The sequence below is a fragment of the Chiloscyllium punctatum genome, chromosome 7, assembly GCF_047496795.1.
Source record: "Chiloscyllium punctatum isolate Juve2018m chromosome 7, sChiPun1.3, whole genome shotgun sequence".
NCBI classification, from domain to species: Eukaryota; Metazoa; Chordata; class Chondrichthyes; order Orectolobiformes; family Hemiscylliidae; genus Chiloscyllium; species Chiloscyllium punctatum.
Genome location: NC_092745.1, coordinates 28117195 through 28189283, shown reverse-complemented (window position 1 = coordinate 28189283; position 72089 = coordinate 28117195). Strand labels below are relative to the sequence as shown.

At 45.4% G+C, this 72089-nt stretch overlaps 1 protein-coding gene across 5 annotated transcripts; it reads left to right on the top strand.

The window, feature by feature from the left end:
• The first annotated feature begins 31262 nt into the window (after window positions 1–31262).
• On the top strand, window positions 31263–46539 carry LOC140479554 (glutamine synthetase, mitochondrial). Of its 5 annotated transcripts, none has more exons than XM_072573370.1 (8): window positions 31283–31417; window positions 31738–31832; window positions 33009–33174; window positions 38528–38689; window positions 39884–40030; window positions 40741–40868; window positions 43798–43997; window positions 44874–46539. In XM_072573370.1, the coding sequence occupies exons 2-8, from the start codon at window positions 31755–31757 to the stop codon at window positions 45193–45195; spliced, it is 1203 nt and encodes a 400-aa protein (XP_072429471.1). In that variant the 5' UTR covers window positions 31283–31417; window positions 31738–31754; the 3' UTR covers window positions 45196–46539. The 5 variants fall into 5 exon arrangements, with proteins under 5 accessions (XP_072429473.1, XP_072429472.1, XP_072429471.1 ...); XM_072573373.1 differs by having other exon boundaries at window positions 31285–31417; window positions 33000–33174; XM_072573372.1 differs by lacking the exon at window positions 31738–31832 and having other exon boundaries at window positions 31263–31417.
• Window positions 46540–72089: the final 25550 nt, after the last annotated feature.

Below are 72089 nucleotides of genomic sequence, written 5' to 3'. Positions count from 1 at the left end.
CATACTTTTATCTTTGAAATGGCGGTATCTCTTTCCACCTTAGATACCGAAGCTGCGTGCGAGTGCTCATTAATTTGTTTCACTAGGTCACCATTTATAACATGAATTCGCGCTTTGCAAATGTCCTTCCTCTCACATCTCCAAAACTTTGTTATCTTATCAGCAGCATATCTATCAAGTACATATATATAGCTATCGTATGAGCACTTTTCCTGTCCACGTTTTGACAAAATTGTGGATGGCATTTTAATGGGTTATATTCTTCTTAGAAACTTTGAGGAACCACAGTTGATGACAAGTTATTTTAATAATAACTACAACCTACTGGAAACTACCCATTTAATAATTCTACTATTAATGATTTTTGTTGATGATTACCGTATATCTGCGGCAAAACAGTTCTACGCCTAAATGGGTCTGCGGCAAAATCGGCTGCGTTAAACAGGCCGCGCCAAATCGCTCGTGCTAAAATGGCTGCGCCAAATGGTCCCCCTCCAAACCCTTCCTATTCGTATATCCTTCCAGATGCCTTTTAAATGTTGTAATTGTACCAGCCTCCATCACTTCCTTTGGCAGCTCATTCCATACACACACCACCCTCTGCATGAAAATGTTACTCTCGGGTCCTTTTTAAATTCCCCCCACCCTCCCCCCCACCTTAAACCTAGCCTTTGACTCCCCCACCCCAGGGAAAAGGCCTTGGCTATTCGCCTGATCCATGTCCTTCATGATTTTATAAACCTCTACAAGGTCACTCCCCAAGCCTTTGACACTCCAGGGGAAAAAAGCCCCAACCCCAGGGGGCAGCACGGTGGCTCAGTGGTTAGCACTGCTGCCTCACTGCACCAGGGTCCCAGGTTTGATTCCAGCCTCGGGCCACTGTCTGTGTGGAGTTTGCACATTCTCCCTGTGTCTGCGTGGGTTTCCTCCGGGTGCTCTGGTTTCCTCCCACACAAAGATGCACAGGTTAGGTGAGTTGGCCATGCTAAATTGCCCATAGTGTTAGATGCATTAGTCTGGGGTAGGGGAATGGGTCTGGGTGGGTTACTCTTCGGAGGGTCGGTGTGGATTTGTTGGGCCGAAGGGCCTGTTTCGGCACTGTAGGGAATCTAATCTAAAACAAAACTATTCAACCCCTCACTGTAACTCAAATCCTCCAGTCCCAGCCACGTGTTTAGATTAGATTAGATACAGTGTGGAAACAGGCCCTTCAGCCCAACCAGTCCACACCGACCCTCCAAAAGGTAACCCACCCAGACCCATTTCCCTCTGACTAATGCACCTAACACTATGGGCAATTTAGCGTGGCCAATTCACCTGACCTGCACATCTTTGGACTGTGGGAGGAAATCGGAGCACCCGGAGGAAACCCACGCAGACACAGGGAGAATGTGCAAACTCCACACAGACAGTCACCTGAGGCTGGAATTGAACCTGGGACCCTGGTGCTACGAGGCAGCAGTGCTAACCACTGAGCCACTTTGTTTGCAAACCTTTTCTGCACCTTCTTAACATCCTTCCTATAGAACTGCACAAAGTATTCTAAAAGTGGCCTCACAAATATCCAATGATACACATTCTTTTGAAAGGGTATGCAGTTGGGCAAAGGGGCAAGGTTGCCTTGTTAGCAAGAAATGAAATTACATCGACAACAGGAAGTGACAGGGGTTCAGAGACCACACAAGCTGTATGTCTTCTGACTCTAAGAGAAGTCTCAGTGAAAATCTAAGTGGATCCCAGGGCCTCTACAATTTTGTGGGGAGAGAATTTCGATTTCTATGACTATTTGTAGAAAGAGTGTACAGTTAAAATTTGAATGTGTAAACAATAGGGTAAATCAGTGGTAATGTTAAAGCTCCATTAATGATGGAGAGACTGGGAAGAAAAAGGGAACTCTTTGTGTGAAGTCTGTGTGTAAATACCTCACAGAATATCAAAAAGACATTTACATTGAAAGACCTTAAATCTCAGTTCATTCAAGTCACATAGAACAACCAGTCTCCTCCACAAAAGCCTCGATTATAGAACCCAGACCATATGTCATAGCCTTTAGTTCGTATGGTAAATGTCTGACTTGAGAACAGCTTGATTATCCATGATGTATGGATTAGAGTGGTGCTGGAAAAGCACAGCTGGTCTGGCAGCATCCGAGGAGCAGGAAAATCGACGTTTTGGGCAAAAGCCCTTCATCAGGAATAGAGCTCTATTCCTGATAAAGGGCTTTTGCCCGAAACGTCGATTTTCCTGGTCCTTGGATGCTGCCTGAACTGCTGTGTTTTTCCAGCACCACTCTAACCTAGCCTCTGATTTCCAGGGTCTGCAGTCCTCACTTTATCCATGATATATGTCACGTGTGCTACCATGGAAAGAAAACAAACCACATCACTCACTATTCAACTTCAGGAAGCATCGCAGCTGAGCTGAATTCTGCTGCGAGATAGGTAAAGCTTCCCCATCCTGGGATAACCCGAAAGGGGGCAATCACAATGACAAAATCACAGTTGCAGTTGGAGAGTGACAGTGATGACAACTATAAAGATGCTGAAATGTTACTGAGGACAGAGGATCTGGTCACAAGTGGCTGAAACATACAAAGAACATGAAGCACAAAAAACAGGTCATTCAACTGATGCACCTACATTCAAATGCACCTCCCTCCATCTCAGCCAACCAACAAATCCTTCTAGAGTATGCACTTCAACTACTTCCAGGCAGGAAGAGTGGACACCAGCCAGCTTGGCTGCTTCACGTGCTGTTTTTGAAAATCTGATTTTATGGAGTTCAGATCAGCCACCTGCAGATTGATTGAATATGTGGCTGGGGACCTGTTGCAGGAGGGTCGATATCAGGTTCCTGAGGAATGGGGTCTGCTTCTGGGGCAGGTGGGGCCTGTACAAGCTGGGCGGGTTCCACCTTATAATCGAACTGGGACCGATATCCTCGCCAGTGCTGCTGGGACTGGATTAAACTGGCCAATCAGGGAGAAGGAGAAATGTAAGGTACCGTATTGTATTTCGGTAAAACAAACAAAATAGTTACATTAAAAGACCTTAAATCTCAGTTCATTCAAGTCACAGTCTCCTCCACAAAAGCCTCCATTATAGAACCCAGACCATATGTCGTAGCCTTGTAGTTAGTATTGTAGAGCAGAGAGACTTAGGGGTTCAGATATATAATTCTTAGAAATTTGCAGCACACGTAGACAGAGTGGTTAAGAAGGCGTTTAACACACCTACCTTCATTGCTCTGACCTTTGAGTATAGGGGTTGAGATTTCATGTTCATAGAATCATAGAACCCTACAGTGTGGAAGTAGGCCAATCAGCCCATCTAGTCTGCACCAACCCTCCAAACAGCCTCCTACCCAGACCCACCCCTCTACCCTATGTCTGTAGCCCTGCATTTCCCATGGCTAATCCACCTAGCCTACACATCCCTGGACACTATGGGCAATTGGGATGGCATGGTGGCACAGTGGTTAGCACTGCTGCCTCACAGCGCCAGGGACCTGGATTCAATTCCAGCCTCGGGCGACCGCCTGTGTGGAGTTTGCACATTCTCCCCGTGTCTGTGTGGGTTTCCTCCCACAGTCCAAAGATGTGCAGGTCAGGTGAATTGCCCCTGCTAAATTGCCCCTGCTAAATTGGCCATGCTAAATTGGCCATGCTAAATTGCCCATCATGTTAGATGTGTTCGTCAGGGGTAAATATGGAGTTGGAGAATGGGTCTGGGTGGGTTGCTCTGTGTGGACTTGTTGGGCTGAAGGACCTGTTTCCATACTGTAGGGAATCGAATCTAATCAATTTAGCATGGCCAATCACCAAACCTGCTCATCTTTGGACTGTGGGAGGAAACCATTACCCCCAGAGGAAATGTACTGAGATACAGGGAGAATGTGCAAACTCCATGTAGTCACCCAAGGTTAGAATCAAATATGGGTCCCTGACGCTGTGACACATTAGTACTAACCACTGAGCCACAGCACCACTCTGTTGAAGTTGTACAGGATACAACTGATAAGGCGTCTTCTGGAGTGGTGTGTACACTTCTGGTTAACCTGCTCCAGGAAGGATATTATTAAGCTAGGGAGTGTTCAGAAAAGATTTACCAGAATGTTGCTGGGAATAGAAGGTTTGAGTTATCGGGAGAGGCTGGATAGGCCGGACTTCTTTCCCTGTACAAAGTTGAGAGGTAACATTGTAGAGGTTTATAAAATTAGAAGGATATAGATAAAGTGAATAGCAGGTCTCTTTTCCCTAGAATGGGGGATTTCAAGGCTAAGTGGCACATTTTTAAGGTGAGAGGAGAAAGATTGAGGAAGGACCTGAGGGGTAATTTTTGTACACGGTATGTGTAGAATAAAATTCCAGACAAAATGGTGGATGCAGGTGCAATTACAATGTTTAAAAGACATTTGGATAAGTTCACAAGTAAGAAATGTTTTGAGAGATATGAACCAAATGCAGGTACGTGGGTTTAGTTGAATTTGGGATTATAGTCAGTATAGACTGGTTGGCCCGAAGTGTTTGTTTCTGTGCTGTATGACTCGATAGCTCTATAACTTGAAAGGTAATAGACAAGCTGTGAGGAACGTTAGAAGACAGGAGAAACCAACTGAGTATACCTCGAATGTGGAAAAATGACAAAAAGACAATGTTAAGGGCTATCTATTTGAAAGCACAAGACATTCAAAACAAGGCTGATGATCTAAAAGCACAAATAGAGATACAGGGGTTATGATCTACTGGCTATGAAAGAAATACGATGGCATGGTGACCCGGACTCAGGAACTGAATATTCAAGTGTTGAGAGGGACCAGATAAGTGGAAGAGAGGGTGGAGTTCTGCTGATAATAAGGGATGGCATCAGTACATTAGTGAGGGGGGATTTCAGATCACAAGAACAAAATGCAGCATCTGTAAGGGGTGGACTTCAGAAACAGCAAGGGCAGAAGGTATTAGTTGAGTTACCGAAAAGCCATCAAATAGTTGTGGTAGTTAGGGGCATGGTACTAATCAGGAGAGGGGAGACATATGTAACATGAACAACACAGTTATCATGGGTGACGACATGTATATTGAGTAAATCAACTGAGCCCAGAGGTTGTGGAGGGCACATTTCTGAAGTGTATTGGGATGAGTTTCTGCAACAGTATCGTGATGTGACCAAAGGGAGAATATCTAGTCTCAAGTAATAAAAAAAGGGCTAATTAAAATCTTGTTGAGAAGGAACTATTAGCAATGAGGGAATCACAATGGGATCCAATTTTACATCATGTTTGAAAGTGTGGTAGTTCAATCTGAAGCAAGTCTGTTCAATTTGAATAAGGGAAATTATAAAGGTCGAGATGAACCAGGGAAATATGTTCAAATGCATGACTCTACAAGGGCGATGAATCGTCTTCGAAGAACTACAACATACAGCAGAGATACACTCCTTCAAAGTGCAACAACTCAAAAAAGATCAAACAAGAGAAGTTCAGGATTGTATAAGATTAAAAGACCTTTCACAGCAAAGAAACAGCAAAGGGAGGTTTATAAAATATATCAAAGGAGGACCAAGAAACAGATAAGAAAAGAGAGAATAAAATATGAATGTACTGTCATTATAAAACATTAAAATGTACTGTAAAAGATTCTATAGGTAAGTAAAAAGGATTCATTTGGCTAAAATACAGAGAGTGTCAGGAGAATTTATAATGAGGAATAGAGAAATGCCGGCAAAGTTATATAATTACTTTGTGTCTGTTTTTAACTGAGAAAGAATAAAAGAACTCCCAGGATTAGAAGCCCAGGGAGAATGAGGAGCTGAAGGAAATTATATCAGGAAGAAGATTGTTCTGGAGGAATTAAGGAGCTGAAAGTTATTGTGTTTCCGGAACCTGATGGTCTACATCGCAGAGTGTTGAAGGAAGTGACTATAAGTGATGATCTTCCACAATTCCACAGATTCTAGGATATTCTTGCAGATTGGAAGGAAGCAAATGTCACCTCGTTATTTAAGAAGAGAGTGAGAGAGAGCAGGGAATGACAGATCTGGCAACCTTACAACCTTATGTCAGTATTAGGGAGAAGTCAAGAATGCTTGGTGGGGGGATCCAAGATGGCGGCGACCCAGCAAGTCTGAGTCTATAGTGCTCTTCCCAAGACTTGGGTAAAGTGGGTCACCCACCCCCACCACACTCACCAAATCATTCATAATAGCTGTTAAATTTAATTAGTTGCTTAGTATTACATTTAAATAGTCTAATATTTAATAAAAATGACCAAAGGGAAGGGAGCCTGCAGCTCTCAGCAAGCAGGACCCCCTCCCCCACCCTCTCCAGCTGTAGCAGAGGCGTCCACAGCTGCCCCTGGGGACTTACCTACAGAAACAAGCCTTGTGGAGATGGTCTCCAAGCTGGATGTGAAGATTGACGCTTTTATTGAAGAATCCCGAAATCGATAGGACTCACTCTCGGCCGCGCTCCAGAAGCACGACCGAGACATCCAGGAAATTGAGCGCCGAGTTGGAGGGGCGGAGTTAAAGGCCGCGACCTCCCAAACTACAGCTCAATCGGCCGTGGATCAGGTCTGGACTCTCGAACAGCGAGTCCGGACCTTAGAGAATCACATTGACGACCTCGACAATCGAGGTCGTCGAAAAAAATATTCGTTTGCTGGGCCTTCCCGAACGGGAAGAGGAAGGCCAGCTTACAGCATTCCTGGAGCTGTGGCTGCCACAGCTTTTAAATCTGGAAGCTGGATCAGGCTAGATAAGGGTAGAATGGGCCTACCGAGTCGCAATACGCGGGCCCGGCTCGATCCAGCGCCCACGCCCAGTCCTGTTCCGGCTGCAGAGCTATAGGGAGAGGCAGATACTCCTAGAAGCTTCTAGAAATCTTGGAAAAGACCCCCAAGCTATGATCTATAAAGGATCCAAGATCATGTTATTCCAGGACTTTTCCCCAGCTCTGGTCCGAAAGAGGAAGGCATTTGATGAGGTGAAGAAGTGTTTAAGGGACTTAAATATTCAGTACTCCTTACGCTACCCAGCGACGCTACGCTTTAACCATGAAGGATCCGTGTATAACTTCGGATCGCCGGAAAAGGCGAAGGAATTCTTGGACTCTCTTAGATAAACTGTAAGAGATAATGGATGTTGGTTTGCCTTTCCCCCCACTTTGGTCTATATCCCCCCTTTTTTTCTTCTTTTTTCTTACCTTACTGTTTAATATTATCATAGGGGGTGGGGAGAGGGATTTGATTTTCTCCCCCCCTCCACCTTGGGGTTGTTTTCTTTTATTATTTTATGTATATATGTGGGTGTGTATATATATATATAAGCTGGGGGATTTGGTTAATGTTGGTGGGGGGAGGTGGTTACCTTATTCTATTTTACCGTTGTCTTTAGGAGCGGGGTTGTTTCTCCCTTGTTATTTTGTATTATTATATTTAATTATTATTTGTTGAGGTTGTAATTTTATAGTTTTTTTTAGATTAGATTAGATTACTTTACAGTGTGGAAACAGGCCCTTCGGCCCAACAAGTCCACACCGCCCCGCCGAAGCGCAACCCACCCATACCCCTACATTTACCCCTTACCTAACACTACGGGCAATTTAGCATGGCCAATTCACCTAACCTGCACATCTTTGGACTGTGGGAGGAAACCGGAGCACCGGAGGAAACCCACGCAGACACGGGGAGAACGTGCAAACTCCACACAGTCAGTTGCCTGTATCCAGGTGTTGGTGTGGGTGGGGGCAGGGTGCTCACTGTTAACTCTAGCTTTGTATTATATCTGAATTCTCCTCATTTTATTGAGGAGCGCCCGGGTCAAGGGTGGGGCATTGGTTGGGAGAGGATATGATGGACTTTTGGAGAGGAAGTGACACCCCCTGGGAACAAGGGGGAAATTCTCCACTTAGGTACGTTTTATATTTTTTTTATTTAGAAATAGTTTTTTTATTATACTGTTGCGAGTGTATTAGAGAGCCTTTATTTTTGTAAATTTTATATGCTCTATGCTCGGGATGTTCTAGATAGGGTTTCCCCTCCTGAGGGGTCTCGGATTTGCCCAGATGATTATGGTTGATCAGTCGGTTAACTGGTGCACCTGGAATGTCAAGGGGAGTAATTCGCCAGTCAAAAGGAAGAAAATATTATCAAATCTTGAGAAAGAAAGAGTTGATATAGCTCTCCTACAGGACACACACCTGTCGGTTAAAGAACACTTGAAATTACAACAGGGTGGATTTGATCAGGCCTTTTTTTCTTCTTTTAGCTCAAAAAGCAGGGGAGTTGTTATTCTTATTCAGAAGAATTTTCCCTTTCAAAATCCTAAATCAGATAAAAGACGAATCTGGACGATATATTTTGATTAAAGCCCTCATAAATGGAGAGGAATATGGGATTTTAAATTTGTACTGTCCCCCGGCACACCCCTTTAAATTTATAACGGAAGCCTTTTCAAAATTGATGGCTTTTGGTGCCCGTCATACAATTATAGGGGGAGACTTTAATTGTATTATGGATCCGGAAATAGATAGGATTCCCAAGAGTACTGTAGGAGTATCTCCCAGATCTAGACAATTGGTGGATCTGAACAAAGAATTAGGATTAATAGATGTATGGAGATGTCTTCATCCACAGGGCAGAGATTTTTCTTTTTATTCCAATCCACATAAATGCCATACCAGAATTGATATGTTTTTTGCCCCCTCGATTTTTTAAAATTCCATATCATCCTGTAAAATAGGTAGTATAGCAATTTCCGACCACGCTGCTGTATATGTGGAAACTAAGGCGAGGAACAATGGGACATCCCCTCGGCATTGGAGTATGGACCTCTTCCTGATGAAAGATAGTAAATTTGTAAAGTACTTCTCTCACGAATTTAAAACTTTTTTAGAAATTAATTCAGGTACGTCTAGCAACCCATCAATGATGTGGGCGACCATCAAAGCTTACGCGCGAGGTTTGATCATCTCCTACTCAGCGACCCAGAAAAAATTGAAGGGAGAACAACAGCGTCTGCTCGAAGCTCACTTAAAAGCAGCTGAAACTGCATACCCTGATAGACCTTCTATTATTAAATTGCAAAGGATTACGGCTCTTAGGACAGCTCTAAACACTACGCTTACTCAAACGGCTAAGAGGGAAATATTATTTGCAAAACAAAGGTTATATGAATTTGGCGACAAACCGGGTAGATACTTAACATTTCTTGCAAAGAGAAAAAAGGCCCCTCAAACTATCACGTCTATCAAGGAAAGTACGGGTATTTTGACTCATGATCATAAAAGGTTTAATGTGATCTTTAGAGAATTTTATTCTGAGTTATATAAATCGCAGGATTGTGAAGATAGAACTAGGAGGATGCAGTCATGTTTTAAAAATTTGACCTTTTCGGGCCTAACTCCGGAACAGGTATCGGTCCTAAATGCTCCTCTAACAGTCCAAGAAATACTTGATGCAATTAAGCAACTTCAGAGCGGTAAGGCACCGGGCCCAGGTGGCTTTCAAGCTGAATTCTATAAAGAATTTACAGAAATATTGGCTGGTCCACTTATGGACATGTATAACTATGCATATAGTCAGGGCTGTCTCCCGCCTTCGCTGAAAGAGGCAAATATCTCTCTTATCCTTAAAAAAGGAAAGGATCCAGAAGATTGTACGTCATACAGACCAATATCCTTGCTAAATGTAGATTTTAAAATCCTTTCTAAAACATTAGCATTGAGACTAGAAAGGGTACTGCCACATATCATAAAGGAGGATCAGATGGGGTTTATTAAGGGCCGTAGATCATCCAATAATATTAGAAGGGTTTTGAATATGATTCAAGCCTGTCATCAGGGAAAGATACCAGGAGTAGTAGTCTCATTAGACGCAGAAAAGGCATTCGATTGTGTTGAATGGTCATATTTGTTTTACACATTGGAAAGGTTTGACGTTGGACAGGTGTTTACCAAATGGGTCTCAACATTGTACAGTGATCCCAAAGCAGTTGTGGTTACCAATGGATTAGGTTCGGATAGTTTCAGTGTGGATAGGGGCTGCCGTCAGGGATGTCCTCTCTCACCATTGCTATTTACGCTAATGATTGAGCCACTAGCAGAAGCTATACAGGCTGATCCTAATATAACGGTCCCAAGGATTGGTACAGGTAAACATAAAATTACCCTTTATGCAGATGATGTTCTTTTATTCCTCAGTAATCCTCTGATGTCCGTACCTCGCCTAATCCAAGTTATTAATACATTTAGGGCATTCTCAGGCTATAAAATTCATTTTTCAAAATCGGAGGCTATGCCAATGGGTGGCCTTGCTATGACACCCCACTTAGTGGACGGATCCCCTTTTTCCCTTTCGTTGGTCCCAGGAGGGCTTCTTATATTTAGGTATCTTTATTACCCCAGTATTTGGTCAGTTATACAAGGCTAACTTTGTGCATTTACTGGAAAGGATAAGGCAGGACCTCCAGCGATGGGGAGACCTTCCAATTTCCTGGCTGGGCAGAATAGCAGTAATTAAAATGAATGTCCTGCCCCATCTCCTATATCCTATGAGAATGCTTCCGGTGATGCTGCCGAGGATGACTCTACGTAAATTATACGGCTGGTTGGGTTCCTTTATCTGGAATCATAGACGGTCCCTCATTAAGGTGAAGAAGCTACAGCTTCCACAGACAAGGGGAGGACTGGACTTCCCAGATTTTAGGAAATATCAGTTAAGTTCCCTATTAAGTTACATAGCTGATTGGGTCTTGTCTGATCCACAATCAATCTGGTTGGATATCGAGGCCTCTCAAGTAAAATACCCACTTATTAACCTTTTATTTTCAGACAAGAGGAAAATCATTACAGATCACTGTAAAAACCCTATAATACTAAACACAATTAAGGCTTGGAATATAATGCGGCAAAATGAGGGTAACTCACATAAAACATCCCCCTATGCCCCGATAGTGGGAGCATGGGGATTCCAACCGGGGTTTACAGATGCCACTTTTAAACTCTGGAGATCCAGGGGTATCTCATGTCTAGGGGACCTATTTAAAGATGGGGTCCTGATGTCTTTTGTACAGCTGCGTCAGAAATTCAGATTACCTAATGGAGACCTCTTTCGATACTTCCAAATTCGAGATTATATACAGAAGAAGACTACGTTATTAGATAGTCTTTATAAATCAGATAGAGATACCAGTGGGGGCCTCCGTCAGTACTAGTTATCATTTACTACAGGATGAAGTATCGGGAGATATAGACAATCTGCTTAAAACTTGGGATCAGGATTTGGGACTAGAAATCTCTATAGAAACGTGGAATGATATTTGGGAAAATGCTAGAAGAATTACTATCTGTAACAGAACCCAGGCTATCCAGCTGAAGATACTTCATAGGGCCCATATAGCACCGGATCGATTGGCAAAATTTAAGGCAGGAGCATCTCCAATGTGTCCCAAATGTAAAATAGAGGTGGGCACTCTTGTACATTGCCTAGGGACCTGTCATAAGATCCGTAGATACTGGACTAAAGTAGCAAGTGCCCTGACAGAAATTTTAGGAACCGAAATTAAAGTGGACCCTGTATCTCTCCTTTTGGGCTTTTCGAACTTTCCCTCCCTGGACATGTACAGGAAGATACTATTTTCTATTCTCTCTTTCTGTGCAAGGAAAAATATTTTGGTGAACTGGGTGGCTGAGGGCCCCCCTGGGCTTTCAAATTGGTACAGATTAATTATGGAATGTATTCCCCTTGACTTCCTTACAAATATGGTGCACCGAAAGACCGAATTATTTTATAAAATATGGCAGCCCTTCTTGAATTACATAAATACAGATATTTCGGCTATCCTAACAAGGGCTTTTATTTAATTGAGATTACAAACCTGGCTGCTCCGGGGCCCCTTAGGAAAGGAATCCCGCACGAATACGGGTTTTATTACATTTGATGTTAACACATTCCGAGCATGTAAGAGACTTAAATATACACTCTGGTTAGTTGTCGGTTAGATTAGTAGAAAGTTGAGTTTTTTTTTCTTTTTCGGTATTTTTTTCTTTTGTTAAATTTTGGCGATTGTATATTTGATTTAATTGTATATCAATGTTTGTATTTGAGAGTTTTGTTTTTTTTGTAAACTTGTAAAAATGTTAAATTTCTAATAAAAATATCTATTAAAAAAAAAGAATGCTTGGTAAAGGTTGCAATAAATACACACTTTCTGATTGAGCAGAGTCAGGCATGGATTTGTGAATGGCAAATTGTGTTTGACAAACCTGCTGGGGTTTTTGAAGATATTACTCACACGATTGATGAAGGAGAGCTGATAGACATGGTGTTCTGAGATTTTCAGAAGTGCTTTTGATGAAGTCCCCCACAGGAGGCTGGTTGGAAAGATTAAAGCACATAGTATGGGAGGCAATGTACGGGCATGGGTTAACGACTGGCTGGGTTAACGACTGGCTGGGTTAACGACTGGCTGGGTTAACGACTGGCTGGGTTAACGACTGGCTGGCAGGCAGAAAATAGAGAGTAGGAATAAATGGGTGATTCTGGTGTTGTTCAGGATGTAAGTCGTGGGCTATCACAAAGATCAGCACTTAGTGATCGCTGACTATTCATACACATCATTGATTTGGATGTGGGGACTAAATATAATCTTCCCAAGTCTACAGATGATACAAAGCTAAGTGGGAATGTGTGTCGTGGGGAAGACGTACAGTGTCTTCAGGAAAAGGTTTAGCAAATGGACAAGACTATGGGAGATAGAATATAATGTGGAAAAGAGGTGAGGTTTGGTAGAAAAAAACAGATAGCTAGAGTGGTACTTAAATGGTAAGATGTTGGAGATGTATAAAGGGTGTCCTTATCGCTAAGTCACTACAGACGCAGCAAGCTGTTATAGAGTCATACAGCACAGAAACAGACCCTTCAATCCATGTCGGACATAATCCCAAACTAAACTGGTCCCAACTGCCTGCTCATGGGCGATATCCCTCCAATCCTTTCCTATGCATGTATCTATCCAAATGTATTTCAAATGTCGTAATCGTACCCGCACCCACAACTTCCTCAGGAGGTTCATTCCACATGCAAACCACCCTCTGCGTTAAAAAAATTGCCTCTCATATCTTTTCTAAATCTCTCTTCTCTCACCTTAAAAATGGGCCCCTTAGTCTTGAAATCTCCCATCCTAGGGAAAGGACAACTACCATTAACTCTATCTATACCCTTTGTTACAGTCCAGGCCAGGCTGTCTCAAAATATTTTAAGGAGGTAACCCTGACCCTCCCTTTTTCTTATTTTAAAGGTAGGTGTGATGCAGCTGGTCAAACCACTCGGCTTTAGGTAAAACAGAATTTATTTAAAACTCTGCAGTTGAAACACAAACAAATGAAAACAGCATTTAGAATTACCCAACTATTGGAATACTTAACTGGCTCAACACAACAACTTAACTGAGGAGTTGTTCTAGTTTCAGTAACATCCTATTAACACACCCCTTGGCAAAAGGTAAATACAAACACAGGCTCTTACAGGCTGGAGAGATTTCAGACAGAAATGTCAGCCAGGAAACATAAGCTGAAGCATGGAACCTTTTGCACTGGAGCAGCTTCTGCTACATCTAAACCAAACTAGAAAAAATCTGGTCTGGGAGAACGGGCCACTCCCCTGCCATTGTCAAACTAGACATTTCAGCACCTCTGCCTTTACAACCTCTCTTGTAAAAATAAACCTAAGCACAAAATAACCTTTTTGAAATGACAGGATCATCATACCCTCATTATTTTACAAAAATCTATCAGGTCACCTCTCAATCTCCTACGCTCCAGTGAAAAAGTCCCAGCCTTTCTTTAGAACTCAAACCTTCAATACCCAGCAACATCCTGGTAAGTTTCTTCTGATAGTATTCTTGATAGTACTCTCCAGCTTGATAGTATCTTCCCATAACTGGGTGACCAGGACTGGACACAGTATCCCAGAAGAGACCTCATCAATGTTCTGTACAAACTTAACACGACTTCCCAACTCCTTTACTCAAAGGATTGAGCAATGAAGGCACGCGTGCCAAATGCCTTTATACCCACCCTGTCTACATGTGACACAAACTCCAAAGAATTACGTCCCTGCACCCCTAGATCCCTCTGCTCTACAACACTACCCAAGGCCCAACCATTAATTGCATAAGCCCTACCCTTGTTTGTTTTACCAAAATGCAATACCTTACAATATTGGCCTCCATTTCTCAGCCTATTGACCCATTTGACCAAGATCCCTTTGTTATCTTAGAAAATCTTCTTCACTATTGTTAGAAACAAAATTCAATAAAATTTAGATGAGACCACCAAAACTGGAAACAAGACAATTTATTACGGACTTGCAAGTATGGGCTGCAATTGCACAAGACAATTGAGCAAATTAGAACTTCAGTTAGTGTACAGTTATACCCTTTGAGTAAGGTCATCTCTCCAGACTCCTTATTACCCAATCTCTCTCACTGTGCCAGACCACTGCCCAGCTGCGCTCCACCCTTATTACTCCCCCCTTCCCCAGGTTGGTAACCTTCCTCTCTGTAAGTGATGACACATACATTTAATTTTGTCGACAGTACATCTAGATCTGGTTTAACATTTTGTATCAATTCTGCTGGTACATTCCATCCTCGGACATTTCATTAACTTGTATCGTTTTGTATAGCTCAAGCACTTCGGTTATCTCAGCTTTTTGCTGAAAGCATCATTTTACAAAAAGAACTTTTTGTTATAGTAATTACACACCAAAGTTAGCATTTAATTAACCACAATTATACACTGAAAAGTCCCTAAACACCTGCAGGGTTAATAGTTCTCTTGCTGTACCCCTTTTCTGTATGCTTTTTCAATATCTGTAAAAACAACACTAGCGTGTGAAGTTTGCACATTCTCCCCGTGTCTGCGTGGGTTTCCTCCGGGTGCTCCGGTTTCCTCTCACAGTCCAAAAATGTGCAGGTTAGGTGAATTGGCCATGCTAAAATTGCCCGTAGTGTTAGGTAAGGGGTCAATGTAGGGGTATGGGTGGGTTGCGCTTCGGCGGGTCGGTGTGGACTTGTTGGGCCGAAGGGCCTGTTTCCACACTGTCAGTAATCTAAAGTAATCATTAAGCCAATTTTGTATCCAGTTGGCAAGTTCACCCTTAATCCCATTTGACCTAACTTTACTAATTAATCCACCATGCAGAACCTTGTTAAAGGGTTTACTCAAGTCAAAGTATACAGCATCCACTGCTCTGCCCTCATCGGTCTGTGGGGATATTAGTAAAGCAGTGTTACTTCTGCAATCACAATTACTTATACAAGGTAAATGGACTCACACCAGTGTGTAATTATTTCAACCAAGAGCTGAGTCAATAAGAATGCAAACTATGTGGAGGAAATACATAATTGTTTTTGTATTAGCTAAAATTGCATGCAAGAATGAAATGTGACTGCAAAACAATGTTACAGACAAATAGATAAGGTGCTGTGAGGATGTAGGTGAAGCCAGATATGCTTGTACAAGCAGTAGTTATAAGCATCTGTTTCCCACTTTTACAGAAACACAGGAACAAACCCCAATTAGGAGGTCATAAGGATCAGTATGGGAGGGGAAAGCACAGATGGAGGGAGTAGATAATGGTGAAGAAAGGGCCACAGCAGGATGTGGTCAAACGGCCTTGTGAGGCCAGAAATAAGCATTTTGTCACAGACAAGGCCGGATATGGCAAGAGATAAACAGGGGGAATGGGGGCCGGTCTTAGGGAAGTGGATGATGTAAACAGGGGAGGAGCAATGGGATAACAAAAAAGAACCAAATATCGTGTATTGGTTGAATTCAGTGTGTGTGTGGCCCTGCCTTGTAGACAGTGGACATCACACCCTCTTGCAAGGGTAAAATAAATGACACTACTGATTCAGATCTTTCCGAGGACTGAAATTATTGAAGTGAGTGAGCTTTGTTTCTCACAAGTCCTTTCGACAATTTCCTCAAAAAACTCAATCAGGTTTGTGAGATATGATTTTCCTCATACAAAACCGTACTGACTATCCTTCATCAATGTTTGCCCCTCTAAATGTCCTTTTTTTTAGAATCACCTCCAACAATTTACCCACAACCGAAGTCAGACTCACAGGTGTATAGCTCCGTGATTTCTCCTTACAGTCTTTCTTAAACAAAGGCCCAACATTAGCCTCCCTCCAGTCATCAGGCACCTCACCTGTAGTTATAGATGACGCAAATACTTCTGCAAGGGATCTCACAATTTCCTCCCTCACTTCCCACAATATTCGAGGAAACATGACATCACGGCCCCAATAGAATGTTGAAAGAGAGTTTGAATCCAAGAATAGTGAAGTCTCTCTTCAGTTGTAGAGGAGCTTGGCTCTACTGCACTGGTTGCAGTTTGGTCTCTTTAACTCAGCAAAGATATTATTGTCAGAGAGGGAGTGGCTCCCCAGACTTGTCCCAGGAACGGTAGGACAGGCGTACGAGGGGTGATTGGCCCAGAGTTTCAAAGAATAAGAGGTGATCTCATTGAAACCGACAAAATACTGAAAGGGATAGATGCAAGAAACCTTTGGTTTCTTTTATTCATTCACAGAATGACAGCATCACTGGCCAGCCTTTATTGTCCATCCCTAGTGCCCAGAGGGCAGTTAAGGGTCAACCACATTGCTGTGGGTCTGGAGTTACACATAGGCCAGACCAGGTAAGGATGGCAGTTTCCTTCCTCGAAGGGCATTACTGAACCAGATGGTTTTTTTTTAACAACAGTCATCCTTAGATTTGTACTTTTAGATTTTTATTGAATTCAAGTTCTACCATCTGCTGTGGCAAGATTCAAACGCAGGTCCTTAGAATGTTACCTGAGTCTCTGGACCAATGGTCTAGTGGTAATAACACTAGCCCATCCCCTCCCTTTGGTTGGGGAGTCTAGAACCAGGGGACACAGTTTAAAAAGGAGGGGGTAGAACTTAGCACATGTCATTTTACTCAGAGAGTTGTGAATTCTCTGCCAAAAAGTCCCTTAGAAGCTCAGTCTTTGAATTTTTGACATTTTTTTAAGGCAGAGATTGTTAGGTTTCTGATGACCAGTAGCAGTACAGGGATTTGGGGATGGAGGTGGTTAAAACACATTGAAGTATTGAATGGTGGGCCAGGTTTAATGGGGGCTGAATGGCTTCCTTCTGTACCTGTATATCATTTACTGACTTGGACAGTGATGATACAATGAACAGCCACTGAGCGTCACTGTTGCACTTAGCACTCAGCAATTCCTGCTTTCTCCCCTTCGGTCATTATACACAGACAGACAGACACACACAGACACACAGACACACACAAACAGACACACACACGCAGACACACACACGCAGACACACACAGACACACACACACCGACACACACAGACACAGACACACACAAGCTGAGGTTTTTGTTTCACAGTCACATGTCTCACCAAGCAGCTGCTACCCTCCACACTGAAGCAGTTGCGTTCACTCAGCTCCCTCACTGGTGCCTGGAGGATGAGCCCAGGTCTCAGACACTGCCCGTCTCCCGGCAAGCATTGCAGGTGAGGTGGCAACCTGAAATGAGAGATGGCACGCAATTATTCCGAGACCGGCATCCATTCCATGAGAGGAGCGAGTCCGTTGTGTAAGTTCTTGGCATAGCAAGATCCCATGCTGGTTCCCTGTGGAGCAATCCAGTCAGTCCCATTCCCCGCTCTGTCTCTTCTGCTAGGTTATTTCCCTCCAGTTTCCATCCAATTTCCTTTCGAAATCATTCATCAAATCCAACTCTAACCCTCGTGGGCAAGTCATTAATACACACTGTGGAAAAATGTTTTTCCTCACGGTACCTTCAACCCGGGTTCCCTAGGTGGAATGGGACTATTTGGCACCGCCCTTTTGGCGCCAATTATTTGACCCCGCTGTTTTGGCTCTCAACTGTTTTGGCGCTCATTACTTTGGCGCCAATGCATATAGATAACCATCGTGCGAAAATTTTGGTTTGTCTCTCTTGCTTAGAATGTTTTCAGCCATTTCTGGTATGGACTGTACAAGAAAATAGAAAGAAAATTGTATTACAGCTTTCCAATGCGAAGACAGAAGGGCTTAAGTATCATCAAGGCGGTAGATGACTAGTAACAATTGTTAAATGAGAAAATCATTACAAAACGAGATTTGAATCTACAGCAGATCATTACAGCTTTGACTATCAACTCTTGCTAGTTGAGAAAATTACATTGGGTCGTTAGTCGACAGTCAACAGTGTTCACTATAGAAAATGAAAATGTTTTTGGGGAAGATACAGAGATACTTGCATCTAGACTAGAAGAGATTGAGGTTCACAAGGTTCACATTAGAAATACTGCAGAGTGTGAAAATAGACAAGTCCCCTGGGCCAGATGGGATCTACCCTAGGATCCTCTGGGAAGCAAGGGAAGAGATTGCTGAGCCTTTGACATTGATTTTCAAATCATCATTGTCTACAGGAATAGTGCCTGAGGACTGGAGGATAGCAAATGTGGTTCACTTGTTTAAAAAGGGTAGTAGAGACAACCCTGGTAATTACAGACAGTGAGTCTCACTTCAGTTGTTGGTAAAGTGTTGGAAAAGGTTATAAGAGATAGGATTTATAACCATCTAGAAAAGAATAATTTGATCAGGGACAGTCAGCACGGTTTTGTGAAGGGTAGGTCGTGCCTAACAAATCTTATTGACTTTTTTTGACAAAATGACCAAACAGGTAGATGAGAGGAAAGTGGTTGATGTGGTGTATATGGATTTCAGCAAGGCGTTCGATAAGGTTCCCCACAGTAGGCTATTATACAAAATGCAGAGGAATGGGATTGTGGGAGACATAGCAGTTTGGATCAGTAATTGGCTTGCTGAAAGAAAACAGAGGGTTGTAGTTAAGGGAACATGTTCATCTTGGTGTCCAGTTACTAGCGGCGTACCGCAAGGGTCGGTGTTGGGTCCACTGCTGTTCATCATTTTTATAAATGACCTGGATGAGGGCTTAGAAGGGTGGGTCAGTAAATTTGCGGACGACACTAAGGTCGGTGGAGTTATGGATAGTGACGAAGGATGTAGTAGGTTGCAGAGAGACATAGGTAGGATGCAGAGCTGGGCTGAGAGGTGGCAAATGGAGTTTAGTGTGGACAAGTGTGAAGTGATACACTTTGGACGGAGTAATCGGAATGCAAAGTACTGGGCGAATGGTAAGATTCTTGGGAGTGCAGATGAGCAGAGAGATCTCAGTGTCCATGTACACAGATCCCTGAAAGTTGCCACCCAGAATGACAGGGTTGTCAAGAAGGCATACAGTGTTTTGGCCCTTATTAATAGAGGGATTGAGTTCCGGAACCAGGAGGTTATGCTACAGCTGTACAAAACTCTGGTACGGCCACACTTGGAGTATTGTGTACAGTTCTGGTCACTGAATTATAAGGAGGATGTGGAAGCTTTGGAAAGGGTGCAGAGGAGACTTACTAGGATATGGCCTGGTATGGAGGGAATGTCTTACGAGGAAAGGCTAAGGGCTTTGAGGCTGTTCTCGCTAGAAAGAAGAAGGTTGAGAGGTGACTTAGTAGAGACATACAAGATAATCAGAGGGTTAGATAGGGTGGACAGGGAGAGCCATTTTCCAAGTATGGGGGCGGCAAACATGAGGGGACACAACTTTAAAGTGAGGGAAGATAGGTATAAGACAGATGTCAGAGGTAGTTTCTTTACTCAGAGAGTAGTAAGGGTATGGAATGCTTTGCCTGCAACAGTTGTAGATTCGCCAAGTTTAAGTGCATTTTTTTTAGATTACTTACAGTGTGGAAACAGGCCCTTCGGCCCAACAAGTCCACACCACCCCGCCGAAGCGCAACCCACCCATACCCCTACATCTACCCCTTACCTAACACTACGGGCAATTTAGCATGACCAATTCACCTGACCTGCACATCTTTGGACTGTGGGAGGAAACCGGAGCACCCGGAGGAAACCCACGCAGATACGGGGAGAACGTGCAAACTCCACACAGTCAGTCGCCTGAGGCGGGAATTGAACTTGGGTCTCTGGCGCTGTGAGGCAGCAGTGCTAACCACTGTGCCACCGTGCCGCCCATAAGTCATCATTGGACAGACATATGGACGGACATGGAATAGTGTAGGTGGGATGGGCTTCAGATTGGTATGACAGGGCGGCACAACATCGAGGGCCAAAGGGCCTGTACTGCGCTGGAATGTTCTATGTTCTTCCTTAACCAAACAAGACTTTTTTAAAATTCTGAATTGGCGCCAAAACAGCTCAGCGCCAAAGTTATGAGTGCCAAAACAGTTTAGGAGCTAAAACGGCAGGGCCAAATGAGCGACGCCAAAAGGACGGCGCCAAAACGTACCCGACCCTCCCCTAGGCCCGTCCCATCATCCAATGGGATCAGCTTTCTTTGTTTCCCTTGTCCAAACCCCTGATGATCCCATCCACCTCAATCAAACCTCCCCTCAACCTCCTTTGCTCCACGGAGAACAAAGAGAAAGTGAGGACTGCAGATGCTGCAGAGTCAGACTCGAAAAGTGTGGTGCTGGAAAAGCACAGCGGGGCAGGCAGCATCCGAGGAGCAGGGAGAGTCAACGTTTTGGGCATGTGGAAGGGATGGGAGGGGACTACGAGATAAAAGGGGGGGGTGGGGGTGGGACTGGAGGGGCAGGATAGCTGGGAAGGTGATAGGGGGATGCAGGTGAGGGGGTAATTGTGATAGATCGGTGGGGAGAGTGGCGCGGATAGGTGGGAAGGAAGATGGACAGGTCAAGAATATAGTGTCAACTTGGAGGCTTGGATCTGGGATGAGGTGGGGGGAGGGGAAATTTGGAAACTAGTGAAGTCAGTGTTGATGCTATGTGGTTGAAGGGCCCCAAGGTGGAAGATAAAGCATTTCTCCCAGCTTCCCCAACTGCGCCTTGTCAGTTAATTCCCTCCTCACTGGGCCCACTCTGGTAAATCTCCCCTGCACTCTCTTGAGAACTCTCACATCCTTCCTTGAGCATGGATCCAAAGGTTGACGCCAATCTCTAGATAGGCCCTAACCAGAACTTAGACTCTGCAGCCTGATCTGTAAGAACACAAAGGGACATTTAAGTGCCTCTTGGATAGGCACATGGAAGATTGTACAATGAGGGGAATGTAGGTTAGTCTGATCTTACAGTAGGATAGAAGGCCGGCACAACATCAATGGCTGAAGGGACTTGTTCCAGTAACATTTGCTAAATGCAGTCAGACAGAAATGAACCTGTCCATGAGATCTTGGATTTGTTTTCAGTCATGAACAACTTGGTCTCATGCTCTTGTCGAGAAAATTGATTACAACATATCCCAGAATAGAATCACTACAGAGGGGAAGGGGGGCTGTTCAGTCTGCATGACCCTTTGAAGAGCATTCCCAAACCCCATGACCTTGAATCCACCTAGCCTGCACATTACAGAGCAATTTAACATAACCAATCCACCCAACCTGTACATCATTGATTATGGAAGGAAATTGGAGCACTTGGTGGAACCCCCCCCCCCCCCCCACAAAATCAGCGAGAACAGCCAAACTCCAAAGTGACATGTCGCTCAAGGCTAGAATCCAACCCGGGTCACTCGCACCATGAGGCAGCAGTGCTAACCATTGAGCCACGCTGTCCTGGTTTGACAACTGAGAAATAACATGGCAAAACAAGAAACAGTCTTTTTAATGGAGAGGCCTAGTGTTGACTCACATGCAACATTTCCAAGTTTGATGATGACACCAAATATGGCGGGATTGTGTGTTGAGAGGAGGAGGCAAGGAGCCTTCAAGGTGATTTAGACAAGTGGACTAAGTAGGGGAAAAAATCGTGGTGAAACGTAAAGTTATTCACTTCACTGTGAAAACCAGAAAGACAGAATATTATTTGAATGGTGATATATTGGGAAGTTAAGGGATCTGGGTGCCTTTGTACATCAGTCAATGAAAGCAGACAAGCAGGAGCAGCAAGTAATTAGGAAGGCAAAGATATATTGACCTTGATTGCAAGAGCATTGAGTTCAGAAGTAGGAATGTCTTAGTGCAATTAAACAGGGCTTTGGTGAGACCACACCAGTGTACAGTTTAGGTCTCCCACCAAAGACAGGATATACTTGCCATTGAGGGAGTATGTGGGGCTGGTACCAGGGGTGGCGGCAAGAGAGCAAAACTGGGCCTGGAATCACTCAAGTTTAGAAGGACGAGACGGGGAGTCTGATGGAGAAATATAAAAACGGGCTGGACAGACTCGATGCAGGGAGGAGGTTTCCCCAGGGTGGGGAGTCTGGGACAGGGGGACACAGTCTCAGGGGGATACGGGGTAGACCATTTCGGACTGAGATGAGGAAACATTTCTTCACTCAGAGGTTGGTCGATCTGTAGAATTATCTTCCACTGAAGTCTATGGAGGACAAGGAATTGAATCTGTTCGAGAAGAAAAAGAGATAATATTTTACATTTTAACAGCATCAAGGGAAATGGGGAGAAATGGGAATACGGTATTGACAGAGAGGGTCAGCCATGGTCATACTGAATGACCCAAAGGGCCAAATGGCCTACTCCTGCTCCTAATTTCTCCGTTTCACCCGAGCCAACATTGGGAACTAAACATTCCTGAACTCAGACTGAGAAGCAACAATTGGAGATAAAGATCGAAACAGTCGACTGAAAAGGAGTTCTGAAGAAGTCATCCTGGATTCAAAACGTGAACCCTGTTTCTCTCTCGTTCCACTGATACTGCTGAATCTCTCCAGCATTTTCTGTTTTTGTTTCAGATCTCCAGCATCCGAAGTATTTTGTCTGCGTTACTACAGCTTAATGTTGAAGAACGAACTAGGCTCAGGTGGTCAACAAATTTTTATGGATGAAGTAACAGCCATTCCTCAGTTTTCCAAAGTTCTGTGAAAACTGGAATATGGTATTGACATTAACCTTGGATCACGATGGATGGGAGCAACGTGACGGAAGTTAGATCCACCACTTCAGCAGCTGAACACCTCCAAGTTTCACAACTCTTCCCAGTCGAGAGTGTGGTGCTGGAAAAGCACAGCATCCGAGGAGCAGGAAAATCGACGCTTCAGGGATGAAAGGCCTTTCATCAGGAATGAGGCCTTTTGCCCGAAACATCGATTCTCCTGCTCTTCGGATGCTGCCTGACCTGCTGCGCTTTTCCAGCAACACACTCCCAACTCTAATCTCCAGCATCTTCAGGTCTCACTTTGGCCTAACATCTTCCCTGCAGCAGGGAGACTAGAATTGAATGCAAAGGTGGCCTAAGCAATGCCCTGTACAGGGAAACCTGTTTTCCCTGATGGGTAACAGACCAAGTGAGGCTCCCATGGGACATCCCATTGGGGCAGCACAGTGGTCAGCATTGCTGCCACACAGAGCGCCAGGGACCAGGGTTCAATTCCAGCCTCGGGTGACTGTCTGTGTGGAGTTTGCATGTTCTCCCCATGTCTGCATGGGTTTCCTCCCACAGATGTGCATGATAGGTGCCTGGGCCATGTTAACTTACCCATAGTCTCCAGAGATGAGCATTCTGGATTAGTGGTGCTGGAAGAGCACAGCAGTTCAGGCAGCATCCGAGTAGCTTTGAAATCGACGTTTCGGGCAAAAGCCCTTCATCAGGAATAATCTTGGATGCTGCCTGAACTGCTGTGCTCTTCCAGCACCACTAATCCAGAATCTGGTTTCCAGCATCTGCAGTCATTGTTTTTACCTCCAGAGATGTGCAGGCTGGGTGGATTATGGCTTGGGAATAGAGGGTTATTGGAAGTGGGGGGGGGGGGGGGGGGTGTGGGTGGGATGCTCTTTTTATGGATGAAGTAACAGCCCAGTGTGGGCTTGATGGGCCGAATGGCCTGCTTCCATACTGTAGGGACTCTATGATTTCCACACACGTTTACATCTGTCTGACTTGGGAGTGCTGATTTCACTTGGGAATTGCTGCATGGGTCACCCAGGGATTGGCAAGACTTCAGACAACAGCAAGTGGATTTAAACATCCCATCCAGACAGGAGTCACCTTGGAGAATTTGCAAGTGGGTTGCAGAAGGTTGTCTCCTTTTTTGGTTCTGAGAAGGATTAAGAAATGAAATGAAAAATGCAGAGACTGCTTCTGTCAGATGAACCGGATCGTTCTCATTTCAAACAGACATCTGTTTTCGTTGATTGATTTGAAAGTAATCCATGAGATGGCTTGATTGTAATTTCTGCTCATGCTTGAAGGCAGATTTAGATTAGATTAGATTACATTACATTACATTACAGTGTGGAAACAGGCCCTTCGGCCCAACAAGTCCACACCGACCCGCCGAAGCGCAACCCACCCATTCCCCTACATTTACCCCTTCACCTAACACTATGGGCAATCTAGCATGGCCAATTCACCTGACCTGCACATCTTTGGACTGTGGGAGGAAACCGGAGCACCCGGAGGAAACCCACGCAGACACGGGGAGAACTCATTTTGAGCTATTCAAGATGATGAAATTCTCTCTTCTTCAACCGCATCCAGTGAAGAAAATGAAGACTACGCCGACAGATCCCTGTACAAAGTGGAAAACATGAAGTCTCCTTCATAAAGCATCTGTGAACTTTACACTCTCCTTGGTAGTGCACAGATTGGATTCCGGTTCCTGCCTGCTGCACCAATGTAGTCCCCGGTGATTGCAAAAGAGATAGACTCAGCAAGATTAATTTGCCTTAATGTATTCCTGTTTCCATGGCAGGGAATAGCACATTGATGAATCTGTTTCTTACATATTTGTGCAACAGGAAAATGCCAACATTTATGGCTGGGTATTTATGGAGGATTTGACTCCACCCACCAATTCCCCATTCCCCCTCCCCGCCAAGAGAGATGGGAGGTGTTTTATCCCATAGATGGCAACAAGTGGAGTCGCAGGTAGATTAGATTACTTACAGTGTGGAAACAGGTCCTTTGGCCCAACAAGTCCACACCGACCTGCCGAAGCGCAACCCACCCATACCCTGACATCTACCCCTTACCTAACACTACGGGCAATTTAGCATGGCCAATTCACCTGACCTGCACATAGAGTCATAGAGTCATAGAGATGTACAGCATGGAAACAGACCCTTCAGTCCAACCCGTCCATGCCGACCAGATATCCCAAACCAACCTAGTCCCACCTGCCAGCACCTGGCCCATATCCCTCCAAACCCTTCCTATTCATATACCCATCCAAATGCCTCTTTGGACTGTGGGAGGAAACTGGAGCACCCAGAGGAAACCCAGATAGGATAGTGAAGAAGGCATTTGGTATGCTTTCCTTTATTGGTCAGAGTATTGAGTACAGGAGTTGGGAGGTCATGTTGCGGCTGTACAGGACATTGGTTTGGCCAATGTTGGAATATTGCGTGCAATTCTGGTCTCCTTCCTATCGGAAAGATTAGGTTAGATTACTTAGAGTTTGGAAACAGGCCCTTCAGCCCAACAAGTCCGCACCGGTCCACCAAAGTGCACCCACCCAGACCCATTCCCCTACATTTACCCCTTACCTAACACTACGGGCAATTTAGCATGGCCAATTCACCTAACCTGCACATTTTTGGACTGTGGGAGGAAACCGGAGCACCCGGAGGAAACCCACGCAGACACGGGGAGAATGTGCAAGCTCCACACAGATGGAGGCGGGAATTGAACCCGGGTCTCTGGCGCTGTGAGGCAGCAGTGCTAACTTGCCACCGCCCACTTGCCACCGTGCCGCCCACAAAGCTGTTGTGAAACTTAAAAGGGTTCAGAAAAGATTTACAAGGATGTTGCGAGAGTTGGAGGATTTGAGGCTGAACAGTCTGGGGCTGTTTTCCCTGGAGCGTCGGAGGCTGAGGGGTGAGCTTACAGAGGTTTACAAAATCATGAGGGGCATGGATAGGATAAATAGGCAAAGTCTTTTCTCTGGGGTCGGGGAGTCCAGAACTAGAGGGCATAGGTTTAGGGTGAGAGGGGAAAGATATAAAAGAGACCTAAGGGGCAACTTTTTCACAAAGAGGGTGGTACGTGTATGGAATGAGCTGCCAGAGGATGTGGTGGAGGCTGGTACAATTACAACATTTAAAATGGGTATATGAATAGGAAGGGTTTGGAGGGATATGGGCCGGGTGCTGGCAGGTGGGACTAGATTGGGTTGGGATATCTGGTCGGCATGGACGGGTTGAACCGAAGGGTCTGTTCCCATGTGGTACATCTCTATGACTCTAAGAGGCCACTGTGACTGCCAGCCTGGGCAGAGACAGCCAAGAGGCTCAGCAGTGTCACCACAGAGCCTGCACCAGGCTGAAAATGAATGTTGTAGCTGCACAGGACATTGGTGAGGCCAGCTTTGGGAGACTGCATTCAATTCTGGTCTTCCTGCTACAGGGGAGATGTTGTTAAACTTGAAAGTGTTCAGGAAAGATTTGCGTGGTTGTTTCTGGGCCTATCCCGATGAGGTTCTTAAATGTCCCTAATGAAGCTGACTGTACTCCCACCTCTGGCAGTGCATTCCACGCACCCACCACTCTCTGTGTAAAGAACCGAAAGCTAATGCTTCCAGGTAAACCGATTGTTGTGTGATTTTTAACTTAAAGTGGCGGGGGCTGGTACGATCACAACATTTAAAAGGCATCGAAGTGGGTTTATGAATAGGAAGGGCTCAGAGGGATATGGGCTAAATGCTGGCAAGTGGGACGAGATTAATTGAGGATATCTGGTCGAGAGGAACAGGTTGGTCGGAAGGGTGTGTTTCCGTGCTGTACAACTCTCAGACTCCATGAGTGGCTTGCCCCTTTGAGAGGGCTTGTCCAGTCTGCAGTATAACAGCAGGTCAGTAGGTGGCAGCATCAGATAGCAGAGCAACCACAGCAAATGTTACTCTGGCACCCCAAACCTCTGATATTGGCAAAAGGGGGTATTATCCATAACCAGGCACAGTCAGCCCCTTCAGGAGAAGGAGGACATAGGGCTCTGTGCACCCCCCCCCCCAGTGAGGGTCAGCCCCTTCAGGAGAGGGAGGGCAGTGTGCTCTGTGCCCCCCCCCCCCAGTGAGGGTCAGTCCCTTCAGGAGAGGGAGGGCAGTGGGCTCTGTGCCCCCCCCCCCCCCCAGTGAGGGTCAGTTCCTTCAGGAGAAGGAGGACATAGGGCTCTGTGCCCCCCCCCCCCCCCAGTGAGGGTCAGTTCCTTCAGGACAGGGAGGGCAGTGGGCTCTGTGCCCCCCCCCCCCCCCACGGGAGAGTCAGTCCCTTCAGGAGAGGGAGGGTAGTGAAGTCCGTGCCCATCAGGAGAGGAGAGAGAGATATGAGATGTTAGAAAAGGAAATTGACCAGGTTTTTTTTATCTTATTGAATGAAATGTGAAATCCTTTTCAGAGAACGAACTGCTGTTTACAGGTCGTCAACAAATCCTTCAACGCCTGTCACAAGACTCAGCAGCCGATTTCCTGCAGCTGATCTTGGTTGCCAAGCATTTTTGGTTTTGCACAATCAGCGGGAGGAGATTGGAGATTTGTCGACTTTATCCCTTACTTGGTAACCACAAAGCCTCCATGACGTGAGGTTGGCCTGACTTTAACACTTTTATGGGATGACAAAGTTCACCCTATACACCGAAACCAGCCTCGTCAAGCTTCCAGTGATAGGAAACTGCAAATCCGAGCTGTGTCAGCTTTTTGTGAGGGCAATGGCAGTGCTCAGTTCCCCATGTGGAATGGGGCAATGATTACTCTCGGCAGCAGAAGGGAACAATGCTCTCGGCAGGGGTACAGTCTGACGAAGCCCAATGCTATGCTAGTTGGTGACTGGCTCGAATAATACCCCAGCTATGCCTGTCTCTTTGTCGGTTACATGGAATAATCCACCTTCCGCAGTTACACCGGCACCACTCCCCACCTCTTCCTCCGCTACATTGATGACTGCATCAGTCCTACCTCGTGCTCCCGCGAGGAGGTTGAACAGTTCATCAACTTCACCAACACATTCCACCCCGATCTTAAGTTCACCTGGACCATCTCGGACACCTCCCTCCCCTTCCTGGACCTCTCCCACTCCATCACCGTGACCGACGCCACACTGACATCTTTTACAAACCCACCGACTCCCACAGCTGCCTGGACTACACCTCCGCCCAACCTGCATCCTGTAAAAATGCCATTCCTTATTCCCAATTCCTCCGCCTCCGCCGTATCTGCTCCCAGGAGGACCAGTTCCACCACAGAGCACATCAGATGGCCTCCTTCTTTAAAGACCACAACTTCCCCTCCCACGTGGTCGATGATGCCCTCCAACGCATCTCATCCACGTCCCGCACCTCTGCCCTCAAACCCCACCCTTCCAACCGTAACAAGGACTGAACCCCCCTGGTGCTCACCTTTGACCCCACCAACTTCTGTATATATCGCATCATCCTCCACCATTTTCGCCACCTACAAACAGACCCCACCACCAGGGATATATTTCCCTCTGCACCCCTATCCGCTTCCCGTAAAGACTCCCTCCGCAACTCCCTTGTGAGGTCCACACCTCCTACAACCCACCCTCCCATCCTGGCACCTTCCCCTGCCACCGCAGGAATTGCAAAGCCTGCGCCCACACCTCCCCACTCACCTCCATCCAGTGCCCCAAAGGAGCCTTCCACCTCCACTTCCACACATCATTTACTGTATCTGTTGCTCCTGATGTGGTCTCCTCTACATTGGGGAGACAGAACCCCTCTTCACAGAGTGCTTCAGAAAACCTACACCATCCAACCCCACTGCCCCCTGGCCAAACACTTTAACTCCCTCTCCCACTCCACCAAGGACATGCAGGTCCTGAGCCTCCTCCATCGCCACTCCCTCACCACTCGACGCCTGGAGGAAGAAAGTCTCATCTTCCGCCTCCAACCCCAGGGCATCATTGTGGATTTCAACAGTTCCCTCATTTCCCTGCCCCCCAACTTATCCCAGATCCAACCTTCCAACTCAGCACCGCCCTCATGACCTGTCATTAGCAGAGGGATTGAATTCAAGAGTCGTGAGGTGATGTTGCAGCTGTACAGGACTTTGGTTAGGCCACAGTTGGAGTACTGTGTGCAGTTCTGGTCGCCTCACTTTAGGAAAGATGTGGAAGCTTTGGAGAGGGTGCAGAGAAGATTTACCAGGATGTTGCCTGGAATGGAGAGTAGGTCGTACGAGGATAGGTTGAGAGTTCTCGGCCTTTTCTCGTTGGAACGGCGAAGGATGAGGGGTGACTTGATAGAGGTTTATAAGATGATCAGAGGAATAGATAGAGTAGACAGTCAGAAACTTTTCCCCGGGTACAACAGAGTGTTACAAGGGGACATAAATTTAAGGTGAAGGGTGGAAGGTATAGGGGAGATGTCAGGGGTGGGTTCTTCACCCAGAGAGTGGTGGGGGCATGGAATGCGCTGCCCGTGGGAGTGGTAGAGTCAGATTCATTGGCGACCTTTAAGCGGCATTTAGATAGGTACATGGATGGGTGCTTAATCTAGGATAGAAGTTCGGCACAACATCGTGGGCCGAAGGGCCTGTTCTGTGCTGTATTGTTCTATGTTCTATGTCCCATCATCCTTCCCACCCATCCGCTCCACCTTCCTTTCAGACCTATCACCATTATCTGTACCTCCATCCACCTATCGCACTCACAGCTTCCTTCCCCCGCCCCAGCCCCAACCCCTCCCATTTATCTCTCCAGCCCCTCGGATCATGACCTCATTCCCGATGAGGTGCGTTTGCCTGAAACGATGACGCTCCTGCTCCTCGGATGCTGCCTGACCTGCTGTGCTTTTCCTGATCTCCAGCATCTGCAGTCCTCACTTCGTTCAAATAACACCCAGCCTCATCGGCATTGAAACGAAACGAGCAAATCACATGGCAAACCAGGAACAGACACAAGGCAGTGCAGACCACAACATTCGAGGCTCGACATTATACATGGAATTTAACTTCCACTCGGATGTGAATATCGAAAGCAGCTTTAATACATCTCAGCAACACATATTTACAGCTTTACATTAAATCTCAATATCTTTGACAAATGAATTACAAAGCAATACCCTGCGCAGCACTCCCTCAGCACTGACCCTCTGACAGTGCAGCACTCCTTCAGGACTGACCCTCTGACAGTGCAGCACTCCTTCAGTACTGACCCTCTGACAGTGCAGCACTCCCTCAGCACTGACCCTCTGACAGTGCAGCACTCCTTCAGTACTGACCCTCTGACAGTGCAGCACTCCTTCAGTACTGACCCTCTGACAGTGCAGCACTCCCTCAGTACTGACCCTCTGACAGTGCAGCACTCCTTCAGTACTGACCCTCTGACAGTGCAGCACTCCTTCAGTACTGACCCTCTGACAGTGCAGCACTCCTTCAGTACTGACCCTCTGACAGTGCAGCACTCCCTCAGTACTGACCATCTGACAGTGCAGCACTCCTTCAGTACTGACCCTCTGACAGTGCAGCACTCCTTCAGTACTGACCCTCTGACAGTGCAGCACTCCTTCAGTACTGACCCTCTGACAGTGCAGCACTCCCTCAGTGCTGACCCTCTGACAGTGCAGCACTCCCTCAGTGCTGACCCTCTGACAGTGCAGCACTCTGGCGGTGTTACAGCGAAATAATAGCGTTGGTCTTTGCGCTGTCCGCAGGCAGTGAACCCGCGCCTTTTGTGAGAGGCTGTGGTTCTGTCTGGCGGCTCTGCAGGTGACGGGTTCAATTCCGACTCAGAGTTTGCCTGAGCCGGGGGGAGGGGGGGGGTGCAAGACGGTTTGATTATCTCAAGTTTGCAGTGTCCTGTCCCCTGTGCCCGTGCATCTTCAGAGCAGGGGGCTGCTGCTCGCCTTGGCAGTTTGGTGGCCCTTGTCACACACACACAAAAAAAAATAAAACCTTCAACAATTTCTGGCCCCTTTTTTTGGTTGGAGACTGGCGGGGCGGGACATTTGCAAACGCTGGCATTTGAGAGACCTAGGGAACTCTCCCGGTCCCGTTAGAAGCCAGGAGCTGAAGTCGGGATGTTATTTTCGGTTTGTTATGCAACGCAGAAATGGCTCTCCCTTCCCCCACTTGCCTAGTTTTTTGTGTGTGTTTGAGAGAGAGAGAGAAGGGGGAAGGGAGGAGAAGATAGATAGATAGATAGATGGGGGAGGGAGGGCAATGGAAATTTCCTCCAGTCACTATTCGCTCAACATGAGTCTGCTGCACGAAGCGATCACGTTTCGCCGGCGCCAATGAGCGTCCTGGGCATATTATAAATGTACGGCCTTTTTCCTTCATATCCCCCAAGTGCCTGCCCGAACCCTTTTTCCTTGCAATGTGGAGCTGAGTGCGGTCACAGCAGAGCGAAGAGGACCCGAGTACCTGTCACCCATCAGAAAAGGTAACTGAACCCCCCCACCCCCCCAAAAAACAAACCCCCCCACCCGGGAAGGGAGAGAGACTCGCTCAATTCATCAGCACTTTCAGAGTTAGCCCATTTTCCATTGCTGCTGCTGCTGCTGCTGCTTCAGTATGTGTTGCTGCTAGTATTTTCTGTTTATATGATCTTCAGTTAGAACACAAGCAAACGTGATGTTTCCCCCTTTCCCCCACCCACCCCACCACCCCCCACCCCTTCTCCCAGTCTCTCCGACTTCAGTATGACTGTCCCGGAGAAGCGACACTTGTTATCTGTAATAATTGGGCGTTTTGTTTTTGTAGTCAATTTGTGCTGGAGAATGCGGATCTCACGGTGTTTCCTGTTTCTGGTAAAAAAATGTGGCAATGTCCAGCCGACGAATTGGCGGAACCAACATGTAGGTTTAACTCAGCAGACTCGAATAAAGGGGAGGGGGGGGTCAGGAATTTGTTGAGATCGATTGGGGTTTGGGGTTGTGGGGTAAAGGAGGTGCTGCTAGCGGTGATGGCAAGTTATGCATGGCCTGATTTGCATGCGGTCAGAGTTGATCAGGTTTGGGGCCCAAACACACAATTTAATTGGGGCTTGCTTTAAATTAAAATGTTGCATGTTCCAACGCCGGATGGTCTCAGTTGCAATTGGAATGTATCGAGGTGTTTGGGGGGGGGGGGGGGGTGGGTTTCTTGTTTTGCATGTTCCGTGATGCAGGCCTGGCTCTGCATGACAGTGATGATCCAGAGGGTCTGTAGATCGACAGCCTGCAGAAGCCCCCCCTCTGTGTGGGGTAGGCTTGGGGGCTATCCCCAAACGGTGCCCTTGCTACCCCCCGTCACGCCTGTCTGGATCCGTGTAAGTCAATATATGTTGGTATTCCTTCCCACCCTCAGTCTCTCTCTTGTCTCTGTCTGAAATCCAGTCTGGGATCTGTACAGTCGCCATAAACCATCTCTTTCAACCCCCCCCCCCCCCCCCCAAATAGGAATTAACCAACACGCCCCTCCACCCCCCACAAAGAAGGAGAAAATGCATTTGACACCCCTGCACGACCCTCTTCTCTAAAATCCAGTCTGGGATCTGCACGGCTGTCTTGTGTGTTTCAACGCTGCAAACCCCCCACCCCCCCCTCTCTAAATTAGGAATTGAACCTGCACCCCCGCCGAGGGAGAGGGGAATTTTAAGATATTCTACACGCCTCTCCATAGGAAATCCTGGGATCATGATGCACAATTGAATTTCCCTCCCTCTCCAGAGAGAGAGAGAGAGGAGAAAAAATACACTCAGCCACCACATTTACGCAGCGTTTAATTTTCCTTTGTTCTGCAAATTACCGTTTGGTTTGCAATTCCCCCCCTCGCCGTCTTCGTTCTTATGATGAAAGCAAACGGTGGTATGGCCCCTTCCCTGGAGAATTACAGTCCGTGCGGTTTCTCTCTGTCTCTGTGTGAGTGCCATGTGGCTACCGCTCTAATGCCGTCCATTTCCTTGCTGCTTTTCTCCTCTGATTTTACCCCCCTCCCTCCACCTCCACACTCCCCCCACCTCCCTCTCTCTGACTTTCTGGCAGACCTACAAGATGGCCACTTCAGCCAGCGCCAACCTCAGCAAGATTGTGAAGAAGAACTACATGGAGCTGCCCCAGGACAGCAAGGTCCAGGCGATGTACATCTGGATCGATGGCACGGGGGAGGCTGTGCGGTGCAAAACCAAGACCCTCGACAAGGAGCCCAAGAGCATTGCTGGTAAGGGCAGCTTTCAAACTCGCATCTCTCCGATGTTGACTCCCAGTCTCCGGCTGGGATACTCAAACTGCTCTCTGATACACACTTCACCCACTGCTTATGCTAAATGTGAGACTTTCAGGGCTCCGAAGTGAAATCCAGAAACCCTGCAATCTCAGTCCCTCCCAAAACAAGCCCTCGCCGAGAATACAGGTCGATTGGGTAGCTTTTGTGTTGAATTATATTGTTTAATTGGTGGGGGGGAAGAGAGAGAGGGGGGAGGACATTTGGTGCAGATAGGGAATAGACTTATTTTTGAGTGTATTCAAATGGCCTTGAGCATGTTTTATTCCTCTGCTTTTTGTTTTCTTTTTTTGTCAACTTGCCCTCCTTTTTCCAAGTGGTCAACTTCATGCATGTGTGGGCAGGTTAGTTAACACTTGCTACACAGATCTGGTGTTCTCCTTCGACCCCAGATCTCCACTAAGGTGCACTTTTTTTCTCCAATAAGCTGGCTGGGTAAGTAATGAAGAACGGGAGTCTTTTTTGTTTTTTGCTGACTTTTGTTTCCTCGTTCCCACTTCCCTTGAATGCATCCCACTCACAAATATTCCCCTTCAATGTTTACAAATGAGAAGAGCTCGACATGCACTCCCCCTTTCCCAAGCCGCTCAGATGCTGAGACCAGGAGATGTTTGGCTTGTTATAAGGCTGCATGTATGTTGAGCTCTCCTCTTTTGTAAACATTTGTGGGGGGGGGGGGGTGAATATTTGGGAGTGCGATGCATTCAAACCACCGTGATCCAGCCCACTGTGTCACTGTTAAGATTCAGCAACAAATGGAGCCAAGCTAACTTCTACATTTTGATTCATCTCGTTCCTCCTATCCACATACCTACTACATTTGTATGGTGATGCTTATTTCAAGTTGCTTTAACCCCATCGAAGATGTTAGTGTCCTGTTAGAGCCAGTATTTCCGAGTCTGTGTATGGAAATGACGGGCATGATTGCGTTAATGCCCCTGACAGTGTTAAACGTAATTGTGGAGCTCTCTGCTTTTGGAAATCTCTTTCCAGACATTGGACTGCCCGTCAAACCCAACAGAGTGAGGTGTAGTGATTCTCGTGAACTATTGAGAAGCAAATAATTTTAACCTACCAGATCTTGGAAGTGAGCACAATCGCATTTTCAGGGGACTTCCCACCTCTGACTGCTTAAACAATAAGCCCCCATCCCGCCAAAAACAAAATAAAGCAACTCTGCTGCTTGCAGGGATTCTCTTTTCAAGTAATACAACATGGAAATAGACCCTTTAGTCCAACCAGTAGATGCCGACCATGTTCCCAAACTAAATTACCTGCGTTTGGCCCATTTCCCTCTGAACATTTGCTTTTCATGAACTGAATCATATGTCTTTTAAACTGTACCTGCATCTACCACTTTCTCTGGCAGTTCATTCCACATCGAAACCGCACTGTTTTTTTTAAAGAAAAATGGTTGCCCCTCATGTCCTTCTTTCAAATCTTTCTCGTCTCGCCTTTTAAAAAGATGCCCCGATTTTGAAATCTCTCACCCTAAGGAAAAGGCCTGTCTGTGCCCCTCATAATTTTATAAACATCAATAAGGTTTATAACTTCCTAAGCTCCAGGGGAAAAAAGTCTCTGCCTTTCCATCCCCAGCAACATCCTGGTGAATCTTTTCTGAGCCCTCTCCAGTTTAATAATATCCTCCGTATAGCTGTGTGACCAGAACTGCACAATCCAGAAGAGGCCTCACCAGTGTCCTGTATGGCCTCAACATGATATCCCAACTCCTATACTCAATGCTATGACCAGTGAAGACAAGTGTCAAAATGCTGCCTTAACCATCCTGTCTACCTGTGATGCAGATTTCAAAGAATTATGTACTTGAGCCCCTAGGTCTCTTCTAAAACACTGCCAGGGCCCTGCCATTAATTGTATAAGTCCTGTCCTGGTTTGTGTTACCAAAATGCAATACTTCCCATTTATCCAAGTTAACCTTAAATCTGACACACCTCAGCCCATTGACCCAGTTGATCAAGATCTCTCTGTAATCTTAGATAACCTTCTTCACTGTTGACTATACCATCAATTTTGGTGTCATCTGCAAAGGTTTTGCTAAAATCCAAGTAAACAGCATCTACTGCTCTCCAGACGTATGTAAGTTTTGTTTCTGTGGCTCAGTGGTTAGCACTGCTGCCTCACAGCACCAAGATCCCAGGTTCGATTCCAGCCTTGGGCAACTGTCTGTGTGGAGTTTGCACATTCTCCCCGTGTCTGCGTGGGTTTCCTCCCACAGCCCAAAGATGTGCAGGTCAGGTGAATTGGCCATGCTAAACTTCCCATAATATTAGGTGCATTAGTCAGAGGGAAATTAGATTAGATTAGATTACTTACAGTGTGGAAACAGGCCCTTCGGCCCAACAAGTCCACACCGCCCTGCCGAAGCGTAACCCACCCATACCCCTACATCTACATCTACCCCTTACCTAACACTACGGGCAATTTAGCATGGCCAATTCACCTGACCCTGCACATCTTTGGACTGTGGGAGGAAACCGGACCCATCCAGAAATGGGTCTGGATGGGTTACTCTTCGGAGGGTTGGTGTGGACTGGTTGGGCTGAAGGGCCTGTTTCCACACTGTAGGGAATCTAATACAAAAAATCTAATAAAATAGAGTCCCCTCCAAAAACTTGGCTACCATTGATGTCCGACTCTCAGGTCTGTAGTTACTAGATTTCTCCTCACAGCCTTTCTTAAACAATGGCACACAACATTTGTCACCCTCCAGTACTTCACCTATACATGTAGACAACACAAATATTTCTGCTTAGGGGCCCCACAATTTCCTTCCTAACTCCTCACAATGTCCTAGGATACATTTGATCACGTCCTGGAGATTAACCTACCTTTGTTTTCTAATACCTCCAGCACTTCCTTTTTGGTAATGTGAACTGCTTTCGAAACATCTGTATTTATTTCCCTGAGTTCTCTAGCCTGCATTTCTTTCTCAACAATCAAAGCTGACATGAAATATTCATTTAATATCTCTCCCATCTCCTGATGTTCAATGCAAAGACCAACCTATTTTATCTTTAAGGGACCTGACTCTCTCTCTAGTTGCGCTCTCATTCTTAATGTATATGTAGAATCTTTCTGGATTTCTTTAACCTGACTTGCCAAGGCTATTTCATATCCCCTCTTTGCCTTCCTGATTTCCTTCTCAAGAATGCTCCACAGACTCTTTATGCTTTTCAAGAGATTCAATTCACCCCAATTGTCCATATCTAATACATGATTCTTTCTTCTTCTTGAATAGAAAAATATCTTAATTCATCTGTTGTTCCCTAATCTTACCATTCTTGCCTTTCACTCTTTATAGGAACATAATGCCTCTGAACCTGCTTAAAGGCCTCCCACTTCCAGTTCTCCCTTTATCTGGGAACAATCTCCTGCAATTAAGTTTTCTGAGAGTTCTTGTTTGATACCCTTATTCCAATTAAAGACTTTGACTTTTATGGCAGGCGTATCCTTTTCCGTAACTATTTTAAAACTATTATAGTTATGATCACTAGACTTGGTGTTCCCCTACTAACCGTTCAGTCACTTGCCCTGCCTTATTTCCCAAGAGAAAATAGAGTTTTGCTACTTTTCTAATAGAAGCACTTATGTATTGATAAAGAAAATATTCCTGAAAACCGTTAACAAATTCTTCACCACCCAACTGCTTAATGCAATATGGCAGTCCCAGTCAATGTTTGGACAATTAAAATCCCCTACTATTACAGCCACTTATTTTGCATATATCTGAGATCTCTATATATTTGTTTCTCAATTTCCCTCTAATTATTGGAGGGCCTATAGTATAATCCCATCAAGGTGATCATCCCCTTCTTTATTTCTAATTTCAATCCATATATTTTCAGTAAATGATTCCTCAGAAATGTTGTCTTTAATTATAGTAACTGCAGATTTCCTGAATCAAAAATGCCACAGCATCCTCTCTTGTCTCTCTTTCTATTCCTCCTATAACATTTAAATTCTGGAACATGTAACTGCCAGTCCTGTCCTTCCCTCAGCCAAGCCTCTGTCATAGCTACAGTGTTCCAGACCCACGATCTGTCGCATCCCCATTGAAATAAATGCAGGATTAATTTGAGTTATTTTGTTCTCTGACTTGCTCTTCTGTCTTTTCTAATTAACCTGCTCTTTTCTGATTCCGAACCATCCTCCTCTGTGTTTTTCAATTTTCACGGTTACTGAGGAAGTCTCCACACACCCCCTCTAAACCTTTTACAGGCTGCCAAGATAGTACTAATAAATCTTCCCACTAGGATGTTGGTCCCTTTCCAGTTCAGGTGAAACCCATCCTTTTTGAACAGGTCTTCTCTGTCCAACAAGAGATCCCAATGATCCTAGAAACATAATCCCTGCATGTAGCACTTCATCTTCAGCCACTGATTTATCTCCTCTATCCTTGTGTTCCTTCCCTCATTACAACTTGGCACTGCAAATAAACTAGAGATTACGATTTTTGATCTGTTTTGTAACCTTTGACCTAACCTCTTATATTCCCTCTGCAAGCCTGAACCCCTTTCCCTAACTGTCATTCCTACCGATGGGTACAGCAACTTGCAGATTCTCGCTCTCCCCTTTTTTTTGCTTCAAATGTTTTGAGACATCCTTAACCTTGACCCCAGGAAAGCAACATAGTGTCCTAGATTGATGCTTACCACTGCACAATCTCCTGTCTGTGCACCCCTGACAGGAGAGTCCTCTATGACAACTATTGTTTTAAACCTTGATGATTTGCTCTTAGTGCCCACGTTCTGACTACCACTTCTATTTTTCTGAGTCTCTTTCAACAGTACTCAAAACGGAATATCTGCTTGAGATAAATATCAAGCAGGAGACTTCTGAACAGCCCTCTTACCTTTTCCTGACTGATCCTGCAGTGTAATCCCTTCTCTCAACCTACTGGTTATCTTGAATGTCTCCAGTGACATTAAACCAAGAAGAAGAAGCTTTCAATAGCACCTTTTTTATATAAAAATAAACTCTCTCTCCTTACCAAAAGATTTAAGTATGCAAGAGGGGGAAACATTAAACATATAAATATTAAAAAGTAATTAATCACTTTGCTGAACAAATGACGACTCCTCAAATAATCCAACATTCCGTTTTCAATCTCCAGGTTAAAGTAAAACTTGCTCCAGAGCTGCCGATGTGTAGGCCTCTTCACAAGCTCCATATATAAATAGTCCTTTTTTGGTGTGTGTGTGTGTGGATGGGTTTCCTGCATTTTACCTTTTGGCGACCATGAGGCTTTTATTTGTACTCTCTCTTGCAGATCTCCCAGAGTGGAACTTTGACGGATCGAGCACGTATCAGTCCGAAGGATCCAATAGTGACATGTACCTCATCCCAGCAGCCATGTTCCGGGATCCCTTCCGGAAGGATCCGAACAAGCTTGTCCTTTGTGAAGTCCTCAAATACAATAGGAAACCAGCAGGTACAGAGTGCAGCACCAAGCACCAAGAGACCGGGATAAAAGGGACTTGTGGACATTTGATCCATTCCACCTATACAAACTGTTTTTAGTTATCCAGTTAGTTTGAGACATTTGCTCCGTCGTACCTCAAACTCTTTCACAGTTGCTTCTACAGTTCCTGTAACATTGCCAAGTGTTTTTTTTTCCCTCTTTTTTTTTGAAGTTATATCTTCTGTGAGTTACTACTGAATATGTAGCAAACTAGATTAGTTTACTAAGTGTGGAAACAGGCCCTTCGGCCCAACAAGTCCACACCGACCCTCTGAAGAGCAACCCACCCAGAACCATTCCTCTACATTTACCCCTTCACCTAACACTACGGACAATTTAACATGGACAATTCACTGGACTTGCACATCTTTGGACTGTGGGAGGAAACTGGAGCACCCGGAGGAAACCCATGCAGATGCTGGGAGAATGTGCAAACTCCGCACAGACGGTTGCCTGAGGTGGGAATTGAACCCGGGTCTCTGCCGCTGTGAGGCAGCAGTGCTAACCACTGCCACCCGCTAGTGAAGAATTCTCACTTCCCACATGCTCCAGTCTCTCCAATAATCGCATCATCCCTTTGTACTGGCACACGCATACACTCCACTGTCAATGTAACCCCACTCCATTGTAATCACTTAATTATTCAAATTCCTTCACGAAGCTTGCTAATCTAGTTTACAGTCAAATAACAAGCACACGACCACTTTCCTTGTGCTGTTGATACATACCCACTTTTATCCCAGTTAATTCCCAGAAGCATATTACAGATTGCGAAGAGCTGATATTGTTGTTGTCTTTGACTGAGCTGGAGGTTACTCCCTTGTAATGGGTTTTCAATATGCAGAGTTCATGTTCTGTCTAAAATTTTGCATCGTAATAGTCAAAAGCATATCTAACAGGAGCAATTGAAGGGCTTTCTTTATTATTTTTTCATATTTGGTAGCTCTGCGTTGTTTCTAAACTGTTAAGTATGGGAGGCCAATTTTCATATGAGGTCCAGCAGCATTAAGTGAGACAGTTGAGGCAAATGTTCAATTTTTAAACACAAAGTGCACTTGTTTTTCTTATTATTTTTGATGAAATATGTGCCTGTAGAATTATTAGTTTCTTGTGGATGTGAACCTGATGGGAACGCTGTGATTACAAACCTCTTTGTCTCCACAGAGAGTAATCTCCGAAACTCGTGCCAGCAAATAATGTCCATGGTCGCAGATGAGAAACCGTGGTTCGGAATGGAACAGGAGTACACTTTATTAGGAACAGATGGGCATCCCTTTGGCTGGCCTTCCAATGGCTTTCCTGGACCACAAGGTATGCCATTCCTTACACTCCTTTCAAATCTGGAGTAACAATGTTACAATAAGGCGCTACCTTCGGCAGCAAGGTTTTAAAATGAATGTCACTACTGCGAGACAATTTAGGTACTCGAATCTACATTCTTAACCTGAAGGAAGCAAAGGTCAGTGAGGAGAGGCGAGAGAATAAATGGTAACTTGATAGCCGGGACAAGAGAGGTTAAAAAACGCACAACACCAGGTTACAGTCCAACTGGTTTATTTGAAAGCACTAACTTTCGGAGCGCTGCTTCTTCAGGTCCTCGCATCCACATCAGGACAAAATAGATGAGCGCTATTTTTTTTCATAGCTTGGTTCTCAAAGCAGAGCTCTGTCAAATCTGTCAACCTGCCTGATTTAAAATTTAAACACTGCCCTTGCAGTTAATTGTCAATCATCATTAACTGATGTATTCTACATTTCAGTGCCTCAGCCAATTCAAATCCACTTGCCACTCTTTTCTCTCTCCAACAGTACATATGTTGGTTTTCCCTTTTTTTTTAAATTGGTATATCTTGTCCTGGTGCATACAAGAGGGAAATGCTTGGTGTTTTATTTTCAGCAATGCAGCTAAAGCTTGAGGTTAGACTTGTTGGTGTGTGGGATAATCTCAATTGGTACCTGCTTTGTTACTACTTTACTGGTGCATTCAGTAACTAACTGTTACTGATCATGTTACCTTCTAGGTCCCTATTACTGTGGAGTTGGTGCAGACAAAGCTTACGGCCGAGATATTGTGGAGGCTCATTACCGAGCCTGCCTATACGCTGGAATTCATATCTCTGGTACCAATGCTGAAGTGATGGCATCTCAGGTGAGAAGGAACTGGCGGCTGCCTAATGTATCATACAAGGTTGAAGAGTGATCAGAAATAACCACAAAAGTGCTTGTAGATTAGAATTCTCACGTGGGCTTTAACGAAAGCTTAGCTTGCAAATTCAGAGTGCTCAAGCACTGAGGTGGGGTGAGATGGTATTGCAAACGCTTCTGTCAGCTAAAGAACTAGCTCACCATTGGTGAGAGAGGGTCTTCTAGAAATAGCCGACCAGCAGAAAACGGCCGTCACTTTGACCAGCATGGATTGTAAAATGAGTCCCATTGATGTAAGTCAATGACCTGGGGATTGAGTGAGATGAAGGGGAGCTAAAGGACAGAGCTCCTTTTTTTTTTAATTTGGAGGTGTGGCTGTGTGGGAGCCCAGGAGGAAGATGGTCACTGTTGAAGAGAACAGTGGTGAAATGGAATGGATAAGTGGAGAAACTCAACATGGAAACATGAGGCTGTACGTTTCAAAAGAATTGGAATACAAATGGTATAATTTTTAAAAAGCAAGGACAGGCTGGTGTACATTTTTATTTTTCCATCCCAAGATCTTGATCAGAATTATTATGGTGCAGAAGGAGGCCATTTGGCCTCCGTTAAATCTCTCTGCGCTCCATTCCCAGGCAGTGCTTTCCAACCACTTGCTGTGTGGGCATGTTCTCTCTCACATCAGAGATGGTCAAGCGAGTTTACAAAACAGCCTACCCCATCATCCTGCAGGATAGCAGAGAATACAGTGTGACCTGGCCTATAAAAGATCACTGCTTTGGTCCTGACCTGCAGGTTTGTCTTAAGTTCTAGATGTCACGTCTTTTTATAAAGAGACTCTGGCTGCTGATCACCCATAACAGTCCTGTCTTCCATAACTGTTTATTTGCATTTCAAAGATCTGTTGGCTGGGGAGGCTTTGGAATAGAGATTTGATGGAGGAGTTTAAAATCATGAGTTTTTGTTTTATTACTGTGACATGGATGTCCCTGACTAAGCCAATATTTATTTCCAATCCCTAATTACCTAGACAGCAGTTAAGAGTCAACCACATTGTTGTGAGTCATGAAGGCCAATCCAGTTAAGAATGCCAGTTTCCTTCCCTAAAGGGTATAACTGAACCAGTTAGGTTTTTGAACAATCATTAGACTGTTAATTATTAGACTGTTAATTCCAGATGTTTTTAGATTCCCCTTCCACCAACTGCTATGGCAGGATTCAAACCTGGATTCTCAGGACATTCCCTGGATCTTTTGGATTAACCACCCAGTGATCATATCACGTGGCTATCACCTCCCCACTAAGACAGAGCGAGAACATCTGTTTGTAATGCCAACAGGTTTAACCACCAGCAAGATAAGATTGGCGATTAGACAAAAGCAAGGTAGCCTGAGGAAATCCATCGCAGGGTGGCTTGCATTTGGATTCTACTGCCTGCAAGCATTGGTGGATCCTGATACTAACCAACCTTCCCAAGTGAATTGGGATCAATGCTTCGAGAAGGTGAAATTAGGGATGTGGCCAAAGAGGGAAGCGGAGGGACAAACTGGTTTTGAAGGCTTGACTGCATTAACGTTGACGGCAATCATTCCATGAATGCGATTGTTCCTTGAATTTAAAAGCGGTGTGCATGTATGCGTGTGTTTGTTGATTCCGTGGAGTACCAAAACCATAGCTGACAATCTCAATGGGTCATGTGGGTGGGATGCTTTTCAAAGGGTCTGTTGGGACTTGGTGGGTCAATGGTCTCCTTCCACACGAGGTAGGGATTGTATGATTCTACATGCAGCGAGTCTATGCTGGCGCTAACTGAGAGGAGGTTTTGATTTGGCTTGACATTGGGTCTGCTCATAATGCTAACTGAGGTCAGCAGGACACTTGATCACCTTTTCTATTTGTTCTTTTCATCATCTTAAAAATAATGCAGATGTTTTTATGGAAGCTGCTGACTTTGCAGTTGAGAATTGTTTTTCATGTTAGTAATGTCTACCTTGAAACTATATCTTTTTTGTTTTGTCTCTTGTGTTTGTTGGAGGCTCATGGAGGTTTAGAGTTGAGACAGTTGAATGGCAGAAGGGGTTCAAGGGACTGAACAGCCTCATCCTGTTCCACAATGATAGACATAATGGCGCCCAGGGTTTGCCTCTCTGATTGGACACTAAACACTGGCAAGTGGGAGGTGATGGCCTAGTGGTGTTATCCAGTTATTCCAGGGACCCAAGCAATGTTTAGAGGACCCAGGTTCGAATCCTGCTATGGCAGATGGTGGAATTTGAATTCAGTAAAAATCTGGGAGTAGCAGTCTTGTGGAAATCATGATCAACTGGAAAAGCCCATCCACTTCACCAATGCCCTTGAAGGACTGAAACTGCCACCCTTGCCTGGTCTGGCGTACATTTAACTGCAGAGCCACACCAATCTGACTGACTTTTAAATGCCTGCCAGACAATCAGGAATGAGCTGGTTTTAGCTGACGATGCCCTCTTCCCATCAATGAATTTAAAAGAAGTCAGCTGCTTCTGGGAAATTCTAGCCACTTGAACGTTACTTAATGGGCAACCCATTGATGGTGAGCTTGTCAGAACAGCTACACGAAAAGGTGGAGACCATTAAGGCCCCCCACTCCGGCTTTGTGAATCACTAATTTTTGGTGCCATTCTGTTATCGTTAATCTTTCTTGCTGTTCCCTACTGCTTACCACTCAGATTTTTTTATCTTTTTAAAGGGAATCCAGCCAAAGAGACTCTCCCTCTTGTCAAGGATCTGAACCTTTAGGCTCTACGTGTCAACGTTGTGCAGACATGTCTCACATTGGGTCATCTGCAATGCTGATTTTATTTTTAAACTCTGATTTTATGCTGCTGGGCATCGTAATACACATCTTTGCTTTTTTTTTTGTTGAGCTAATCACTGTTTTCCCACCACCTTTGCAGTGGGAGTACCAAATTGGACCGTGCGAAGACATCTCGATGGGTGACCACTTGTGGATTTCGAGGTTTATTCTGCACAGGGTGTGTGAGGATTTTGGTATCATTGCCAGCTTTGACCCCAAACCCATTCCGGGCAACTGGAATGGTGCAGGGTGCCACACCAACTTTAGCACCAAGTCCATGCGAAACGAGGGCGGCTTGAAGTGAGTATCAAACGTTAAGTTTGTCCTTTTTAGTCTTGAAACAGTTTTGTGAAGAGAACTGGCTCCACTGATCTATCTCTGCTCATAGATTTGGGGAGTGAGTGCTTTATGAATGGAAAAGCAACTTTTGAGGGACTAATTGTGTGGAATGTGGGATCTCCCATCACTAGGTTAAGACTATGTTAGCGTGCTTGCCTTCATTGCTCAAACCATTGGAGTGTAGGAGTTTGGAACGTCATGGACACCATGTTGGTGATGCCACTTTTGAAATATTGTTCAGTTCTGGTCAACCTGCTATAGGAAGGATGTTACTCAATGGGAGGGGCTTCAGAAAAGATTTAGCAGGATGTTGCCAGGGCTGGAGGGCTTGAGTTAAAGGAGAGACTGGAACTCTTTTTTTTCACTGTAGCGTAGGAGGTTGAGTATTTTTCTATATATAGAGGCCTTTAAAAACATGAGGGGCAGAGATAAGTCGTTAGCAAAGGTCTTTTCCCCAGGGTGAGGAAGTCTGAAACTAGAGGGCACGTTTTTGAGGTGAGGGGAAGGCTGAAAAGGGTCCAGAGGGGCAAGATTTTTTTTTTTAAGAGGGTGGTGCATGAGTGGAATGAACTGCCAGAGGATGTGGTGGATACAGGTACAGTTACAACATTTTAGACTGCAGGCAAGTGGGGCTAGTTTAGTTTGGGGAAACTTAGTCAGCATGGACAAATTGGACTGAAGGGTCTGTTTCTGTGCTGCTTGACTCTGACTCAATTTTATCACTGAGCAAATGGAACATGATTGAGAGAGTAATAGACTTGATTTTAGTGTGTACTATTCCTCATTTGTTGCCAGCAATAAGAATTCAGCACAAAGTAACAATTCTTTCCTCCTTAGATTTATTGAAGAATCGATCGAAAGACTGGGTAAGAGGCATCAATATCACATCCGTGCCTATGACCCCAAGGGGGGGTTGGACAATGCCCGCCGTTTGACAGGCCACCACGAAACCTCGAATATCAACGAGTTCTCGGCTGGTGTGGCAAACAGAGGGGCCAGTATCCGAATTCCCCGATCTGTTGGCCAGGACAAGAAAGGGTACTTTGAAGACCGCCGTCCCTCTGCCAATTGTGACCCATACGCTGTCACGGAAGCACTGGTCCGCACGTGCCTATTGGGCGAGACTGGGGACAAGCCTGTGGAGTATAACAAAAACTAAACCCGCTAATGCAGTCATGGACCGAGCATTTGTATCAGTTTGTTTTTTCCCTGGAAGCACAGGACTTTTTAAAGTTTCTATTCCGACACTGTACAGGTGCTAAAGAGGGTTGTGAGAAGAGGGTGCAAGGGCGATGGTGGTGTCTGAGTTTGTATTGTATTTCTGAACATAATTTTTTCTGTTTTTAATCTGAAAAGTGAGGAACGATACTTGGGATAGGACAACAGACTGTTCTCTTATTTAGAACAGTTAACATTAATAACTCTCCAAGTTGGCTGGTCAACTTAAGACTGACAGTAACCTGTAATTTAATACAGTCAACATTGATATTAAAGCAGGCCTTTTTATTAAAACTCAGCATTAATATTTTATGGTCGAGTGACATTCTCATTTGCTAACACTTTGGATCTGTACAGATCCACAAATATTACTAACACTGTAGGTAACACCGTTTCACTTATTTTTAACGGTTGCTGACATTCTTTGGAGATTGTCCTCAGTTGCTGGAGATTGGCTCTGTAAATGGCTGGTCTAGCACTGGAACAGGATTTTTGAGACCTCTTGTTAGGATTTTTGACTAGTCCTGTGTAATTTATTACATTGTGTTGAGAACATGCTTTTTTTTTCAAAATGAAACTAGAACTCCTTACGATTTGAAGACACTTTGTAACTAACGTTTCTTTTGTGCAAGTAATTTTCACTTGGTCTGGTTTGGCCAGTTAATTTTGCAGTGGCCTTGTCATTGTTATAGGGTCCAAGGGTATCTCAATGTTGATGCCTTTGTTTATTGTACATTACCTTAATGACACCCCATTTTTAATGCATGCCCTAAAAGATCAAAAGCATTCAGCTAATGTATTAGAAGTTTTACAATGACAACTTTTTAAACTATATATCTGAATTGTTTGACACTATCTGACTGTGTTCTGATACTTTGGGAGAGAGCAGGATGTGTTTTGAAAATAACAATTAATAGGTGACTGGTCCTTCCTGAAGTAAGTTACTGTTCACTTGAACATTTTGCTTAAGGCTTTACAGGAAAATTCAGTTGTAAATGAAGTTTTTTATTTCTTTAGATTCTACCTAGGTACATTAACTAACTGTCAGTTCCTCCCAGAGCTGCATTTTTCTGCAACAGTTTCTGAAGCATGCTGTAAGCATTGATGTATTTTTTTACCGTATTTTGATGGTACAGATTGTTTCAGGTTTTGACATCACTGTGTAGATTTCTTTTTTAACTCAGCAAAGCAAACAGAACCTTTTAAAAATTGTTGTCTCACTCTGTCTTGTCTTGTATTTTGAAATGTTATTTGCTAAAATTGAGTAAAGTTGTTTTTAATCTTGTTGCTTTCGTGTGTGTATGCACACACTCTCTCATCGGAGTGTATCCTCTGTGCTTTGTTGTGTGTGCATGTGTCTGGGTGATGCATGGTATCATTTTAAAGGCTCAATTCCACAGGTTTCCTTAAGTATTTTTTTTAGTTTCAAACCGTTCACGAGCGGCTTTTCTCCATCTGTGTCTTTCTCCCCAAAATTAAGTCTCAATAGTCTCTATCACTCGGCACTATAGCCAGTCTGACTGACTGTACCATTCACTAAACCACTGTTGCTCAAGCAGTGAGTATTGCATTACATGTCTATAAAGCAGCTGACCACCTCCCTAGACCAGTTCTGTCTGTGGATCAATGTAAGGTATGAGAGAGTGTTTGCTGAGTGAACTATAATTTCAGTGTGACAGTAAGCTGTCTAATCTTAGTCGTAAACTGAACTTTGTGCATGAACAACGCAGTGAAGCTTCTCAATCAATATGGTAGGCAATAAGGTTACACTGAGGCTGTATATTGACATGACTACAGTGTTCCAGCTGCTAGTATAAACTACTCTCTCAGCAGCCTAACCATGTAAGCACTAAGTATGTGAAATGGGGGGGTTTACCAGAAGAAGCTGTGGTAACTGTTTTTTCAATGCATGCGCAGTGCAAGTTTTTGAGGCTGGTTACTGTGTGGAATGGAGCATACAAGTTATCTGTGGTTATAGGTTTAGTGCTTTCACTACAGAGTGCACACTCATCCATCACATACAGCACTTTTTGCCTTAGAGGAGCTGATACACGTACTCACTCGAGGAGATGGGCTGTGTAGTGGTAAAGTAGGCAGAAGTGAAGGACCATGTTATAACTGTATTTAACAATGCACTCTAACATAGCAGTGTGTCTCACGTCTCTGGGGGTGCTTGACATTTCTTTGTAACACTGGCAGACTACAGGAAGGCTAACCCAGTGGATGGGCCATGCACTGATGAAGCTGCAGGGGAGCAGTAACCTACTCACGATATATGCTGTTTCTTTTCACAGGCGGGCCATACTGGCAGTGCTGAAGAAGTCCTATATGGAGACCACATGATAGCACAGTGCTTGGCATCAGGTTGGTTTCTGATCTGCAGGAATCCATTGACTGTCAAATGAGTCAAGCCAGGGATCCCCAGAGATCGACTTCCTGTCTGCCAGTGGGATACACATTCTTCCTGCAGAAAGAGTTGGAACGGAGTCCAGTGTGATTAGTTTCTGATTGGAGACCATCATAATTTTATTCGCACCCATAAGCACAAGCGGTGATACTACAGAAGCTAACTAATTAGAGCTAGCTCTGCTTATTACATGCTTTCGCCTTCAACTCTCCAGCACAACGGAGTGTTGGGAATCTGCCTACCAGCCATGCCAAACCAATTGCCCAGCAAAGGGAACCTGTCTCAACACTAAAGAATGAAACAGGAGCTAGCCCTGAGATTGAACTCGGCTCGGGATAGCGTGCTGGTTATGTGAGCATGCACAAGGCATTACTAATGGCCAAGGAATTTGGAGTTTTGCCGTTGGCTTAGTACCAGGGTAGCATTAAAAATGTAATGTTGGTTGATCTGAGTAGTGTAGAAGAGATTTGCTACCCTTTATCCAACCTGATTTGTACTATGAGGGAGCAAGTATTTTCTATCCTGATTACCCTCAGCAGTTAAGCCTGCTGTTCTCAGGCTTTATGTTAACATGCTGAAATGGCCAATTTGACTGCTGGCCTAGACAAATACTAAGGTCTGAGGATGAAATGCTGTCTCAACACTGTCCCTCAACTACTTCTCCGAACCTTCCTTTATCATTAAAACACATTCTCGCTGTGAGTTACCTCTTGACAGGTTGTGGGTGTTTCTGCATTTACTGCCCATTCCAAAACAGCCTTTATACTGAGTGCCTAGAGGGCAATTAAAAGTCAGCACATCTGCTTCCTGGTGCAGTGCAATTTGAACTCGAATGTCTGCAGAGACTGGACCTCTGGCTTGCCAGCTTAGTGACATGACCACTGTGTCACCATCTACCGCTGCCAAAGTGGTGCAGGAATCGAGGGATGATGCCTTTGAGGTGTGTCAGCCTCCTCGGCTCACGTTGTACGGTTTCCAGACTAATTCCTGGGAAGGCAGGACTGACGTATGAAGTGAGACTGGTTTGGTTAGGACCGTATTCACTGGAACTTGGAAGACTGAGAGGGGATCGCATATGCTCTATAAAATTCTAACAGGACTAGACACGGAAAGCAAAGGAATAATATTCCTGACAAATGGAAAGTCCAAAACGATGTAAGGATTTGCTGTAGGCCATTTAGGACTGCTGAGGAGAAATCCTTTCCTTTTGTTGGTCAGAGTATTGAGTACAGGAGTTGGGAGGTCATGTTGCAGCTGTACAGGACATTGGTTAGGCCACTGTTGGAATATTGCGTGCAATTCTGGTCTCCTTCCTCTCGGAAGGATGTTGTGAAACTTGAAAGGGTTCAGAAAAGATTTACAAGGATGTTGCCAGGGTTGGAGGATCTGAGCTGCAGGAGAGGCTGAACAGGCTGGGGCTGTTTTCCCTGGAGCATCGGAGGCTGAAGGGTGACCTTATAGATGTTTATAAAATCATGGGCATGGATAGGATAAATAGACAAAATCTTTTCCCTGGGGTGGGGAGTCCAGAACTAAAGGGTGAGAGGGGAAAGATATAAAAGAAACCTAAGGGACAACTGTTTCACACAGAGGGTGGTACATGTATGGAATGAGATGCCAGAGGAAGTGATGGAGGCTGGTGCAATTACAACATTTAAAAGGCATCTGGATGGGTATAAGAATAGGAAGGGCTTAGAGTGACATGGACCAAGTGCTGGTCTTGGATATCTGGCATGGCCAAGTTGGACTGAAGGGTCTGTTTCTGTGCTGTATATATCTGTGACTCTAAATGTCTTCACCCAGAGAATGGGCCCACTCCCATTGCTACCTCCAATGTTCCTAAGTTGCATTTTTCAGAAAAGGTGAGAGAGTGCTCCTTGGTGTCCTAGCCAATGATCAACCCGCAACGAACATCACTGTGGCAGATTAGCTGGTCACTTATCTCATTTCTGTTTGTGGGCCTTGTTTGCTGATGTTGCAACATTGACTACATTTCTAAATTGTTATTGACTCCCTTCAGCCACTGGGAACAGTTTTGGAAATTTCACTTTGTGTAAACTCTTGACTGATTGGAAGCAGCTCAATTAAATCTCCCTTTGGCTGCTCGGAGAACTATCCATGTTAGTGCAATCCTTGGTCCCTGGAATCCTTCTTGATTCCCTTTCCAGAGTCTTCATGTGTGGAACTCAGAATTGTTCATAGATCTCCAATGGAAACCTAGCAAGTGATTTACACAGGTTTGACAGAACTTTTTGTACTCGCTGCCTCGATTTACAGATCCCAAGATTTGGCAGCTATCTGCTTTCTTAGATTGTCCTGTTACCTTCAAATTCCACCTATCCACTTCTACTCTTCTCCAGGTTTTTTTGTATATAAACAGCTTCTAAGCCTTGCTCAAGCAAGTTTTTCAAATGACATTGTCGTTTGGTCATCTGCTCGACTTTAGAAGAATGAGGGGGGATCTCATACAAACATATAAGATCCTGATGGTACTGGACAGGCTAGAATGTTCCTGATGTTGGGAAGTCCATAGCTAGAGATCAACGTCTAAGAACAAAGGGTAAGCCATTCAGGAATGAGATGAGGAAAAATTTCATCACTCAGTTGTGAGCCTGTGGAATTCTTTCCCACAGAAAGCTGTTGGGGCCAGTTCGTTAGATATATTCAACAGGGAGCTAAACATGGCCGTTGCAGCTAAAGGGGTCGAGGGGGATGGAGAGAAAGCGTGAGTGGGATACTAAAATTGCGTGATCAGCTATGAGCATATTGAATGGTGACGCAGGCTCAATGGAGTGAATGGCCTACTCCTGCACCTATTTTTATTTGTCCAGGATTTATTGCTCAGAGGGCAATTAAGAGTCAACCAGTTCTGAGGAAAAGTCATTTGACCCAAAACATTAACTTTGACTTCTCTCCACAGATGCTGCCAGACCTACTGAGCTTTTCCAGCAACTTCTGTTTTTGTTTCAGAGTCAACCACATTGCGGTGTCGCTGGAGTCACAGGTAGGCCAGACCAGGTAAGGATGGCAGATTTCCTTCCCTACAGGACATAAGTGAACCGGATGGCTCACCGTTAAAATAGCTTTTTCTTTGCTTCCAGATCTTATTGTAATTTAAAAATAGGGTGGCTCAGTGGTTAGCACTGCTGCTTTATAGTGCCAGGGACCTTGGTTCAATTCCAGCCTTGGGCAACTGTCTATGGAGTTTGTGTTCCCCCAGTGTCTGTGCTGGTTTCCTCCCAGAGTCCAAAGATGTGCAGGATAGGTGGATTGTTTCTCATAGTGTGCAGACTTAGCCATGGGAAATGGAGGGTGGGTGGGATGCTCTTTTGAGGGTCAGTGTGGACTCGATTGGCTGCGTGGCCTCTCTTGGCACTGTAACAATTCTACAAGTCTGCTGTGGCCAGATTTGAACCCATTTTCCGCTCCAATGACATTACAACCACCGCAACACATGTGTGATATTTTATCAAGCAGCTGTTGAAAATCTCTATGCAGAACATCCCAATCTATCACCTCAATAAATATTACAGACGTTTATAAAAAGATGAGGAGCACGGAAAAGGTGCATAGCTAGGGTCTTTTTTTCCAGGGTAAGAGAATCCAAAACTAGAGAGCATAAGTTTAAGGTGAGGCGGAAAAGATTTAAAAAGGGCCGACGGGACAAACTTTTCACACAGAAGATGGAATGAGTTGCCCGAGGAAGTGGTGGAGGCTGGTACAATTACAACATTTAAAAGGCATCTGGATGGATACATGAATAGGAAAGGTTCAGAGGAGTATGGGGCTAGACTAATTTAGAATATTTGGTCGGCATGGACAAGTTGGACCGAATAGTCTGTTTCTGCGCTGGACATCCCTATGACTCTCAGCTCGTCAGACACAGCAGAACGCAGCTCTCACCCATTCTCTGCTGGCTTTGAATTATTTCAACTCCTCACCCACAAAAAGGTACATTTCTATTGTGCTTGTGCAATGCTCCCTCTTTGTGAGCACACTATCCTCAGTACAAAGTTCAATTTTCTTATCCTAAACAATGCTGTTGATTAATCTGCAAAGGAACCAATCTCACTGTAAATATAAAGCTATGTATAGCAGTGAGAGCAAACACGCATTCCTTGTTTGTCCTTTTAAAGAACTTTGTTTCAATGTGACCGCTGCCTCCATTTTTAAAATTCTTTGCTTCCAAATACTTACCTGAATCTCCAAAGGTGTGCAGATTAGGTGGGTTGGCCACAGTAAATGCAAGATCACAGGGATAGAGCAGGGGGCTGGGCCTGTTTCTGGCTGGGTGGGATGCTGTTTCTGGAGTGCAGATTCGATGGGCCGAATGGCCTTCTTCCACATTGTAGAGTCATGCACCACACAGAAACAGACCTTTATGTCCAACCAGTTGATGCTGACCATAATCCCAAACTAAACCTGTCCCACCCGCCTGCGCTTGGCAAATATCCAAATGTCATTTAAACGTTGTAGCTGTACCTGCATTCACCAGCATTCCACAAACAAACCACTCTATGTGTAAAAGTTGCATCTCCTGTCCTTTTTAAATCTTTCTCCTATTGGCTTAAATATATGCCCCTAGTCTTGAAATTCCCCCCCACCCTAGGTAAAAGACATCTGCCTTTCACTTTATCATCACCCCTCATGGTTTTATAAACCTCTCAACCCCTATGCTCTAGTGAAAGGAGTCCCGGCCTATCCAGTCCCTCCCTGTAACTCAAACCTCTATTCCTAGCAAAAGGTAAATCTGGTAAATCTTTTTCTGAACCCTTTCCATTAAATAATATCCTTTCTGTAACAGGGCGATCAAAACTGGGCACAGTCCTCTAGAAAAGGCCTCACCAACATCCTGTACAACCTCAACATGGTGTCTCAACTCCTCGACTCAAATTCTCTGATTGTGTGATTCAAAAATCTCTTTTAAATTAAGTTAATAGTCTCTTCCTTAATCGTCCCTTATAACAAGCACAAAACTACTGCACAAAAAGAGGCCGTCCAACCCATTGCAGCTATGCTATCTGAGAATTAACCACCAAATCCTTCCAGCTCTTGTATTTATCATGTAGCATCCCCGAGTGCACAGGGGGGTACTTTTTCTCAATGTGATGAGGGTTTCTGCCTCTCCCACCCTTTCAGACAGTGAGTCCCACATCCCACCAGCCTCTGGGTGAAAACAAATACCCTCAACTCCCCTCTAATCCTGCCCCCAACTGATTTCAATCTCTCCCCATGGTTATTGCCCTCTGTGCTGGTGGAAATCAGTCCTTCCTACCCTCTCTGTCCAGGTCCCTCATCATTTTACACACCACAATCAAATCTCCCCTCAGGTCCCCCCTTCCAAAGAAAACACTCCCAGCCTATTCAATCAGCCCTCCAAGCTAAAACTCCTTATTCCTGACTGTGGTGATTGTAACAGGGGCAGCTCACAGAATATGAGTTCCCTGATTGGGGCTGTTAATCTGGTCCAATCAGGGAGCCCTGGCTGACAAATATAAACAGGAGTGTCAGAGGTTCTGCCTACTCTGAGAGCTGGCTCCAAAGGAGCTGGATCAGTGCCAAGGACGCTCCACCTGTAAATAAAAAGTAAACCTGTAAATATGGAGTTGTTTCACTGACAACATCCTCATAAAGTTTTCCCGTCCCCTCTCCAGTGGGACCATGTCCTTCCTGTAATGTGATGACCAAAAGTGCTCTGACTGATGTTTTTGTGCAGTTCCAGAAACCAAGTAACTGCGGATGGTTGAGACATTAAAACAGGAAGTACCAGAGAAACTCAGTACGTTTTTCAGCAGTTTGTTACATATTAATATCCAAAAACCTGTCTCCATGACAACGTGGATCTCAGGAACCTTACATGCTAGGTAGTTAACATCTTAACCCTCAACTCCATTCTCCTTGAAATGAAATGAACTTAAGAGTCAGAGAGTCCTACAGTACAGAGACAGGCCCTCTGGCCTAAACTGGTCCTTGTCGACTAAAATGTCCATCCACGCCAACCCCATTTCCCTGCACTTGGCCGACAATCCTTGTAAAACTTTCCTATCCATGTATCTGTCTAAATGCCTTTTCAATGTTGTTAATGGACACACCTCAACCACTTCCACTGGCAGCTCATTCCACCTTCTTTGCGAAAAGCTTGCCCCTCAGGTTCCCCTTTATTCTTTCCCCTCAAACCTTAATCTGATGCCCTCTAGTCCTCGATTCCCCAACCCTGGGAGAAAGACTGAGTGCATTCACCCTATCCATGCCTCTCATGATCTTATACACTTCTCCCTCCTCAGTCTCCTACACTTTAAAGAAAAAAGTCCTCGCTTGTCCAAGCTGCCCCTGTAACTCAGACTGTTGAGTCCTGGCAACATCCTTGCTAATTTCTTCTGCACTCTTTCTGGTTTAATAACTTGTACATCCTGTATTGAGAAGGGTTGGATCTGGTACCTTAGTGACTACATTCTAGCGCATGAACTGCCTCAGGAAAACTCTAGTTTGAAGTATGATCGTTTATAAAACATTACGTTCCCAGCAGCACCCTCTGTGTCATTTGGAAGTTTACACTGTTAGCAAAGATGCCATTATCCACAAGTGTAAACGTTAATGTCTTTTCAGCGTGTCTGCTAACATAGGGTCCCTCTTGTACCCTAACTACTATTTGGGGGAATTCACAGTGAGTGGCGTGACCCCCTCTAATTCCTCCATTTTACTTTCAACAAGCAATGCAGGCTCCAAATATAATCATCTTAGAAACTGAATATGAGAAGGCACTTGCAGTGCACTGGTAGTGTCCTTACCTCAGAGCCAGGAGATCTGAGTTCAGGTCCCACCTGCTCCACATCTCTGCACAGCTTGGTAAGAAAATAGCTATAAATTTAGCATTTATCTTGTGTCTCATTGTAGACTTCTTTGTGTTTAGCCATTTTGTTTTACAGCATTTCAATGCTCTGGGTAAAATGGACAAGTTTCGCGGTTGAGTGCTAGTGGTTTCGGTGGATTATCATCGGGTGATTGACTCCTATCCGGCCATAGTTTCCTGCAGAGGCCTACACGAGGGTGCTGGCCCATCATTAACAGTGCTGTGAGTAGGGATGGAGAGCGGACGCTTTAGAGGGAAGTGAAATTTAGAGTCAATACGCTGCACAACCAGAGATTCAGTGACCTTCAGAGGTTGGTCAAAACCAATAAAGGCTCTATGCCCTTATGTGATCATTCGATGAATAATGGAAATATTGACCATGTTAACTTCTAATCACTGGGTGAGCTCATACAGTCTGGCACAAGGACTTTTTCTAGTCTTCAGGGTATGATTGCATACCGTGATAACGGCAGTCTGTACACACACTCACAATAAGGTGATAAGTTGTGTCCTTGCTCGTCACATTCCTCTAACTCTGTGTCCTCTCTTTCCGAAGGAAAACAATAACGTCACTGAACCGTCACTGAAGGAGAATGGTTCCACTGAAAATATTGGCCCCCAAATTCCTACAGCCTGTTAATTGTTGAGGGAGCTCAGGGGATCTCTGGAGAAAGTGCGGGGCAGGGACAGGCTACCCATGTGCAAGTCTGGCCATCTTCTTACAGGCCCAGATAAAGGGAACTGTTCTGGGAATACAGTAGTGGCTTGTGGGAAAGCAAGTAGCAACAGGTTGGAGATGGGGAGGAAGGAGTCACCAAGCCAACATTGAACTGGTAAAGATGGGGCCAGGGGGCGGGTCGGACTGTTTCAGCTTCATTGCTGACCCACAGCTTAGAGTCATACAGCACAGAAACAGGCCCTTCAGCCCAACTCATCCATACTATTTAGGTTTTTCTAAACTGAACGAGTCTCATTTGTCTGTGTTTTACCCTCCAGACCTTTCCTATTCACGTACCTTTTAAATGTTACAATTGTACTCACCTCTATCACTTCCTCTGGCAGCTCATTCTATATATGCTCCACCCTCTGTGTGAAAAGGTTGCCCCTCAGGTCCTTCTTAATCTTTCACCTCTCACCTTAAGCCTATGCCCTGTAGTTTTGGACTCCACTACTCTGGGGAAAAGACCTTGGCTATTCATCTGATCCATTCCCCTCATGATTTTATAAATCGCGATAAGGTCACCCCTCAGACTCTTACACTCCAGGGAAAAAAGGTCCCAGCCTATCCAGCCTCTCCTGTTAATTCAAACCTTCCTTGTAAAGCTTCTTTGCACCCTTTCCAGTTTAATAACTTCCTTCCACAACAGGCAACTAGAATTGTACATGGGTACTCCAAATGTGGTCTTACCAATGTCTTCTGCTCTTGTAATATGACATCCCAGTTTCTGTACTCAGTGCTCTGACCAATGAAGCCAAGCATCTAGGCCTTCTTCACCAACCTGTGTATCTGTGTTGCCACTTTCAAAGAATTCTGTTTACGTACCCCCAGGTCACTCTGCTTGACAACATTACCCAAGGCCTTACCATTAACTGTGTAAGTCCTGTCCTGCTTTGTCTTCCCAAAATGGAATACCTTGCACTTATCTGAATTAAACTCCATCTGCCATTCCTCAGTCCACTGGCCCAGTTGATCGAGATCCCTTGGACTCTCAGATAACCTTCGATGACCTTCTTCACTGACTGCTATAAGACACATACACACACACTTACAATACACAAACACACAATGCACACACACACACACACAAAAACATACACACACACAATACACAAGCACAGAATATACCTGCACACACTTCCTCAATGAGGAAGGGACTATCAGCTCAGTGGAGAACCTAAGGAAAGAGTTGAGAGTCTCCGCAACATTGTCATGGCAACCAGCACCCGGCCTAGATGCAGCAACTCAAAACAAAAGGAAGAAACCTCAAGGGGTCTTTAAAGATTCTGAGAGGATTTGGTGGAGGGGATGGACAGTGAATACTTTTTACAAGACTATAAGAGATGGGAACAGAAGTACGCCATTCAGCCCATCGAGTCCACCTGCCATTCAATGAGATTATGGCTGAGCTGATAACCCTTAACTCCACTTTCCTGCCTGTTCCCTATAACTCCTGATTCCTTACTGATTAAAAATCTGTCTACCTCAGCCTTGAATATACTGAATGACCCAGCTTCAAGAGCCCTTTGTGGTAAAGAATGGCACAGTTTCATTCCCCTCAGAGAGAAGAAATTCCTCCTCATCTCTGGCTTTAATGAGAGATCATTTATTCTGAGATGATGCCCTCTGGACCTAGACTGTCCCACAAGGGGAAACAACCTCTCCACATCTACCCTGTCAATTCCCATCAGAATCTTATATGTTTCAATAAGATCACCTCTAAACTCCAACGACTAGAGGCCCAATCTACACAATCTCTCCCTATAAGACTGAGCATCCATACCCGGGATCAACCAAGTGAACTCTTCTCTGGACTGTCTCCAATGATTATGTATCTTTCCTTAAATGAGCAGCTTATTCACAGTTTTCTCATTGTGGGTTTGACTAGTGCCTTTGCGTAAGTTTTAGTAAAGTCTCCCTACTTTCATACTCCATTCGCTTTGAAATAAAGCTCAACATTCCATTTGCCTTCCCTATGACCTGCTGACCTTGGATGCTAACATGAACGAGGATTCCCAAATCCTCCTGCTCTGTAGCTTTCTGCAGTCTTTCTCAAGTGAAGTAATATTCAGGTCCTCTTCGCTTCCTCTGACAGTCACGATGATTCAGCGTGTCTGGGTTCCAAACTCTGAAATTCCCTCTCTCTATCCTCCACATGTCACTGCTCCTTTAAGACCCTCCATAACAGCCAACCTCCAGGTTTTGCTAACCTCCCCCAATGCCTCTTTCTGCACTCCGCACTTAGTGTGCTTTATGAAACCGTGGGGATGTTTTCCGATGCTAAAGACACGTACAGTGAAATTAGTGAAAACGTAGATAACCATTGTCGCAAAGTTTTCAGCCATCATTACCGGCAGGTGGGGAAGTCCTGTAGGAATCCAGTGACCAACCCGAGCCATGGATTAGTAACTCCAGACTGGCCAGACTCAGATGTGACTGTGCTGACCGAATTGGTATGGAGCAGAGGGCAGAGTGATGGGCCGGCCTGCAGCATTGGCTGTGAAACGGTCTTACACATGGCCTCTGTGTCCACAGGAGCGGCACGGGTGGCTCAATGGTTAAGCACTGCTGCCGCACAGCACCAGGGTCCCAGGTTCAATTCCAGCTTGAGGCAACTGTCTGTGTGGAGTTTGTACATTTTCCCTGTGTCTGTGTGGGTTTCCTCTGGGTGCGCTGGTTTCCTCCCACAATCCAAAGATGAGCAGGTTAGGTGAATTGGCCATGCTAAATTGTCCGTAGTGTTAGGGAAGGGGTAAATGTAGGGGTATGGGTGGGTTGCGCTTCGGCGGGTCGGTGTGGACTTGTTAGGCTGAAGGGCCTGTTTCCACACTGTAGGGAATCTAATCTAGTAAGAGGCAACAGGGAAGGTGATGGCCTTGTGCTATTATCGCTGGACTGTCCAGAGACCCAGGGTACCCTGGTTCAAATCCCACCAAATCTCGTCCACTGAATTGAATGATCTATCTCACTTAGAGGCGGCGTGTGGGCAGCATTGACCCTCCTGCTGCTGTTTCACTCTCCCACCCAGATTTGGGAATATCAGGTTGAACCTGCTGTGGATTCTTCTCCCCATGCCCACATGAATAAAACTATTTTAACCTGGATGAAATCAGACTGTTTTACCAAGTCTCCCTCTCTTTAGATGCAGTGAACATGTCTGAAATAACTGCGCAGTGGCCAGTATCTCATTACCACATTAGCCTTTATTTACTTGTGCACAGTACAGGAGCTGTAGCCAGCCAACTCTGAGTCAGTTGCCTGAACTGAGGAGATTCTAAATCTCCCGTTTATATTTTTTTTTGATCTGAGGAGATTCTAATCTCTGATTAGAATCCCTCTCCCTCAAGCCCAGCGAGGGAGACCGAGTCTTTGGCTTGTAGCGTTACCTGCGACGTTTTTGTCTCAAGTCCGTAGCCCGCTTCTTGCATCCGGAGTGTCTCAGGAGATTTTCTTCCTCTTCTCCCCATGGTAATGGTATTGAGGCTGCATCCATCTCACACTCAGAGGTTTCCTCAACACTCGATAGAGGGGGAGAACCTACCGGTTTCTGACACGCCTTCTGACTGCTCTGAGGGGCCAGGTACATTTGCTCCTCCCCCGTTTGCGAGGTAACAGCTTTCAGGCAATCCACGTGTTTGGTCAGGACTGTATCACCGACCCGAACTTTGACCTCGCGTAGCCTTACGGGGCCATCTCCATGGTTCCGGCACCAAATCTCGCCCACTGAATTGAATGATCTATCTCACTTAGAGGCAGCGTGTGGGCAGCATTGACCCTCCTGCTGCTGTTTCACCCTCCCACCCAGATCTGGGAATATCAGGTTGAACCTGCTGCGGAGTCTTCTCCCCATCAGCAATCTGCAGGAGATGTCCCTGTTGCATGGGCTGGTTCTCAGTCATCGTCCCTGAGTTTACCGAACGAACTTTATGCACGTCTAACCATTTTGAATGGGCATCCACAATGACCAGCAACATTGAGCCCGTGGAAGGAACTGGCATAGTTGACCTACATCTGAATTCAGGGTGTACCCGACCATTCCCACGAATGTGGGGGTGCTGTTGGTGGTAATTTATGTCTTTGTTGGCACTCTGGGCACCGCCCCACCAACGCAGCTACCTTGACATCCACCCCCGGCCAGCGGACATAGCTTCTGGCCAGCATCTTCAACTTAGAAACCCCTGGATGACCCCCCAGTGGAGCTCAGCAGAATCTGGTGGGTGACCTTTACTCAGGACAATCACCCTTGCTCCCCGGAGTCATATTCTGCCCTTGACAGTGATTTGGTGTCGCCGGGCCCAGAAAGGTTTCAATCTGGGTTGCGATGGCCCTTCCGTTTCCCCTATTACCACCAGCTGTTTTAGTTTCACAAGGGCAGGCTCTTCCTGCGTCCAACTTCGGATATCATCAGCGGTGACTGGATAGGTATCCAGAAAGTTTAAAAACCAAAATGGACTCTTCCAGGGGAGAAACCACAGGCAGAGTATCTACCAGAGGGAAGTGGTTCAAGGGATCTGCATTCAGCACTTGGCTTCCTGGACAGTGTTCTAACTTGTATGTGCTAAGAGTAAAGGCCCAATGCTGAATTCTACTGGAAACTATGGGCAGCACCATCTTGACTTCCTTCAGCAGCCCTAGCAGGAGTATGTGATCGGTTGCTCAGACAAATTCCAATCTGTAAAGGTACTGGTCGAACGCCCTCACACCAAAGGTGACGCCAAACCGTCCTTCTCTGTCTTGGGCATGGTTGCATTCAGTGTCAGCCAAAGTCCAGGAATATCATTGGGCCACCAGTGAGCCAACACCACCCAGTACCATACGGGGAGGCATGGCATGTCAGCACTACCTCTCCCTTCGGATCATAGTGGTCCAGCGCCTGATGTGATGATAGCTGTGTTTTCACTTCCCTGAAGGATACTTCTTGGCTATGTGACCATTTCCAAAGCTGACCGTGTTTCAACAGCAAGCATGCCAAGGAGGAGGCCAGGTTCTGTCTGAATTTTCCACAATGATACCCCTGGAAAGATCTAAGCTCTGGTACAGTCGTGGGAGCTGGGGCTCCATTGATCACCCTCACTGTTGCGTCCAACTGGTATAACCCAGTTTTGTTGACTCTGTAACCCAAGTAGGTGCCTGGAACATACATTTTTCCCTTCTAAAGGTGTACGCCCACCTGGGAGAACTGTTTAAGCACTATGTCCAAGTTCTCCAAGTGGCTCTTTATTGGTCTTCTTTGTTATTAGTACATCATCCAGATGAATGGCAACCTGGGCTAGCCCTTGTAAATTGTTCTCCATGGTCTGTGGAAAAGAACGCAGGCTGATGACATCCCAAATGGCAGTCTTGTATATTGGTATAAATCCTTATGGGTGTTGATTGTGACGTATGTCTGGGACTCCCCCTCCAGTCACAATTGTAGGTAGACGTGTTTCACATCCAGCTTTGTAAAGGACAGCCCACCTACCAACTTTGCGTACAACTCCTCTATGTGAGGGATTGGGTATTTATCCAGGTGCGAGAGGCGGTTTATCATTTGCTTAAAATCCCCACAAAGGCAAACTGAGCTATCAGGCTTCACAATCAGTACAGGGTCATTCCCAATGAATGCCTTTTGCCTGAAACGTCGATTCTCCTGCTCCTCGGAAGCCACCTAACCTGCTGTGCTTTTCCAGCACCACTCTAATCTTGAATCTAATCCCACTTCCACCTTCACAATCAGTCCGACCAGTGCTGCCCATTCTGCATACTGCACTGGTTTGATGATTCCTTCCCTCTCCAACATTCAGATTTTCACCTCTACCTTTGCCTGCAAAACAAATGGCACTGGGCAAGCCTTGCAAAATCTCACAATTGCTTCCTGGTCAACACGTAAAACGGCTTTGGCCCTTTTGATAGTCCCAAGCCCTTCTTGAACCTCATAGAATTCCTACAAGTATGGGAACAGACCCTACAAGTCCACACTGACCCTCCAAAGAGTAACCCACCCAAACCCATCCCCTACTACTCCACATTTACCCCTGACTAATGCAACTAATCTACACATCTCTGAACACTATGGGCAATTTTAGCATGGCCAATTCACCCAACTTGCACATCTTTAGACTGTGGGAGGAAACCGGAGCACCCGGAGGAAACCCACGCCGATACAGGGAGAATGCGCAAACTCCACACACACACACAGTCACCCGAGGATGGAATATACATAAAACACTGCAAGTATCAATGTAAGTGAAAAGTAAACTGGAAGCTGGTTCCTCAGATGACAGTCACAGAACCATTAGAGCACTGAAGGATGCCATTCGGCCCACTGCGACCATCTCCTACTGCCAATCTCCTGTTTTTGTCCTCATGTCCCTTGCATGCCAATTCTATCTGAATAATCATCCAATACCCCTCTTGAATGGCTCCATTGTACCTGTCTCTGCTACATTTCCAGGTAGCGCATTCCATTCTTGAACTACTCGCTCCGTGAAAAAAGTTACTTTTCCCATCGGTTTTATAAAGAAAAGATCCATCGCTAACGTTTGAAGGGATCAATGTGTTTGAGAAACCGATTGGCATCAGGTTCCAGCAGAGGTCCGTGGGACGTCAAACTGTGCAGGGTGTCAATAATGCCATCTTTCTCATTGGGTGGCTCGGGTTGAAGTGATCCACAGCCACTGAAGGGCATTTGCCCGAAACGTCAACTCTCCTGCTCCTCGGATGCTGCCTGACCAGCTGTGCTTTTCCAGCGCCACATTCTCAACTCTGACCTCCTGCACCTGCAGTGCTCATTTTCACCCAGCTATACCTGGGGACTTTGCGGTTGTAGAATAATGTGGGAACTTACTTACAGAAAGAAAGGGGGATTAACTTACTGCTGAAAGTCAGTGTGCAGGAGCAGCAGGCGGTGAAGAAAGCAAATGGGATGTTGGCCTTCGGAGTGAGAGGATTCAAGTACAGGAGCAGAGATGTCTTGCTACAATTGCGCAGGGCTGTGGTGAGACCACACCTGGAGAGCCATGAACACCTTTAGTCTCTTTATCTGAGGAAGGATGTCTGGGCTATGGAGGGACTGCAGTGAAGGCTCACCAGACTGACTCTTGGGATGGCAGGACTGAATTATGAAGAGGGACTAGATCGATTAGGACTATATTCACTCGAGTTTAGAAGAATTGAGGAAGATCTCACAAGTTTCTATACGAGGACCAGACAGGGTAAATGCAGTAATGGTGTTCCCAATGACCAGTGAGTCCAGAATCAGGTGTGACAGTTTAACGATACATTTAGGACTGAGATGAGGAGGAATTTCTTCACCCAGACAGTGGTGAGCCTGTGGAGTTCTCTGTCACAGAAAGTATTTGAGGTCAAAATACTGGCTGTTCTCAAAGGGGCTTCGGTACCGTTCTTAGGGCTGAAGGAATCAAAGCATGTTGGGAGACAGCAGGAGTTGGGGGGGGAGTTGGATGATCAGCCATGATAATATTGAATGGCAGAACAGGCTTGAAGGACCGAATGGCCTACACCTGCTCCTCTTTTCTGTGGTTCTAAGAAATGTATGTAAAAGTCAATGTGGTCTTTAGCATCTGCTCCAGGATCCTGCGATGGAGCAGTGCATACGATAACGCACGGCATTATAAATATCAAACAATACAGTGGGGATAAACATCAGATGAATCAGGAGGAAGACTTGAGTTACCAGGACGGGAAAAGTGTGCAGTTGAGGCAATCAACTCCACAGTGGCTAACTGATGAGTTTTATCACCTCAGCCCAGCCTATAAACAGGAAGCAAATGGAATAATCCTCACGTTTTTCCTGTCGAATGGGCCCTGTGGTCCGAAGAGTATTCACATTGAGAGCTTATAGTGTCTTAATTATTGAAGGTGAATTCAAGATCAGCTTTCTGACCTACCGCATCACCCAGACTCTCTGGATAATATCTCTGGAATGCAGTCAGATTAATCTAAAGGGCTGGAGGAGAAAAGCATCCATTATTGTTGTGTCTGGCTTTTCCAGGTAATTTCTCTCCAAACGGGTTCATCCGAAAGTGAGAGTGAGAGTGAGAGGGAGAGGGAGAGGGAGAGGGAGAGGGACAGTGACAGGAGAATATTGCAGTGTTATGAAACAGCTACATTATCGCAACAACACGTATAGCTGTGTTCAGATCACAGCTAAACAACCCAAGCTGCCAGCTGATGCCAAGGCAACAGAACTCTTGACTCAGCAGCCAGTCCCTTCCTTCGGTAGAGTTAGCTAATACACATTAACCAGACAGCTGTGGGAATATTGCACAGCAGCAATTGGTGCAGTACTGTGCAGGTACTGACTTCCCACCATCACAGGGCTGTCACACACACTCTGATACTCATATGCAGACACACACTCACACACCAACACACAACACACTCTTTTTCACACACGCACTCACACTTTCACACATACATACTCTATCTTTCAAACATACACAGGCACAGGCTCTTTCTCACACGCACTCACATTTTCACACACACACACATTCTCTCTCTCACCCACACTCACATACCACTCACATTCACACACTCACACTCATACACACATGCTCACATACATATATACAGACACACTGACACACACTCACCAAGCACACACACTCTCTCTCACACTCACAGAAATACACACACACACTCTCTCACACACATACACACACACTCTCTCTCACACACACACACACACACACACTCTCACACACACACAGACACACACTCTCACACACATACACACAGACACACACACTCTCACACACACACACAGACACACACACACACACTCTCTCTCTCTCACACACATACACACACACTCTCTCTCACACACACACACACACACTCTCTCTCTCACACACACCCAGACACACTCTCACACACACACTCTCTCTCACACACACATTCTCACACACACACACAGATGCACACACACACACACACTCTCTCTCTCACACACATACACATACACTCTCTCTCTCACACACACATACACACACGCTCTCTCACACACACATAGACACACACACACAGACACACACACACACACACTCTCTCTCTCTCACACACATACACACACACTCTCTCTCACACACACACACACTCTCTCTCACACACACACACACACTCTCTCTCACACACACTCTCTCTCACACACACACACACACACACAGACACACACACACTCAGCAAAATGAAGGAGCTGGTCATTGACTTCAGGAGGCAAGGTGAAGGACATGTCCTTGTCTGCATTGATGGTGCTGAGGTGGAGATGGAAGCTGAGTGTCAACTTCCTAAGAGGGATGATCACCAACGATCTATCCTGTCCAGATAGAAAGCATTCTGTCTGAATGCATCACAGCTTGATATGGCAACTGCTCTGCCCAGGCCTGTAAGAAACTACAGAGAGTTGTGTCCATCACGCCAGCCAACCTTCCATCCATTGATTCCATCTATATTTCCCGCTGCCTTGGGAAGGGAGCCGACAACATCAAAGACCCCCTCCCAGCTCAGTTATACTCTCTTCCATTGAGCAGATGACATAAAAGCTTAAACACTTGTATCAACAGATTCAGGAATAACTTCTTCCCTACTGTTATCAGATTTCTGAATGGACCCCTCAAATTTTAAACTTAAATGTTGATCTTGCTTTTTGTGCTTAAAAATGTGTTGCTGGAAAAGCGCAGCAGGTCAGGCAGCATCAAAGGAGAAGGAGAATCGACGTTTCGGGCATAAGCCCTTCTCTTGTGCACCTTTTCTGCAGCAGTAACTCTGTATTCCTTGCTCTGCTCTATGTACTTTGTATGGTTTGAGCTGCCTGTACTACACACAAAACAAAACTTTTCACTAAACCTAGGTACATGACAATATTAAATCAAATCAAACAATTCCTGTGGAGTTTCATAGAATTCCTATACAGTATGGAAGTAGGCCATTCGAATTCCTCCAAAGGGCATCCCACCCAGATCCATCCCTGTAACCCTGCATTTCCCACGGCTAATAAAATCAAGCCTGCACATCCCTGGTCGTTATGGTCTATTTAGCATGGCCAATCCATCTAACCCACATCTTTGGACTGTAGGAGGAAACCCACGCAGACACAGGGAGAATATAAAGACTCCACACAGACAGTCACCCGAGGATGGAATTGAACCCAGTACTGCAAAGCAGCAGTACTAACCACTGAGCCACCATACCACGATTTGGTATGGTTGGAATGTCAGATACAGAAATCAGCCACTACAGATCAAATTTTGTAAAATATAATATGATTAGTAAGATTACAAAAGCATCAGTCTTATGTAAAACTGAGAAAACGTGGACCATTAGCTACACAGTGACCTATTTATGCTATTGCTCAGCTTGCCTGACTCAGTTTAATACAACACTAACAACAGTGTGATACTCACATTGTGGGCTCTTCTGATAGATTGCAGCTGACTTTAACTAAGGGCTTTTCTGTTGTGGGGATGTCTTTAATTACATTCTCTATCACATTACATGAGACTGTACTGAAAATCTACAGTTCTCTTCAACTTTCCCCCATTTACTCTCCAGAAATACCCATTATTAACTTAAACATTGAGGGGTGTGTATCTGTATGTTATCATCTAACTGGATCCCACAGCGATTCCTGAATCCAGATTGGACCAGGGAACTGCTAATGGTTATTTTAATTAAAGGGTGAGCACTTGACTGAGGAACGAATAATCAATCATGTCTGAACCAAAAATAAAACCCTGACTTGAGACACTGTGCTCTGTCATGCCAAACTTTTAATTCTGGGATTCAACAATGTAGTTCCTCACTCACCTCCCTCTCTCAGTCACCCACTTCCTCCATTCATCCAATTCCTTCTCCCCACCCACATCCCTCTGCCCACCCACTGAGCCACCTCCCTCACTCCCATCCCTCACTTAGCCATCTCCCTTACTCCCCTTCTCATTCTCTCTCTCACACACTCTCACTCATTCTTATTCACTTTCTCACTCTCACTCACTGTCTCACTCTCACCGTCTCAATTCTCTCACTCTCACACTCTCTCACTTTCTAACTCTCTCTCACTTTCTCACACTCTTTCGCTCTCACTCTCTCACTCTCTTTCTCACTCACTCTCACACTTTCACTCTTTCTCACTCTCACTCTTTCTCTCTGACCCTCACTCTCTTTCACTTTCACTCACTTTCTCACTCTCTCTCATAATCTGTCTTACTCTCACTCACTCTCACTCTCATTCACTCTCACTCTTACTCTCATTCACTTACTTTCTTTCACTCTCTTATTCGCTCTCTCACTTTCTCGCTCGTCTCTCGTACTTGACTACTGAAGCCACTGCTGCTTGGAAGACTGACTCTACCTGCCCAGTGCTGGCCTTTCCTGCCTCCCCAGGGGTCATAAGGTATGGCTGAAAGTGGGTGGTATCATCAGGTCAGAGCAGAAAGCTTGGTAGGCAGTGCCAGGATGTCCAGCATTACCATTAACCAGAGGCCTCATGCCCAAAGTAGACCCAGTGCAGGAATGGGGAGCTCTGGGTACAAGAAAGCATGACCTTGTAGACAATGATTAAATATGCTTTAGCACGCTCCAAAGAAGTAAGGAAACACTGTCCCATGGCCATGTTACCATGATAACATTAAGATATAGATATGTCAGGAATACAGACACATTCAGATTTCAATTCAATGCCAATGGCACCAAGCCATGATGATAGATTAACTTCATGTTGCAAATTGCTGTGATTTGTGCATTTTCTTGGGATTCTGTTCCTTGAGGCTATTGACATCACACAGATCCCAAGCTGAGTCTGCAATAATTCTTCTGTAACACCACCAGAATCAGTTTGTAGGTTTGCTCACTGAGCTGGTAGGTTGTTCTCAGACGTTTCGTCACCACGCTAGGGAACACTCCAAAGATGGCAGGTTAGGTGGATTGGCCATGTTAAATTGCCCCGAGTGTCCAGGGATGTGCGGTTGAGGTGGGTTAGCCACGGGAAATGCACAGTGATGGAGTGAGGGGAGTTGGTCTGGTTGGGATGCTCTTTGGAGGGTCAGTGTGGACTGAAGTGATGCTGGATCATTATAACGCTCAGATTAAGGCCCCCACCTCAAGGATGGTTTCCAGTTTTGGTACCCACACACTGGAAGGATGAGACGGCCTTTGAGACAGTGCAGGGGAGGTTTACCACAGTGAGTCCTGTGTTGAAGGCTTTTGCTGAAAAGATTCAGTTCGGGAAGCTGGGTTTGTCCTCCATAGAGCAAAGGAGAGCGAGGGGAGTTTTGATGAAGATGGACAGGATTATAACGAGTTTGGATGAAGGAAAGCTGCTCCCATTGGCTGATGGTATAGGGACGAGAGGAAGATTGAAGGTTCTGATCGGACACACAGTGGGGATGAGAGGAAGAACATTTTTCCACAGTGAGCAGTAAGACCTGGAACTCTTTGCCCATGGAGGGGGGTAGAGGGTGGAGGTGGGGATGATGAATGACTTCAAAAGGAAACTGGACGGACACTTGAGGGAAATGATCTTGCAGAGTAACGGAGAGAGAGAGCAGGAAATGAGACTGGGTGGCACGGTGGCACAGTGGTTAGCACTGCTGCCTCACAGCGCCAGAGACCCGGGTTCAATTCCCGCCTCAGGCGACTGACTGTGTGGAGTTTGCACATTCTCCCCGTGTCTGCGTGGGTTTCCCCTGGGTGCTCCGGTTTCCTCCCACAGTCCAAAGATGTGCAGGTCAGGTGAATTGGCCATGCTAAATTGCCCGTAGTGTTAAGTGAAGGGGTAGATGTAGGGGAATGGGTGGGTTGTGCTTTGGTGGGGCGGTGTGGACTTGTTGGGCCGAAGGGCCTGTTTCCACACTGTAAGTAATCTAATCATGAATGGATTACTCCAAAAGGGAGTCAGCTCAGACTGGATAGGATGAATGGCTTTGTTGTGTACTTTGTAGAAGTTCATGGATATCGCAGCCCCTGACGGTCTCCATCCTTAAGTGGTTTGGACAGAGGATGCCGTACACTTCACTGCCTAAAGCTCCACACAGGGCCTCATTCTGGGGCCTCAGAGACCAGCCCCAATGCACAGGAGCCTGCGAACAGAAAAGGAAGCCCCTTTAAAAACAGCAATAATTTTGAAGGACAGAAAGAAGTGGTAGATGCAGGGAACTACAACATTGAAGAAACATTTGGACAGGTACAGATTTTGAGGGATTATGGGCCGAATGCAGGCAATGTGACTGGTTGAGTTTAGGGTTAGCATGGAGGACTTCATCAGTTCCTGGGATGTTGCCTGATACAGAGGGAAGGTCTTACAAGGAAAGGCTGAGGGACTTGAGGCTGTTTTCGTTGGAGAGAAGAAGGTTGAGAGGTGACTTAACTAAGACATAAAAGATAATCTTAGGTTGGACAGTGAGTGCCTTTTCACTCAGATGGCGACGCTAACACGAGGGGACATGGCTTTAAATTGAGAGGTGATAAATATAGGTCAGATGTCAGAGGCAGTTTCTTTACTCAGAGGAGGAGCACGGAACATACTGCCTGCAACAGTGGTAGACTCACCGAGCTTAAGGGCATTTAAATGGTCTTTGGATAGACATATGGAGGAGAATGGAATAGTGTAGGATAGATGGGCTTCAGATTGGTACCACAGGTTGGCGCAACTTTGAGGGCCGAAGGGCCTGGGCTGCGCTGTAATAGTCTATGTAATCTATGTAATTAAGCCAAAGGGTCTGTGCCTGCCATATGACACTGTAAAATAGTATTGCCTCTTAAGCCCCGGGCTCATTTCAGGGATACTTCCTGAAAAGCAAAATGATAAGGTTTGGGGGGGGGGGGGGGGGCGGAAAGAAAGACGGTTGGGAGCAATTCTTTGAGAAAGTGAACAGAGTCTGGCCCCAGTATTGGGATCAGGCAAAGGATCAAAGGTCACAGTTTTGAGTCTGAGGTCTGCACCGTAGTGGGAGTATGAGGCCCGGGGATGGGGATCGCAGTCAAGTTGCGGATCACGGGAGGCAGGGTGGGGAGCAGAGGTTCGACCTGCACCTTAAGAATTGCTCAGGCAGTAATTGTTGCTGATGATGGGGACTGGTCTGGATTCCCAGTGCCCACCACAGATGATGGTGAGTCATATAGCAGCTGACCTACCCACCGACTGACTGTGCCAATCTGCAGAAAGACCCTACTGTCATGCCAAGGGCTGTTCGCATCTGCAACCTAATTTTAAAGGCCTCGTTGATGCTTCCCTCCAACAGACCAGTAGTTCTGTTTTGGGAAATTGCCTGGTTACTGGGCCTATCTACTGCCCAGCCCCACAGGGACACTTCCTCACTTGTCCCATTTACTGGTTCACTCAGGCAAGGTTGGTGCTCATAACTTTGGGTTTGTAACTCAAAGCATGATCAGGAAGGTGGTTGCTGCTTCTGACAACTCACGACATGCGTGGGAATGATGAGAAGGTTAATGCCTAACTCAACAAAGAATGTTAATGGTTAAATGCTAATAATGTAGAGGGACAGAACAAAGGTCTTGGGGGAATGTGTAGAATAATGGTGAAGTCCTAATATGCGAATGATTGGTATTAGCCCTCAGTGAAATCTGCTGATGTTGAGAGACATTTGGATGCAAGATCAAGCTAACATGGTCCCAGGCAAACTGTCTCCTTTCCCGAGCTGTTTAGAGGTAATAACTCATCGCGGTTCCTGTTCGCCAGCATGACATGCAGTATCATTCACTGGGGATATGTTCATTCACTGAGGATTCATCCATTTACTGAGGATCCAATCACTCAAAGGGAATCCTGTCATTCACTGAGGATCTGGTCATTCATTGAGGATCTTGTTTGGTCGTTCAATGAAGATCCTGTCATTCACTGAGAGTCCTGTCATTCACTGAGGCTCCATCCACTCAATGAGGATCCAGTGAGGATCTGGTCATCCAACAAGGATCTCATCATTCAATGAGGATCCGGTCCCTTAGTGAGGATTCGGTCATTCAACAAGTATCATCAAAGCTCTCTTTTCAATGCTGTCAGGACCTTAAGATTCTTAATCTCAGCATTTATTTTGAAAATGTGATTATCGTTTTATTCCTTTTATTGAGGGGAAATGGTGCTATTGTGGCAATGCAATTGGACAAGCAATCCATCATGGTGTTTGGGCATGGATTCGAATCCCATCATGGGTCGATGGCGAAATTTGAATTCAATACAAATCTGGACTTAAAAAAAAGAATAACTGGTCTTGTTGTGCTTGTAGTCATTGTTGATTGTCACACAAACCCATCTAATGTCCTTCAAAGAAGGAAGTTTGCTATCCTTACCTGGTCTGGACTACAGACCGACAGCAATGCGATTGATTCTTGACTGCTCCTTCGGCAATTAGAGCCGAGCAATAAATCTCTTACACCCCATGAGAAAATAGAAAAGTAATTTTAGGACTGGACACTTGTCATGAACATGGTTTGCAAAAGGGTTTTACTCAACAGGTATGACATGATACCGCATGCAACTGTGTTGTTAGGCTGGGAGTTACTCTGGGAAAGGTGTGTTGAAGCTGAGAGAAATGGATAGTGACAAGTAAACCACCAGAGGTTTTCCATTCACTGTCAAGGGATTGAATCTCGCCTAATCTAATCGTGCTTGCTACTCACCTGAATTGGAAACCATTGCAGGTCAAATCTCATGTGGACCAAACCTGCCCTGGCCATCCACTCCGAGATGGGGGCCTCAGCGACACCAGCTCCACCACAATGGACATCATATAGTCACCTCAACAATCCCCTGCATGTTCGTCCAAACCATCTCCATGACAGAACCACAATCACGTTGACGGACACCCCCAACTATGTAAGAGGTTGCTCAGTCTTTGAGTCGTTATTGAACCCTCGCTGCTTTTGGAACATCCAGAGTCTCAGTGACTGTGTGCCACTGCCTCCTCTTTCTGTGACACTGTTACAACAAGACCAGGAAGCAGCCAACAATGAAAAGAAATAAACTGGCTGGAGGAGTTGCCAAAGGTCAGTTTTTCAACAAACGGCAGCCTTTGTTCAGGTTCGACCCAGTTGCAGCTGTTGGTGGCCAAGTCGAGTACTTTCACCAGTACATGGGAGAAAGGCCAAATTATCAATGGATACAGCCATGAATAACCAGAGTAGGGCCCCTTAAAGATCAAAGAGGTCCTCTATGTGTAGAACCTCAGGAGATGGAATTAAATGAATATTTTGCTTCAGTGCTTGTTATGGGGAAAGAACTCAGGAAAATAAATATTGATGCTTTGAAACAGTTCACATTACAGAAGAGGAAGTGATGGAGGTCTTATAAAACATAAAGGTGGATAAATCTCCAGGACCCGATCTCATGGATTCATAGAGATGTACAGCATGGAAACAGACACTTCAGTCCAACCCGTCCATGCTGACCCGATATCCCAACCCAATCTAGTCCCACCTGCCAGCACCCGGCCCATATCCCTCCAAATCCTTCCTATTCATATACCCTTCCAAATGCCTCTTAAATGTTGCAATTGTACCAGCCTCCACCACATCCTCTGGCAACTCATTCCATACACGTACCACCCTCTGGGGGAAAAAGTTGCCCTTTAGGTCTCTTTTATATGCCCTCTAGTTCTGGACTCTTCCACCCCAGGGAAAAGACTTTGCTTATTTACCCTATCCATGACCCTCATGATTTTATAAACCTCTATAAGGTCACCCCTCAGCCTCACACGCTCCAGGGAAAACAGGCCCAGCCTGTTCAGCCTCTCCCTATAGCTCAAATCCTCCAACTCTGGCAACATTCTTGTAAATCATTTCTGAACCCTTTCAAGTTTCACAACATCTTTCTGATAGGAAGGAGACCAGAATTGCACGCAATATTCC

What these genes read in the sequence shown, in the direction of transcription:
- LOC140479554 (XM_072573369.1), top strand. Translation starts at nt 32,165, where the DNA reads ATGATCCAGAGGGTCTGTAGATCGACAGCCTGCAGAAGCCCCCCCTCT. An exon ending in TCACGCCTGTCTGGATCCGT is followed by an intron (nt 32,285 to 32,999) that starts GTAAGTCAATAT and finishes ACTTTCTGGCAG; the next exon opens with ACCTACAAGATGGCCACTTC. An exon ending in CGAAACGAGGGCGGCTTGAA is followed by an intron (nt 43,998 to 44,873) that starts GTGAGTATCAAA and finishes TTTCCTCCTTAG; the next exon opens with ATTTATTGAAGAATCGATCG.